We start from the raw sequence: 72089 nt of genomic DNA on the forward strand, positions 1-72089 counted from the left end.
AATATTGAAGGTTGTCTCAGTTGTCCGTTCTTGGTTATCTCGGGACTGGATAATGGAGGTTGATTTTGTTGTTCGTGAGGCTAATCAAGTGGCTGATTTCATGGTAAGGAATGGATTGCACTCTTCAGATAAACTCAGGATCTGAAGCACCGTCCCTACCGACTGTCAGATGTATATGGTTCATGACCATCATCCCCTTAGCTAAGTTCTTCTTTTGTTTTTTTGTTTTTTCCCTTAATTCCATTGTACCAAAAAAGCTACCGCCCAATAATTTTTATAGAAACCCAGCAAGGAACTTTTGGATCAATAAATTGTTTCATTGTAAAAGGTGCCCACCTCAATCGTTCAACATAGACTGTAATCATTTTTTTATAAACACATAGTTTAAGTGTATTAGGAAGAGGATTCCAATGTTGATATTTTCTCATGTTCCAGTACTTGAGTCTAAAATACTAGATATGATTTCAAATCCTTTTCGAGACTTACTAAGACTAGAATAGGTCTCGCGACTACAAAAACAGGCTTAAAAAAGTATTTAGATAATCTTTTAATAAAATCTTTACATCTGAAGTGATATTCGAGCTTATGTTCCTATATGCCAAATGAATTCAAGTGAGAGATAAATAAACAAAGGTTAGAAAATATATTTCATAAATGCTTAATTAAGATTTTTGTCCTTAAATATTTTAACCATGATCACTCATTTATAATTTGTATGATTTCGAGAAACTCCATTAAATATTGATGTATCTAAGAAGGATGAAGATCTCTTAATACTGAAGAGTTCAGTATTGGATGAAGATTGTGACACATGACAAAGAGTTTTTTAACATTTTTAAATATGAAGTGAGTTGGCACCACATGAATGATGACATAACTCTACAACTTGCAAATACAAAACAACCACATTTATTCATCAATCTCACATGTACCATCACAAAATCTAATTGACTAATTCAATTATATAAACCAATTTTTTTGAAGTTAGGGACTTACGTACTTCATGAGGAACCTTCATTTGCCTTGCTAGACCCTTCAATTTTTAGACCCATACGCTTGATAAATTTGAATATTAATATCCATGTAGCAGCAAGCCACTATGAATGGAAGTTGAACATCAGAAATACTAAACATGCTTTAGTGAATACAATAAGCGTGGAATAGAGGTTGATGGACTGGAGGCGCTGTAAGAAAAGGTTTAATAGCCAATCCGTGAAGATCCCACTCAAAGAAGACTGCCAAGCCACATAGTAACAATGTTTCCAATTGCGATCAAGGTTACATTGTATTTCTTGGCCGCAAACAATCGAATAAAGAACATAGAATAAATAGAAGGGAAGAAACAAGAAAATTTGTTAACGGGGTTGAGCCAATTGTGCCTACGTTCCCGGAAGCGTTGAGCGGCTACCAATATATTATTAGAGAATAAGGATTACAAACCTTAGCACATTCATGGACCTACCTTCCCATGAGGTGTTTCTATTTAGTGCTTATATCTGGTGCACATTACAACAAGGGATTTGAGTCCAATATATAACATTGATACTGTACTTTATTCTAATACTAGGCAATGTGAGATTTCATATAATAACATATTTCAAACATTCCAAACAATCTTTACCTTGATCGAAATAGACAAATATCTCACTCTTATGAAATCTACACAAGAATCTCAACATTAGCAAATATATCACTTCACCTTGCTTAATGTCTAATTCTCTTTAAATGATCACCTACAGCATAAACATTTCTCAGTATGACAATGTTACCAAGAGCCTAACTCTCCAAACTTGCAGTGCAGCTTCCCGTACCGCCATCAAATGGAATATGCTACATAGCCACCTATTGCTACGAAGTCTTTCGATATATTGGAACATCTACACAAAAGTTCACCAATAATCGTCCTTTTCAATATTCAGTCAAACTGAACCTTGAAGCTTCCTTGGAAAGCCTCAACTGCTACCACTATTGTCTACTCTGACAGTCCTAGTTCAAAAGAACTATCATACTCCACCATAAGGAGTATACTCACAGCACACACCTTACGTCAATGCTAACTAATGTGTGTGTTACATTCTTAAATCCAAGCCAATACCCATATCACACCCCCATCTCTACCAATGCATGTGTTACATATTGCATCAAAGTCAATGTCATGTTACACCTTACATTAAAGTGTAATGCTTAAATAAGAAAGTAAGGATCTGGTGTATTATTAGATATGCAGAACTCAAATCTGCATGAAATACATGAAAGGAAAATACTAGAAAGGAAAAACAGTGCTTCATATAATAACATTTTTCAAACATTCTCAACAATATTTTCCACATTTTAGAAAATTACCAAAAAGTGTGGTTGATGCTACCACAATTACAATACGGTCGTGATAACTCCTAAAACTACAATATTGTGATAACAATTACAGTGGGTGTAATTTAAAACACTACATAGTAACTTAACATTGTCACGACCCGATTTTCGGATGGAAGACTAGCTCTGCGACTTAGGAAGAGTCGAACTTGATTTCTACCTATCCCAATTTATTTGGAGTTGCCACTATGTTTTTTGCGGTTAAAACGTAGAAAAACATCTAGTAAGCCCAATTATGATAAAATGATCTTTAAACAATGATTCTGAGTTTGGGAATCGATTACGGATTGGGGAAGGTATAAGCACCTCGTCTGCCAGTAATAAATCAGTATCATTGCTAATAACATAGACTTTTATACCCTTAAAAACTATTTATTAAAAACATAATTACTAAAGCAAAATATTTTATTTTTTATATTTGTGTGTGACAAAAGTTCATATTGTTCATACGTATCCCTAGGTGCAATAGAGAAATCAAGATTACGTAGTTTTGGTTCAAAAATTGGTTGGTCGGAATATAATTTGAATATTATCGTATTTAAGATAGGTGAAGTAACAAAAGCTAATGTTTGTACCACACCAAAAGCTAAAGTAATTGGAATATTATTTTTTATAGATAATTAAAACTTGATCGTTTACGAGATAGATGAAGCAACAAAAACTAATGTCCGCACTGCATGAAATCTCTAATAGATTTTTGAAATAGTTAAAATTTAATCGTTTACGAGATAGATAAAGCAGTAGAAACTAATGTTCGCACCGCATCAAATCTCAAATAGATATTTGAAGTAATTAAAACTTTATCCACTTTAAGATAGATGAGCAACATAAACTAATGTTTGTATTGCATTAAATCTCGAATAGATATTTGAAATAATTAAAACTTTATCTTTTGAAAAGAATCTGAAATTTTATTACATCACTATAAAAATTCCATTTTTAATTAGGATAGCTTATTATTTTGAGGAATTATTTTTAGTTAAGCTATTCGTTATCAAATCAAACAAATTATTACCATAAATATATATGTAGACAATAATATAAATTGATTGGTGTTCACTTTTATGGGATATCGAAAATTATAAAAATTAAATGAAAATCAGAGATAATTAAACAAATATGTACCAATAATTAGAAAAATAAAATGAATAATTAAATAAATTAAGAATATGAAAGAAAAAAAATAGAAAAAAGTTAAAAATAAAAATAAAAAGGGGTAACAGTAGGTTGCCCCATTTTGACGATGAAAGAAGCAAAAAGGGAATGGGAATCCCTAAACTCACATCTAATCTCTTTTCAATGGTGGTGGCAGAGGGCCGTTGTTGATGACAAAATCAAACCCGTCGCGACGCATCTCTTGGCGGTGGTTCGCGGTAGTTCTCAATGGTGGAAACCACCTACTGTCATGGTGGCTTGAAGAACGAGTGATCATCCTCTCCATTTTTATCTTCTTTACTCTTCTTGCTTTCTTATTCCTTTAACTGTGCTCTCCTATCCTTTCTTACATTCAAATTTTACTCATCTTTTATAGTACAAAGTGATATGATGTGGAAAAAAACATAAATTGGGATGAATGTTCTTCCAGAAACAATTTTTATATCAAAATTGCTTTAAGGTAATTATGGGGCATTAGTTACTTTCATTCTAAGTCAAATGCCGACACAATCAGATGGAAGATTGAAGTACCGTTATTCAATACTTCCGTTTAATCAACTTTTGAATGACTGAGACGTTAAGTTTGTTTACGGTTTAGAACTTCAGATTTTAGAATTAGTATAGCTTAACATTAACATGATTTGGGAATGGAAAGCCGGAGGAGATGTGAAAAAAATATGACTGAAGTGGTCAAAATAGCCTAACAGGATATATTCTTATCCACAGCTCCACAAGACCAAAGTTATAGGTGGGCCCAAACCCGAACTGTAAACCCAGCCCGGACCTAGATTTATTATGGCCTGATCAGATTGGACCAAAAGCCCAATTTAAGCAAAATGTTCAAAATTTTGGACCCAAGCTCTATTCTTTTCGGACTGTAGCAGGCTAGCCCCCTATACACAACTTATTTTGACAGGTCTAATTGTATTTCTCGAGAATCATTTAAATATTAATAAATCTTGGAAAGAGAGAAAATGCATAATTGTGGTTAGATTGTGGGTTCATTTTTGGGAGAAAATGTGAGTTAGATGATTGGAATTAAATAGACAAAAATATTTAATTTATCTAAAAATTTGAAAAGTTTGAACAATCAGGCTTTGTTTGGTTGACAAGAAAAAATGAGAAGAGAGAATTAGGCTAGAAAGAAAAAGGTGAAAAGAGAAAGAAGAGAAGTAGATTAGATTTTTGTGATGTTTGGTATAAGAGAAGAATGAGAGAAAATGAAAAGAAAGAAAATGATGATGTTATGGTTCAAATTACAAAAATATCTCTAGAAGAAAGAAAAGAGGTAGAAAAATATTGTTTTATTATTAATTAAAAATAAATATTATAATTTTAAATTATAAATTTTTGTTACAATTTTAATTAACATTTTTAATTGATAAAATTTGTGACATAGTTTAGAACACAATTTGAAATAACAGATTATTGTCCAGTTAAAATCTCTCTTTCTCTTTTCACTTTCTCCTCATAAGTGAAGGGAAAGAAATTTTGTGGGTCCACCCATTTTTTTCTTTTCTCCCTTTTTCTTCCCTCTTAACCAAAGGGGAGAAACTCCTCATTTCTCTTCTACTTCTCTCTCCTTCTTTTCTGTCTTCTCTAACTCTACCCAACCAAACTCAACCTTATAAATTAGAGTGAGGAGATTCATTTGCTCTAAGAGTAAGTGAAAAAACCTATTTAATATTTTAGTTATCCATTATAGGAAGATCTAATGATTTAGATCTATATACTAATTCAAACGATTAGATTTTTCTATAATAAGTGACTAAGAAATATAGTAGTTTTTTCTATTTACTTTATAAGTACCTAAAATAAATTGAGGGACTCAATTAATAACGATAATATGATGTAAGACGATACATATAATTGTTCGACTCTTTCAAATGTCAACAGTGAGAAAGACATCGAAGTTGCTTCATTTTTAGGCTACGTAAAAAACAACTCTTCGTTGCCCCTATGTTTCCTATTACCCATTTCTTTGAAGAGAATAAAATTGTTTCTATTTATTCATTAAAAAGTTGAAAGTATTAATAGCAACCTTTTCAATTATAATTTAAATATTAATTGCACATTTAAACTAAGATTTATAGTTAGTAGATTAATATTAATGTTGATTAATAATATAAAGATAAAGGATAAATATTAAGAGAAAAACGAAATTTTATGTGAGTTTGGTATATTAATTAGCTACTTTAATAATCGTGGTTTTGTTTCAAGCAATATTTCACTTTTATTTATTTATATGTCTTAGTATGAAGCATGGATTCGTTAAACACCCTCATGTGTCGGTGTCCGACATGTATCCGACACGAATACGCTCAGATTCGCGAATGATACATATCCATAGAGTATCCAAAAATTAAAAAAATAAAATAATATAAATAAATATTAAGACACTGATTCGTTTTCAAAAAAATATAGGATATATGGATTCGTTTTCTGTAAAATATAGGATATATAGATTCGTTTCCAATAAAACAGGATAAAATAGATTTGTTTCTAATAAAACAGGATAAGATAGATTCGTTTTCATTAAAATAGGATAAAATATATTTGTTATGGAGGGCAATGATTTTAGGATCGATTTGTTTTCATTAAAATAAGATAAGATAGATTTGTTATGAAGGACAATTATTTTAAATTTCTATTATATTTTTTACTTTGGATATTTTGAATTACACTTATAATTTTATCATATTTTATGTGTTTTTATTATTTTATATGCGTATCCCTGAACGTATCGTATCCTGTATTTTGGAAAAAAATGCGTATCGACGTATCAGATACGTATTGTACCCGACACACGTATCAATATCCGTGCTTCATAATGTCTCACTATATAAAACTAGTCCCTCAAAAAATATAATTATTGCGTTGATTTATAAGTTATTACAATTTTCCTAATATGTTCTTTCTCTCTTTGTGGTCATTATTTTCTTGCAATGTTAATATGAAATAGTATAATATTAATAAGAGTGAACATGAAAAATAAAAATTAATGTATCATTTAACTTTAAAACGAGACAAATAAATAGGACAAAAGTTCTTCAAAATGGAAAGATAAATAGGAAGGAGAGTAGATAATAGGAATGGGGAGTAATATCTTATTTGAATGGGGAGTAATATCTTATTTCTTGTGATTGAGTTTGAGTGTTATTCATTTTTTTTGTATTACTAAGTGTATTCTTTCACTTCATGAGTAAGGAAGTAATATTTTTCGGGTTATATGACTGCCCCTCTTAATAAGTATCACTCATAAGAATTAAAATTTGAGCTTTTTAGTTGTTCTGATAATATAGATCTTTACCCTAGTAAACCAACATATTGTTGTAGTGATTTTGGTTTTGGATATCTTTTCTACTAGTATTAATTGTTTGATTTTTTGTACCATGAATTTTCTCAAATATTATGTTGTGGTGAAGGTAGACAACATCTCACACGGTTGCAAAGCAGCACTTCTTCCTTGAATACATTATTTTCAACCCATTCCGAAGCAAGATAGGGTAAATGATTTATAAGGAGATAAATTAGTGTTATTAGATAACCAACAAAATAAGAAAACTTCTATTGTGTTCAACTTAAACATATATGATTAATGAAGATGGAAGTGGAAGTAGAGTTGTGGAACAAGACTACAAAAGCACATGTCTAAATATGTGCAAATCACATGTCCATGGACCTTGAGGAAAGATGCCATATATGAATGAACTCCACATTCTAGCTTCCTTCAACTTCATGGAATAATAAATGGCTTGTAATCTTTGCCTTCAACTTATACGTGCCTACAAATAAATCCACCCCTTATTTCCCTATGAAAAATTAGGAGTATGATATCTATTTACTGTTATAATAAATATTATATATAATCAGTATATTATTTATCATTTTTTTAATTATTTTTAAAAAAAATCAATAATAATTAAAAATATATAATAGATAATACAATAATAATATATAAAATTCATGCACTTTATGATATATATTTTTCTCATTATATGTTCTAGAACCAATATATATTCAATATAGCATTATCCAAGATATTAGCCTCCTTACATAATTTTTATTTAAAGAAAAGAGAGCCAAAAAAAGAAGAAAGATGTGACTATATGCTCCTTTGGCTTTGGCATTTATGACAAGTAGCACCTTTGAACAAAAAGTTTTTATCCACATACGCAATCCCATGTCTGAACATAACATTGCCGGGTTTCATCATGATTCAGAATAAATAATTAGATAAAAAATGATGAATTAAGAAAAAAATGAATTTATTGAAACAAACTCAAAATGGGGTGAAAGGAGGAAAATTTTCGTGGATAATGAAGTTTGACTACACCATCCTATGTTTGGGGTAACTTTTGAAATAATTATGGGATGGTGTATTTTTGTGGATCTCGTGAATGGTATCCACGATTTCACAAAAGTCGTGGATGGGATATACAATTTCTAACCAATATCGTGGACCCCATCCACGATTTTGGTGCAGATTCTCTCCTGAAGTGAAATCGTGTATGGCATACACGACTTCCATAGTCGTGTGCCCCATACACGAGATTGGATGGGATATGGTGATTTTTGAAATTCCCTTTACACGAATTTTTTATTTATTTTATTGTTTTATGATTTTTAGTTTATAAAAATAATATATGTAATATAAACTTGTAAAATTAAAAATGAATATGAAATTTTAGTAAAGTGTTATTTTTATGGAATTTGGATAATGTTTTTAAAATTTTTTTAACATATATTTTAAATGCATAAATTGAAATAATAAGAAAACTTCATAGAAATGATATTGATAATTGTAGTAGGAATTTGAAAATGATTACATTAAAGAAAACAAAACAAGAATAGAAATTCCTAATGGCATCTATGAGATGATGTTCCACATCTAGATGTCTTTCTCCTTCGAGATGGTTGAACTCTTAGTTGTTGTTGTTGTGATTGATATTGTCTTCCACCTCTAACTAGTTGTGGTTGCTCCTCATCTTCGTCTTCATCATCGTCATCATCTTCATAGTCTTTGTTTGGTTGTGAAGCCATTGTCGGTTGATAATATTGTTGAGAGTTGAATGCTGACAATGGAGTATTTGAAGTAGTGCCAAACATTGATGGCATTCCTTGAAATTGTGAAGAAGATGCTAAGAGAATGAGTAGTCACTCATTGCTCCGTAACCGTGAAACCCAAAGGGATGTTGTTGTTGTTGCTGAGGAGTAACAGTTTGAGTGTATACCTACGGATAAGTATCCGTCTGAGTTTGCCTCTCATAATGTTGCTGAAAGTCAGGTGTAATAGGCATTTGAAACTGTTGTTTAGAAGGAGCTTGAGAAGTACTTGAGGAGAAGGCGGTTGGAAGTACTTGAGCAAATGCTTCCATCATATCATTTCAGTTTAGATAGACGTCATTCAATGACTGCATCAGATTTGGAAACACATTTGTAGGAGCACACCTATCCCGAATCATTTTGATAAAATTGTACTGAAAAAAGTGGAAAAAATTAGAATGTTAGAATGTCATACAATTTAAAATAAAATATAAGTAGAAATTTTGTTGTTATTATCGATCTGGCTGAATATGCTCCGTCTGGAGAGATGTATTTCCTTGTCCTTTGTAAGTACAATTGCATATACTGCGAGTACTGATACAAAGGTTGGTCATCGGGAAATTCATTTACCACATAGCTTTCCTGGTTATTCCAAATTTGAATCCACTGGTTATGCTTTTGAGGCCAGTTGTAGTTATTTTTTCCACGTAGATCCATCTTGTGTTGTTTGTCCAGATTAAATGGATCTTCTCGGATGAGTTATTGTAGACCAAACTGCCTCATCACCCGATCAGCAGTATGTCACTCAACAAGTGCAAAGCAAATGAGTGGTACACGTGCTCGAGCTACATCAGGTATGGGGCACACATAAGTAATGTTCCTATATGGGATCTACACAAACTAATATATATAAAAAATTAGTAATTAATTAGTATAAATTTTTTTAGAAATAATAATAAATATATTAATAATAACAAATTACAAAATTTACCTAATCAATGCGCAAGTGATCCAACATTGACCGTATTATGTTGGTTGCATGACCAGGAATGTTGGTGGTGATTAGATGTTGGGCCCAACTAAAGTGTAATGTTATATGAAGTTAGTATTATATAAATAGTTTGAAATATAACTATTATAATTTGAACAATTTTGGAATTTTTTTTTACCTTTGGACTAAAGGAAATATTTGTAAATCATCGTTGTGTAGTCTTGGAGCAATTATTGGGATGCGATCATATGCCTACGACTGTAGCAGATGCAAGCATCCTCCAATTTCAATTTGGCGACTAATGATGGCCACACGACATATTCCGCGATATAGACATGCCAATACAGCTGAACCCAACTATATTGGTATGTCTGTAACAAGTCCTCCAGCAATGGGAGATACATCAGGTGGACTCATGAGCCTAATGTATCTGGCATGAGGAAGCCTCCAATCATGTGTAACATGAAGGCTCTTGTCTGTTGTTCAATGACAACAACATCAGCACCTTCTGAGAGAACAACGAAGGTTGAGTCTAGCCAACTTTGCGCGACTTCGGTACTTTTACATGGACATTTCTTCTTATTGCGTCCTTCACTCCTACACCACCCACATTTTTTAATTTGTTGGGATTGAGAATCATCCATTTCATTGTGTATGTGTGTAGTTTTTGGTCTTCCAGTATGGTTCCTATGCATAAGAGGATTAGGAATGAAGGTTGGACCTAAATAAGGAGGTCAATATTCTTCATTTCCAATGGGTTGAAACTTATGTCCATAAACCTTCTGCAAGTTCTCTGACTTATAAATTGGTGAGATAAACTGTCCAAAATCTAAGTTCAATGATGCACAAGTAGCAATAACATGAGAACATGACAATTTAAGTGATTGAAATTTCCCACAATCACACCAATTTTCGACTAATCTAACTGTGTATACTCTTGAGTGTCGACTACCACCGGTACTAACAACTTCCACCTCCGAGACTCCCGATTCCCATGAAAAACTTCGTACTATTTGTCATGTAGCTTTTCGGTTGTTTTCATTAATCACTTTAGTCAATACTTCGCAATAAACATGACCTGCCCTTATCATGTTAGTTGCTTCATTTCTATGGTGTACAAACCATGAGTTAAGTCTAAGATATGTTGCTCTAACAAGTGCAGTAATTGGCAAGGCTCTTGCTCATTTGAGAACAACATTCACACATTCTGCTAAGTTCATCGTCATATGGCCGTACCGTCTCCCATCATCATATGATTGAGTCCATTTTTCTTTTGGGATCTTATCTAACCAAGCTGCTGCCCTCGAGTTTTTTTGACGCAATAGAGCAAGCATTCGCTCGAATCGATGTCGCATCAATTCATACCTTGCAACAAGTTCATTATTATTAACATAAATCACATAAACAAACCATTTTACATAAATCAGATTCAATTCAATACATACCCATTTCAATGACTTTTTCTTTCATATCATTATCTCAGAACTCCTTGTTGAAATTGCTATCAACATGAGGAATGCAATATACAGATTGCCCATCACACCATTGTGGGAGCTCAGTACGTAATGCACCCAACAAACTTGTACCCCTATATGATATTATACAAATATTTGGTTGTGGGGTATGTTCGAAGATTGTAGAAAAATCATTCCCTTGCTTCTTTGGTCTCTCCTTCCATAATGGCAAATGCTACTGGAAATATACGTCTATTACCATCTTGGGAACTAGCTATTAGCAATGTTCCAGTAAATTTTCCAGTTAAAAATGTGCCATCCACTTGAAGGATTGGTTTGCAAAAACCAAATCCTTCAATGCATGGCTTGAAAGCCCAAAAAACCATATCAAGAATTAAAGTATTATGTTCTTCATGGTTAGATGTAGATGTTGAATATCTTACAATTGTACCTGGTGCATAATATTGAACATCATTCAACCAACGAGGTAACTCCTTGTACGATCCCTCTCAATCACCATAAATTTGGGACATTGCTATTTGTTTAGCAGTCCAAGTCTTCCTATATGTCACCGTATAACCAAAATGAGTGACCACTTCTTTAACTAATACTTTAATTGGTATACTAAGATCTTCTGATACTAGTTGAACAATGCAGTTTGCGATGAAAGATGACTTCAACTTCGTGTGATCTTGACAAATATTAGTGGATACACAAGTGTGTCTTCCACTAATTTTTCTAATCTCTCAAATATCACGGTTCACACTTTTCGATGCCTGAAGTCTCCATTCACACGCAACCCCATAATATTTATATTTTGCAACATATCTATCTGGCCTAGACTCATCCACATGGTTATCAGCAGAATTCCTAATATGAAATTATTTTACAGCATTTATTGTTCTTATTTAATCATTTTCTATAAAAATATTTCTAAAACTAAACAAAGCAATACACATGTCACGCTTGTACTGATCAGAGGAGGTAAATTATCTCATGCTTTACGAATATATTGTTCTTTTATTTTTTATGTTTTAACTTTAATATCGATATGAGACCAAATAATACGAGTTTGTTTGGGAGTTGAATTTTAGAGGAGAATGAATGAAAATGAATGGCTTGAGAGTCATATTGTAAGTATATTTCATTGCTCATAGCCTTTCATTTTCTTTCTCTCTAAAATTCAACTCTCAAACTAACCCTATATCAATCATGGTTTAGTATTGACAAATCTAATTAAAAAATGTTTGCAGTTTTTTTTTCAAAAGTGGATGAATAATTTCTTCACACTTCTTATCCAAGCCCTTTCTTTTATAAAGAGCACCTTGATGATATCCTCGTCCTAACCATATAAATATTCTACACATCACTTTTTTTAAAAGCATTAATTTGAGTAGTTAGCGAACAAATCATTTTAACAATCAATTATTTTTTAACAGATTTTATGAAATCACGTTTACTTTTTTGATATATTAACTGCAATATGATTATAAATACGTTTTTTAATCGTGTGAAATTAAAAATAACTTTTGTTGAGATTGAAGGAGTTCAAGCATTGGAGATTTTATTTAATATCCATTAATTAATAAAAACATTCTTTCATTTGTTAGCTAATTGAATAACCATACAGTTGAGCATTGCACCATATTTTAGACTCAATCCTTTATGATTTTACGAAGGATATATTGATATTGTGATGTGAGGTACACTTGAATTCTCTTATATTGTATTGGGCTAAAAGTCAAATCTTCGATTTGTGTGACTGAAATTTATCGAAAGAGATAATCACGTACTCTGAAAGAGATTAATTATTTAATCAAAGGATCAGGAGATACTCTTAGTCCTACAATAAACTTTTATGATGTTAGTTTTATGACTTCAACTTATATATTCTTTAATTAATCTACTTATTAATATACTTCTTTCACTGTCGTGGTTTGTTTAGAAAATAAAATAACAAAAGCTTATCCAAAAATTAAAATAATTTTTTCATAATTTTGAGAAGAAAATAACGCATCTTCTAGTATAAGGAGATAAGTTATCACATTCAACCAATAAAATCATGACATGTGTCATATTTAACTATTTTATACAAAACTATTTCTAAACAAAACAAAACATTACATATGTCATATTTTTATTGGCTGAAAGAGATAAATTATCTCCTGTAATGAGGAGATTTTTATTCGGTTTTTAGAATTAATGGATATTGTTGTTACCATAGTTTGCAGCAAGTCTAAGTGGCACAAAATAATACTTATTGGTTGTGCCAATTCTTTTCCCTCTTCCCTCAATATTGACTACTAGTGTCAGTTCTTGAAATGTCCACAATATGACTACTTGTAGATTTCCCCCTCAATACTGACTACTAGTGTCAGTTCTCGAAGTATGTGCCAATTCTTAGTGTCATGGAAAGAAATGGGGAGAAGTTTGCCGGAAATGTATCGGCGAAAAATATGAGAGATAAAGAAAAAGTTGGATGAAAGCGCATTCAACTTGGGGCGAGTTATAATGAGGGGAGAAAACTTCTATTTATAACATGAGATTTTTTCCAAGTTCATCATCTCTCCAATGTGAGACTTGAAAGTTGTTTTTTCAAAATTCTTCTATGTGAGACTTCAAAGTTTTTTAGATTTCATATTTAAAAGTAAAGTTCCTATTAATGCATTTCATCAAACCAAGTTCCAAGGATACACACAATCAGATATCAAATTGATAATTTACCCTTACTTTTGGTTCATTTGTCCAATGAAACGTGTGCACCACCAAAAACCATTGCTTATGCTACCAGTGGTAGTTGGGTGTCTGGCTAAGAATCTAGATATATATTTTGACCAAAAATATTTGCTCAGGTTGATCAAAAAAGATTTGATTGAAGTTGGTGTGATTAAAATGCCACTAGTTTGAGATGAAATTTAGTAGATGTTAGCTTGGGAAGCTCATCTGTCGCATAATTTATGCACTATGCCATCAGTTATGAATGATGAAAAAAATATATTTAATATATGGAATGGCATAAATACTGAGTTTGTATGAAAAATGATAGGGACACCCCTGAAAGTCCGAAACATTCAATTTGTTGCTGATAATGACTAAAAATCCTAGTTAGGATTATGGTGTAAAGATCAAACCAAACCTTATTAAAATCTTGCGTAAACTTATCACATTATTATGATTGTTAATTAAATTTGTTTATTAAAAACATTGACACTCTACCATAATTAACTTTAATTTAATATATTTATGCAATAATTTATCTTTAGAGAAAGGTACATAGCAAATATATGTATTGTTTTGAAAAGTCAAAATGCCTGGATATGCGCTTAGCCCCTCACCTGAAGAGAAAAGAAAACCATGTGTACCTATTAAATATACATATGTATTCCTTCCTTTGACCGATAAAAGTTATTGTATATTTAAAATATTTTTTTCCAATCACACACTAACTAGTTGAATAATTTGTTTTCACCATATCATATATTTTACAGTAACTAGAGTTTTCACTTTTCATGGCCACTAATATTAAGGATTAATCATAAATAAAAATTATATAGATTAGAATTTTAGAAAAATTACACAACTAACTATCAATCCTTTTATTAATAGCATAGATAGATTATGTGTTATTGATGGCGATGAAGATAAACTCTTGTGGTATCTTCATAGGAGTACTAGTAATCACATAACCATCAACATAGAGGTATTCACAAATTTTGATGAGAAATACAAATGCCAAATAGTTTTTGGAGATTTCACAAAGGTCCCATTCAAGGAAAAATGATGTTCTTATTCTTACAAGATGAAGCCAATGTTATTTCCATGGACAACAAATCAGATATAGTATTAAAGAAGAATCACATGTTCCATGATCAAAGCAAACGAATAGATACCATTTTATTTCATAAGAGTATGTTGAGAAAAAAGATATGGAACTCTCCCATGTGAAAAATTGTGATCAAGTAGTTGATATTTTCACAAAGTGGTTGAAGTTTTAAGTTTTTTGCTAGGATATATATGCGTGCTCAGATTGGAGTCATAAAGAAGTTTAAGGAGGATTTTGGAAACTTAAGAAATAAACTTATACATCACGTAAAAGTAAAAGCAATGGGTCTTAAAAGTAAAACCCAAAACTATAAGAGTATCTAGGCAAGCACATTTTCTCCCAAGGACAATTAATCAATGGATCTTCTCGAATCAACATTCACATCTCCAGTTAGGGATGGGGATCACTTGTCCTCAATTATATTTTATTTCCTGTCCCAAACCAATCACATGTTGACATGTGAATAAAATAATATTTCTAAAACAAAACATAACAAAAAGTAGTACATTAATTAGCTTGGTAGATTAAGTGAGACACCGTACTGATTGATAATGATAACAGATGGCACAAAAAAATATCTAGGGTCATGAAAATTTTCTTTTGGTATATTGGAAAAGAAAGAAGAGGTACTAAAGTAAGAAAAAAAATATTAACGTCTAGAATTTAAGACCTTTTAAGAGGAACCGAATCCCAAATTTGCAAGCTATCTTGAACGGGTTGCGTAATCCTTGACAAAGAGTCCACTAACCTATTATCCTCTCTCACCAAAAAGAGATGCATAAATATAATATCATCTATATAAGCTCTCTACATAAATTGACATTCATGAACTTTGAAAGAATTCATATTTTAATTTAATGTTTCTCTGAAATTCTCCATTTCCATTAATACTTTTGACTTACAATAGGCATATATCATATAATTCGGATGCTTGTCATCTCAATAAAAACTGTAATGATATTAACATTGTGAGTGAGGAAGGAAGACTTATTTAATAAAAACGTTTAAAGGCTAAAAAAATCTCTATGGATCGAATTATAATTATAGGTAAAATATTGGGAACAAAACTTAATTTAACTCCTAATGCATATCTCTATTTTGTTCCATAATTTCATCATTGACATGGACCTTGAATCTTATCATAATTGATTAATAATCACACCACTTGAACTAATCAAAGTCACTTTCATGAAGGTTAGAAGTGGGCTTCACTTTGTTTTCATCCAAAAGTTGCATTGTTGATTGTATTTATTACTTCCCTTTATCTTATATCACATTAGGTCATTTAGGTGTGTTAGGTTGACAGTTGATCACCTCGTTCTCATTTTTTCAATACCTATTAACTGCCAAAACCACACCAACTTCTCTCTATGCATTCGTTTTCTTTATTTGTCAACCTCTCAAATTTAAGATGTCTTCTAAAAATGAAAAATGGTTAACTCTTATGATTATCTACAAAAAAAAAAAAGTATATTAACAATGTGCTGATTCAGTGATGTAAGCCCTCACTAGATTCTCAGGATGACCAAAATATCAAAGATTCGATTCATGTGAGCAATATTTGTTGGAAGAAATAGTCATACACCCCGAAAGAGATTAGTTCCTTACCCAAAATAGTATGAGGATAAATTTGTTAGTTCAAAAAATCTACAATAATGTATACACATTTTCGAATGGGTTTAATAAAAACAGAAAAAATAATCCTCATATGCCTGCTATTGAATCAGGTTTACATAATACTCATACAAGTTTATACAATACTACCATTTTAGGAAGAATATAAATATTAGTGAATTTCGGAGTACAAGTTATTGTAATATAACTCCAAATCAATTATAAGTTAGACCACTCTTGCCTTATTTTATCTTTAGGAAGAATTTATACTTTAAACTTACATCATATTATTTTTGTCTATATAATTTTTATTTATGTCAATATTAATTTATAATATTAAATTTTTATCTGCCTTAAAAACACTAGTATCAAAATCCCACGGAGCATGATTGATGATTTTTGGTGTCTAAGGGACTTTGTTTCACATGATTTAGTGTTTTAGACTTTATTGGACTAATATTCCTAAAATGAGTTAATTTGGAATTATTTGACCTCATTAAATCTATTATCATTTTCAGATCATATGTGACACCAATGACATTTTGGGCATTATAGAAGTGAAGGATATGTGTTCAAGTAAAAACTGTATTTTTATTTTGGGAGTTTTTATTTGTAAATTCGGTTTTAGTTTTGGGCCCATTGTTTAGGGCCCATTTTCGGTTTTACTCTTTGTAAAAGAGGGAACCTGAATTCCACTCTCACTCTCTACATTCACTCTCACTCTCTTTGTGATATACTTGTCCCTTGTGAGAATTTGAGCCTTAATTGTGGATGAGTTGATGTATGCCATCTAATATTCTTTCATGTGTGATTGCACTCTTGATTACTTGCACTCTAGAACTTGACTTGTTTCTTGTTGATACTTGATATTCACATGCACATATTGAAGTGATCTAGGCATTTCTTTTGAATAAGCCACTTAGCCATATAAGCATACCTTAAATGAATTTATCCTTTGATAGTCCCTTTGAGACTTTTACCTCTTTCATTGTTATTTAGCTCATTACAAGCTTATAAGTGAAAAATCATGATTGTCCTAACCTTAGGAAATTTTGGAGCTTTGGAATTGTTTTGGGAATAAGTATTAAGTAAGAAATGGTGCATTGTTCTTCAAATCTTGTGGATTCTTGGTTATGTCTTAATGATGGTTAATACAATTGTGTACATAAGTGTTCATAAAAAAAACAAAAAAAGAATGAAAATCAAGAAGAAAAACAACAAAAAGAGAAACAAAAGTGAATAAAAGGTTGAGTAATGCAAATAAGATTGGAATTAGAGATTTGGTCTTATTTTGGGTTGATTTTTGCTTACTTTTTACTTATTCCCCATTGCTCTTCTATTCCATTTGATTTTACCTACATATCCCATATTTATCCTATATTGTCCTTGGCCCTATTACAAACTTGAAAAGTCCTTTTGATCTTTATGTGCATGTGCCTATGATGTTGATGTTAGAGGCTGGTCAAACATAAGGTTGTGTTTGTTTTCATGAAGTGTTTTGAGTGTAAACACTTGCAACCTAAGACATATGATTGTAAACACTTTAGAGAACATATCTTGTGAGGTTCTATCATTGTTGTGACTCGCTTCTTGGTTTGATTAGTTTCATGGCATACTTGAATTCATTGGATGATGTTCATGGATATCTTGATTTGATTCTTTACTCTTGTGTGTTTGATTTTGCCCATTTCATTGCATTTCCAAGATTTCATTGTGAAGTATGTGATTTTCTTAGATGTTTCATTTTCTAGTTTTTGTGATCTTCTTGCGTGACTCACTTTGGTGCATATCGGTTAGCATAGTCTTATTTCTTGATTTTGTCAAGAGTGCAAAAGGTTAAGTGTGGGGGTATTTGATGAATAATATATTACACACTATTCATAACCTTAATTTAGCATGATTGATGATTCTTGGTGCCTAATGGAGTTTAACATGGTTTAGTGTTTTAGACTTTATTGGACTAATATTCCTAAAATGAGTTAATTTGAGATTATTTAGCCTGATTAAATCTATTATCATTTTCAGATCATATTTGGCACCAATAGTATTTTGGGCATTATGGAAGTGGAGGATATGTGTTGAAGTGAAGATTGTATTTTTATTTTGGGTGTTTTTATTTGTAAATTTGGTTTTAGTTTTGGGCTCATTGTTTAGGGGCAATTTTCGGTTTTACTCTTTGTAAAAGAGGGAACCCGAATTCCACTCTCACTCTCTACATTCACTCATTTTAGAATTCTGTTTTCTCCTCTTCTTCTTTGCTAGGGTTTCACATCTTCTTCATTTTCGGTTTTCATTCATCTTCTTCATTTTCGGTTTCTTTCTTCCACTCAATGGAAGGCTAAACTTGTAGACTAAATTCCTTTGGTAATGTATCATAACTCTTGAGGTTTTGTTAATAATGCATTTTCGGTTTCTTTATTGTTGATTTCTTCTATGTTAGAAACTGGTTTATGAGTTTATCTTCGCTTTGGTGATTTACTCTCTAGTGCATGAATGTTTAGTTCGTGTGAATTTCTTAATCGTTTCATGCTTATGCTGATTTCGCTTATTTAGAGGCTAAGGTTTTGGAACTTTGAATTGATCATCGCTTAGTTAATTGATTCTCAACAAATTCGGAAGTTAATGGTTGGAATTTGAAAATAATCTTTTGAAATGGAGGATTGAGTTGTAAACAAACGAACCAAATGGATTTAGCTGTTTTATTACATTACTTAACTACTGTTTCTGAATTTGATTAACGTTCGTACTATCCAACAACAAAAAACCCCTTGTGTGTGTGAGTATAAGGTGTTTGAAGCTTTGCTTGAAAGATACTACTTGAGAAACGACCTAGGAGTCACTTCTTAGTACTGCAGTTTTTAATTGTTATATTATTAATATGGAAAGTTTATAGTGTAAAACGAAGTCTATTAATTTTACATTATTAAATTAATCATTTTTAAGATGAAACTTTCTATTTTAGTATCACAACTACTATTCTCCTGTTCTATTGTGACGTATTAATATTCCTACAGAAATTTTATATAAGATTATATCCATCTTATGGTGTTACTAATTGTTCTTTGGTATTAAGAGGGAATGGTTGATAATGGATGCAGAGTGATAGATGATGAATATCCTGTTGAAGATGAAGGATCAGGGCATCTGGTCGGAATGTCGTCTAGACCCACATGGGGAGGTACCTGAAAAGGTTCTCCGGCGATCAAGTCATTTAAGTATTCTAGAGAGATAAAGAGAGTAAATAAGAGAGAATTTGGAGCAATAAATATAGCAATAAATGAGAGAATGATGAATTAATTATACTGTCTGTGTGATCAACCTTATTTATAGGGTCCATAGAGTGTTGAGATGGCATTACATTATTGGCCAACACCTGCACCTAATGGGTACAAGGGATGCATTCTGATCGTCCTTACTTGTCCTGTAGATTTCCTCTTGTCAATTTGTCGAGGGCATGTAGAAAATGCAGGCGGCGTGGCAGGCGGTCCTAGCTGACATTGAGGGCGAGTCAGCGACGCATTAATGATGAGGTCAGGGGAGTATTTATGTTGTGTCAGGCGGATTTATGTTGTATCAAGAGCATTTATGTTGTGCCAGGAGAATTTATGACATACATCAAAAATGGGCCTGTCTGAGGCGGTCTGGCCTACCCTGGGCGAGTAAGTATGATTAAGGTCGAATGTAGGCTTTGTCCAGAACGGGTTAGAGAGCACCCAAATTTATCCGGGGTATAACAGTTGCTCCCAGTCTATTAGGTCGATCGAAGGCGGCCGAGGTGATAAACTTAGGAAGTTCTGGCTTGAAAGGTGTAGATAGCCTCTAGGCATAGGCGTAGGTTATGATGGCTTTCCATCCTCACCAGATACGTGGAAGGATTGTTGGCGTTTCGTCTGAGCCACCACCCGGATATATGTGCCACCGTTAGATTGTTCACGAGTGTTTTTTGGACGGATGGATGTGCGTTTGGGCTGGGCCATTGAGGATATTTGGGCTTGGATATTTTTTTATAAATAGAGTGTCCTTCCTTTCTAGGTTTTTCATTTTGTTTCCTATGATCCTTCTGATCATTCTTGAATCCAAGCGAGTTTTATCTTTCCAGAAGTCTCCTTACTCTTCAGTCTCCTTCAACCGGTAATTTCCTTTCCTTTCTAATTTTTTAATTATGCTCGATGGGGATTCAATCTTGGACAATTTAGATATCTTGTCTAGGGCCCCGCCTATCTTTACATCCTCCGTTTCCTATCATCGAAGGCGCCGGTCTATCCGGGGACGGTCTTGACAGTTATCTCTTCCTGCCCTTTTGTGTGACTTAAGGGGGGAGCTAGCAAGAGCGAGGGTGGTGTCCTAGACTGGGCGTCCTTTAACAAGAAGTGGCGTTCGGTCTTGGATGGTATATCAAGTTTGGAGTCTGACACTTCTTCTGATGACATGTCACATATGAGGAGGAATTTCACTGATCGTGCTGACCAGTATACGCTCCCGCCGGAGATGATAGGCCTGAAGTCACCTTACTGGTGGGTTGACTGGGAGGTTGTTGGTAGCGCCTCCTTCTATTTGTTAGAAAAGTAGCCTTAGGTGGACAAGCTAGCTTACCCGACTGAAGGCATCTAAATACGCAGTCCGAACAATAAGGACCAGGTCTGCTAGGATATCTTCCTGGAGAGTGGCGGTCGTCATAGCTTTTATATGTACGAGTATTCCTACTACCGGATTGACGTGAGGGTTCCTTTCGATGAGTGGACTGTCGAGGTGTTGTAGCATCTCCAAGTGGCTCCTTCCCAACTTCACCCCAACTCCTAGGGGTTCATCCGAACTTTCAAGATTTTCTGCAAGGTCACGGAACGTCCATGCACACTTCGCTTATTCTTCTGGATGTTCCGAGTGGCGCATAACACCAACAAGGACGAGAATAACGCCAGCCGGCGTGGATGGACATCGCTTCAGTTCAGAAACGGGTGTGCCCTTTTATAGGCCTTTGAGGGGTCCGTGAAGGGATGGAAGACCGGTTTTTTCCGGATAAAAGTAGTCGGTGAGCAGGACACTTGGGAAAATGGGCCTGATGGTCAACCACAGTTCCCGTTTTCCTGGGATATGGGGATCCATAAAAAACCGGCGAAGTCATTTAGCTTCTCGTATGAGCAGCTGAGTCACCAGGAAAGGGAGGTGGCGGATGAGATGTTATCCTGGATAAAGGATGGTCGTGTTGTGGTGTGTTATAAGTTAGTCCAGGGGATCATATTTTTGAGGCGGAAGTCGGTGAGTATCTGGACTTATTTCTTTTTTGGGATATTTTTGTTTGGTTTTGACTTTGTTCTTTTTCTCTTTTTTCCAGCAACTTCTATGAGTGACTAGTCTGATCGATCAAATCTTCTGAGGAGGGCTGCTCTGAAGAGGAAAAGCACGAAGGTCACCAAAAAGGTGAGGTTTGACTCGCCAGCCCGTTTGGAATCTTCTCGGGGGATGGTTCATCCACTGGTCCAGCATAAGTCTTGCCCGCCCGGTCTGAGCTGCCAACTCCTGCCATACCTATACGTGCTGAACCTCCAACTCTCATTGTGCCCGCCCTGACTGACGTCCATCTAGTCGATATGACCGAGGATGAAGCTGCCCCTACTCCCCGTAATGAGGATTCGGCTAAGGGGAAGTCCCTTGGAGGCAGTAAAGGGAAAGCTTCCGTCAAGCGTTCTTTTCTGTACCATATTCCCAAGGCGATGGAAAATGACCTACTAAGTGACCGATATGATGAGGAGAGTCCGGGAGGTAGGGGTTCTGATTGCTTCAGTGGCTAAATACCTCAAGGGTGAGGGGGTAATGGCCACCCGAGTTGGAGAGAATGCTCTGGCCAACCTCCAAGAGCGGCATTCAGCTAACCTTCATGAGATGGAGAAGAAATACATCGAAGCACTGAAGGTCCAAGAGGAGCAGAACCTGGCCGCCAGTGAGCAGCTATCGACGATGACTCTCCAACTACGGGATGCTCGGGAGACGGTGCTGCAAGCTCAGGTGGATATGGGGGCAGCCCAGCGAGAGATAGAGGCCCTCTGTGATCGCCTTGGCCAAGCTGAAAAGGAGAGACATCATCTTGGGACCAAGTTACAGTTGGTCGAGGAACGAGAAGAGACGGGCAACGGCGACATTGTCCGGCTAATTGAGGAGTTGGCTCAACTGAAGGCATCTTATGAAGACTTAGAGGATGACGTTGTTACGACGGCTAATGTGGGATGGGAAAATGCCTTCGACCAAGTCCGATTGGTCTTTCCTGATGTTGATTTCTCTTGGACCAGGATAGATGCCAAGGTCACCTCCGAGGGGGGAGCTGGTTGCTGATGATGGGGACGACTTGTTGTAGCTTCTGGTCCCGGGTAGGAGCAGTGGGGGGTTGTAGATCTCTGTTTTTTTGTTTTGTTTTTTATTTTCTGAATGTAAGAGGTTGGATTTTATCTGATGTACAATGAATGAAATGTTTTTCCTTATCATGTTTTGTTGCCGAGCAATCATTATCTCTTTACTTTTTCAAATAATAAATGGACTTAAATTTGAACAAGTGTCGAACATCCAGGGACTCAAATAATAATGAACTCGAACGCTTTGAACATCTGGTGAATCAAATAATAAATGGACTTGAATTTGCACAAAGATTGAACGTCCGGGGACCCAAATAATAATGAACTCGATGGTATGGATCTTTTGGGTAGGGTCGGTAATGGATGCAGAGTGATAGATGATGAATGCCAGGTTGAAGATGAAGGATCAGAGGATCTGGTTGGAATGTCGTCTAGACCCGCTTGGGGAGGTACCTGAAAAGGTTCTCCGACGATCAAGTTCATTAAGTATTCTAGAGAGATAAAGAGAGTAAATAAAAGAGAAGTTGGAGCAATAAATATAGCAATAAATGAGCAAATGAGGAATTAATTATACTCCATGTGTGATCTCCCTTATTTATAGGGTCCAGGGAGTGCTGAGATGACATTTGGTTATTGGCCAGCATCTAACGGGTACAAGGGATGCACTTTGATCATCCTTACTTGTCATGTGGATCTGCTCTTGTCGAGGGCAGGTAGAATGTGCAGGCGGCGTGGCAGGCGTCCTGCTAGCTTAGACTGAGAGCGAGTCAGCGCCGCATTAATGACGGGGTCAGGGGAGCATTTATGTTGTGTCAGGAGCATTTATGTTGTATTAGGAGCATTTAAGACATACATCAGAAGTGGGCCCGTCTGAGGTGGGTCTGGGCTATCCTGAGTGGGTAAGTATGATCAAAGTCGAATGTAGACTTTGTCCAAGATGGGTTAGAGAACATCTGGATTTATCCGGGGTAGAACACTAATAAAAATAATTTCACTTGCATTAACAATTGTAATATACTATTTATTTTTGCAAGAATGGAACAATGTACCCAAACAAACCCATCAATTTGGATAAATAATGCATTGAGTTTTTGCTTTAGCTTGAAACTTTTTGTTTAATAAAATTTTGAATGCTACATAAAAAAAGTATGGATATAACAATTTTAAAACACTTACAACAATCCTATCCCTAATATAACATACTAGAGTGTATGACAAACCTTATAATTATGTCCATGCTTAATGGTAAGAAATATATTAAGTATTGTTGCTTGCTCATTTCATAAAGAAAATGACTAATTGAATACAAATAAGGGTAAATTGCACCTGGTGCATGGAGTTTGTCATGATAACATACATATTTCTCTTAGTTTTAAAATATCTAAAAATTTGTATTCTCAAATAATTTCAGTGTTTTGTCATTGTCATGAAGTCACTTTCCATATAATTAAACTCTGAAGATGTCAAAAACCATAAAATCTTTTGATATTTATAATTACTTCATAAATTAACATATCTAAAGCTATCCTAGCTTTCCCATTTATTATTTTATATTTGTATTGCACTTATGTTCTTTTTTAAGTTTTAACAACTGATCCATTTAAAATTAACAATATGTTATTTCTGTTACATGTTTCACACTTTTTTAGATTATTCAAAATACAAAACAAAATAGATGATCATAGTATTTTTAATGAGAAAAATATAATTTTATTGTAATTAAAATATAGATGTTGATTAAAATTTACATTTTTCTTTATTTTTTTAGCATTTATCTCTTTATTAATACTAGTGCGACGAAGTACTTACCAGCCAACAATTTTACTTTATGGTGTCAAGTATATAAATTTTACATTATAGGTAGTTACACCACGTTTTCCTTTTATATATAGTATAGAAGTATATATATTGTAATTTTTATTCATTGCACTTTATAATTTATTTATATGTCTTTATTTTAATTGTAAAATGAAGGCAAGAAATTGATTAATATATTGATGATGATTATATATGATTATATAATTTTTTTTCTAGAAATTAAAGTGGCAAGGATAAAATAGGAAAATAAAAATTACACCATAAGTAATTACCTCATGTAATAGATGGAAAATTGAAAATGTCAATTCTAATTCTAAATATGTCATAATCACAGTGAAGGTACTCAATCAATTTCCACTACAAATAAATAAATGAAACAAAAACCTTTGTACATAAGCACACGTTATATATCCATCGCAACAAAAACAATGTTAATTCTCTATATATAATAAATATAGCATACACATAAATAGGACCATTTTGTTTCTAGGATGGAGCTTCTTAATTTTATGTTCTCTTGAAGGTAGAATATTAAATGAATCAAGTGGTCCTTCAATAATCAACAATAGTGAATGTGTGGCCATTGAATGGACCACGCTGTCCAATCTAATCTAGACTCAGTTTGCATTTGATCCCTCCCTTCATCCACGGGGCAAACTCCTCTCCAAACTCTTCTCCATTAATAGAGAGGTAAGTGCAATTTTTCTTTTTAATTTGAAGAGTATATTTATTTTATCATAATAAACATATAGATAGGTATAAATGTAAAAATATATTATATTTTCTATGGTTTTTGACATCACTTGCCTCTCTATTACTTGAGAAGAGTCTCATTCCTACATCCATTATTCCTAAATTCCCAAACATCTTCATGAATAAGAATAATTGTCATGGCACAAAAGCAGAAAACCATAGAAAAGAAGACAACTTTATCTTCAAGAATACATAAAAAAAAAAAGTAACGCTTGCAAGTTATTGGGGAATCTATGCGGGCCTCATTTAATGTTTTGCTAAATTATATTTACTATGTCTCTTCTTTAAAAATGCCCCCTTACAAAAGACCAATATAACTCTAATAAATTGTTCTCTAGTATTAGACTCTTTGATACTAAAATGTTATGAAATAGATTTATCTAATTAAAAAAATTGAACACTTAAATGTTTTCATGTAATCTGGGTACAACAGTAAGATCTCAATCTCTTTGTTAAAGAAGAGGAAATTGTAACTTTTAACATTAGAGGAAAAATAAATATAATTTAGTTAAATTTTAGGGGAGATCCATGTAATTTTCTAAAAAAGTTTTTATCATATCAAATACTTTTTAAATTTTTTATTTGGAACATATTAGCCAGTATTTTTGGAATACTCTTTCTTACATTATGTTATTTAATTTAATATACTTAAATTACAATTAGTTAATAATACATAAACCACCTTCAAGTTTTATATGTCTCTTTTCCTTTAACCATAGATCTGGGTTTACTGTTACGTATGGAGAGAAAATAAAAGCTAACTTAATATACATGAATGTTTTTGGTCCAAACATTATCACTTCTACAAGAGATAGGTAGATAAAAAGTTAATGTTATATAAATATATATTTAGTATATAAAATATATTATCCATCAAATTACACCTTATATAATATTATGAGTAAAAAATATATGCATTTACAATGTATCAATTTTATATAATATTACTGCATCATTCATTACATGTTTTCTTATTATTAACTCTTTAAAAAATAATATAAATTAATAAGGAACATATATTAACTGTATATAAAAACAAGATATACATATATTGAGAGTATAAATGATGATAAGTGTATCATTCAATATTTACATTATCTTGGTGGATAAATATTAAACTCTGAATACATTTTGTTGCCATTTTGTTGTATTTGTTTTTGTAGTAACTCTATGCATTTCTACTTTTGTCTTCTGAAACTGTCCTCTCCAACTCACATTTAGATTCTTATCTCTCTTACCACTTTTCTTTGAACTCTTTTCCCTCTTCATTCCTTCTCACTTCTACACTTCCTTCTTTTGCACTTCTTTTATTAGCAACGTTTCCACAAAAACACGTTTCTGGTTTCACTTCACCTTTTTTCTCTGTTGTTAACTGGTGAGTTTCTGTTCCCTAACTCAGTTTTTTACGTTACACAACACAACATGTTTCTTTTTTGTCAACCTTATTTGCTGTCAATGTTCTGATCTGTCTGCCACTGTTCCTAGAATCTGTGTTCTGTGTCCCTATGTGCCTGCTTAAGTGGAAAGCTCTGTTTTGTTTGATTGGTTACTGAGTAAAAAAAGCTGAGTAGGATATAAGAAAAGGGTAGGAAAAAAAATTGTTTTTTTATATTAATCTCACTTGGGATTTCATTAGCAGGTTGAAATTTTTTCATCATCATTCTGATCTTCCTCTTGGATGAACAGAAAATAGATCAAGTTTCTAGATTTATACATTTCAGCTTGGTAGCAAGGATTGAACTTTTCTTTTTCATCTTACCAAGGTATCCCAGCTTTGTTGATCTGAGACTAATTTTAGTTAAGTCTTTCTCAAAATAATTTTGCAATATATATTGATATATGTGAAATACTTGGTTTCTACCTATGTGGTCTGGGTTTGTTGCTGCATATTTTCTGTATAATAGATTTTGATGAATTTGACCTTTGGATATATATGAAGAGGGTGGTAAGTATTAAGGAACAATTTGTAGATTATTATTCTTAACCAATTTTGGTTGTTTAAGTTCAACAAAGTGATGTCAATCACCAGCTTTGATTTTCAACTTTTTCAACCCAAGACTTTTATTCTTTGGAGTGCTGTATACTTAGGATGACTTTAAGAATTAAAGCCTAGAATTGACCTAGTCAAATTCAAATATAATGAACCAAATACCATGGAAATCTATTAATCTATTACTAGTTTCATGTCATTTCACAATTTGTTTATGATTAATGCACCTTGTGGCAGGTATATGAATGGATTGGATAAATGGTCAATAGGGTATTATCAGAAGAAGATATAAGAAGAGATGAAAGAAGAATCAACAGGACTAATCATTGGGATTTCAATAGGTGTGGTTATTGGAGTTGTTTTAGCAATTACTGCATTGTTCTGTCTTAGATATCATCGGAAGCTTTCACAGATAGGCAATAGCAGTTCCCGGAGGGCTGCTACGATTCCTATTCGCGCAAATGGTGCTGATTCATGTACTATTCTATCAGACTCAACCTTAGGTCCAGAGTCACCTGTGAAGTCAGGACGAAATGGCATGTCCTTCTGGCTTGATGGATTTAAGAAGAGTAATGTGGTTTCAGCATCTGGAATACCAGAATATTCATACAAGTATGTTCTTTTTATATGGAATTCCCTTCATGTTCCATTCTTCTTCTTTTTAGATCAACCTACTCTAAACTCTTAATCTTCTATATATATACATGCCTTCACACTATGAATAGTAATTAGCTCACTATTTTTTTCTTATATGGAATGTGTAATGAATCACACTTAAAATTATTATACATGTTAAAATAGGTTGTTGATTTTGATTCATCAATATCTTCTGTCTATATTCAAACCAAAAATGATATACTTTGTTTGAAGATTTGCAAATTATAGTATCTACTAATTGTTTCAACTTTCAAGAAGTGAAGAGGAGTCATGTTCGGAATTATTTGAATTCGACCGAGCAACTCTTTCGTGTTTCTGATTCACGATATTGTTTATGCTTCAGGGATTTGCAGAAGGCGACATGCAACTTCACAACTCTCATAGGACAAGGAGCATTTGGTCCTGTTTATAAAGCTCAGATGTCAACTGGGGAGATTGTTGCAGTAAAAGTTCTAGCAACTAATTCTAAACAAGGGGAGAAAGAATTCCAGACAGAGGTAAACATGGTTCAAAATAATCATTTCTTGTTACTTAGGCAACTCCTTTGATAGAATTAGTCTGTGTTTCATGACATAACTTTCAGAGTAAAGTGAATGTAAAATGTAGTAATTTGGTAAGTTCATGGAGAAAGATAGACACCTTAATAAAACATGGTTGAGATGTGAGTGGGAATTGATGTATGGTTATCAATTTGGAAAATTGGTAATTTGGTAGTTCTACAATCTGTAGGTATCATGTACTTAATGTTTCTGTATGATCTTTATGCTTCATCCGAAATCAGAGTAATTTGTGAAATTTAACCTTTCATGCTGTTTTAATTTTTCTCAGGTTATGTTGCTGGGAAGGTTACACCATAGAAACTTGGTCAATTTGGTTGGATATTGTGCTGAAAAGGGGCAACATATGCTTATATATGTCTACATGAGTAAAGGCAGCTTGGCTTCTCACTTGTACAGTAAGTTTTCTATCTACTTGCCAAACTTTAAGTCCTAAACTCTTCCAACTTGTACATAAACTTTTTCTTATTACTTTTGGTACTACTAAGAGTATCCCCTCATACCTTGAGTAATGAACTAATCCCTTTCGGGGTGTGTGACTGTCTCTCCCAACAAGTGTCGATCCCAGGAATCGAATCCTTGACCTTTTGGTCATTCTGGGATCTAGCAGACCTTACACCATTAGATCAACACATTGTTGGTAAACTTTTTTCGTATGAAGTAACAATTGAACTTTTCTTGTCTATATGTTCAGGTGAAGAAAATGGGGCACTAGGCTGGGATTTGAGGGTTCATATAGCTTTAGATGTAGCAAGAGGCTTGGAGTATCTTCATGATGGGGTAAGTTTGCATGTGATATGCACTAAGATTATTATGCTTTGTATATATAGTTATATAATTGTATGTGTTGTTGTTACTTCAGGCAGTTCCTCCTGTTATCCATAGAGATATCAAATCTTCCAATATTCTCTTGGATGAATCCATGCGAGCCAGGGTAATGTTGAATGATTAAGTGCAATTTTGTTCTAGTCATTATTGGTTATGAACTTTTGATGCTTCTTTTAGTCTATAGTTGGTAATGCTGAAATGTATTAAACAGGTTGCTGATTTTGGGCTTTCAAGAGAAGAAATGGTGGATAAACATGTAGCTATTAGGGGTACCTTTGGCTATCTTGACCCTGAGTATATATCTTCAGGGACATTCACTAAGAAAAGTGATGTATATAGTTATGGAGTATTGCTCTTTGAACTTATAGCTGGCCGAAATCCGCAGCAGGGTCTTATGGAATACGTCGAACTTGTATGATATTTCGCTCCCTATTTTGATTCATAAGAAATATCATCTCTCATTATTAATTATTAGATAATCAAATCGATGAACTAGAATCCATCACAATGACTATGACATATTGTGTGACTGCAAATGTCATCATGATATACGAAGTATATGAAAACAAGTTATTGCTAAGCATTTGTTTGATGATGAGAAATTATTGCATGGTTCAGTTCGAGATACATCTAAATCATTAATGATGTCAATGTCATTGGGTTAGGACCATGCAATAATTTCTTACTCTAGTGAAATTGTTTATCAAAAGGCATTGTTGTAATAACACATTATGCATAACCCCATCTTTTATCCTAATGAATTCTATGGATGGATTAATAGGCAGCAATGAACACAGAGGGAAAAGTTGGTTGGGAAGAAATTGTTGATTCTAGGCTCGAGGGAAAATGTGAGTTCCAAGAGCTTAATGAAGTGGCTGTCCTTGCCTACAAATGTATCAACCGTGCCCCACGGAAGCGCCCTTCCATGAGGGACATAGTGCAAGTGTTGACAAGGATCCTTAAATCAAGGCACCATAGGAATAATCATAACAAGTCCTTGTCAGCAACAGCAGATGAAGTTTCCATTGATGTTGATCACACAGAAAACAAGAATTATGTAACTGAACACAGGAGAGATGAATCTATGGATAGTGCAGCTGACATGGATGATTTGTAGCAAATTGGTTTTGCATTTAGATTTTTCTCGTTCTTTGGAGTTAACTTTTTTTTAGTTTTTTGTGCCTTTGGGTATAACATGGTTGTAACAAGACGGAATTCTGGTTATGTCTGTTTGCGAGTTGTTTTTTTGGAAGGGAAGGAAGTGAAAGGGAAGGCTTTCCAGCCATCTCACATGTGTATTTAATGGTTTTGAAGTCTTCCATTCCCATTTTCCCCCTCCAAAAACCAACTCGCAATGAACCTAAGTGTTAGTTTGGGAGTTGGATTTTGGAGGGGATGGAAGGGAAAGGGAAGGCTTGGAAGCCATGAAATACACTTGTGAGATGACTCCCAAGCCTTCCTTTTTCCTTCATTCCCCTCCAAAATTCAACTCCCAAACAAACCCTAAAGGTTTTATTTTATAGTGACTTAGTTCACAGTGAAATACTTGTGTAGATTATCTTACAAAAAAATGAGAATTGAAAATTCATCTATTCCCTTTGAGCTCATTAACTTGTTGTTAGATGATGCAAAGGGAATTTCTTATCTTAGACCCTAGTTTATGTTTTTATTATGATTTTGCAACCAAAAAAAAATAGAGACATGAGTGATTTAATGATGTGCACTAGGCATTATTTTTCTGTAATTTTGGGCAACATTTTTTATTCAATTTCTTGGTATCGTGAATCCATTCACAAAGAAAAAGAAGAAAGAACTTGGAAGAATGAAAAGAAAGAGGAAAATATCTTGTAGTATTTCATGAAGAACCCAAGAGGTTTATATACAACTACTTGCCAAAGAAGGAAAGGAACAAAACTGAAATAACTAACTTAACTACCCTGAAGCCTAAAACAGAAAAGGAATGAAAAGACTATAACACCCTTATAACAAAAGCTAAAACCTTAGAAGAGAAGAATGAACAAGAACATAAAAGGGAAGAAGAATTATGAATCTAACAACCCCCTCAAGTTGGGCAATGTATATTACTAATGCCAAACTTGGAAATAAAATTTTTGAAAACCGAAGTTGGTAAAGCTTTGGTAAAATGATCTACCAACTGAGAAGACGATGGAATAGGGAGTAGATGGATCAATTTTTGTTGAATCTTTTCCCTCACTATATGGCAATCAATCTCAATATGCTTTGTTCATTCATGGAAAACCAGATTATGAGCCAAATAGATGGCTAATTTGTTGTCACAGTAAACAAGAATTGGTGCAGAATTAAGAATTTGAAGATCATCCAGTAAGTACTTTAGCCATTGAAGTTCACAAACCAAACTGCCAAGTGCTCTATACTCTACTTCGGATGAGGATCTGCTAACAGTGTTTTGCTTCTTTGTCTTCCAAGAAATCAGAGTTGAGCCCATGAATATACAAAAACTTGTAATGGATTCCTTGAATCAAGGAAGCAAGCCCAATTCGAGTCAGAAAAGGCAGAGAATTTTATAGGAGAAGAGGAAGAGAAGAAGAGACCTTGTGCAGGGGAACCTTTGAGATAATGTAATACTCGTAGAGCAGCTTTGTGGTGTGAGTCAAGAGGATTGGTCATGAAGAGACTCAATTGTTGAACTGCATAACATATATCGGGCCTGAAAATTGTTAAGTAGAGGAGTCTTCCCACCAGTCTTCTATAGGAAGAAGCATCTTGAATAGGAGTGCCTTTGTTTAGTTGTAGTTTAACACCAGGGTCAAAGGGAGTGGCAAATGGCTTTGTTGCTAAAGAACCTACATCTTCTAATAAAGACAAAGCATATTTTCTTTGATTCATATGTATGTTTTTATTGGATCTAGCTATTTCTAGCCCAAGAAAGTATCTAAGACTGCTCAGATTTTTTATTTTGAAAGCTTTATGAAGGGACAGTCTTAACATGGTGTATTTGAATCATGCTATTTCCAGCCAAGACCATGTCATCAACATAAACAAGGATGACAATGAATGAGTGTGTAGTTTTCTTAGTAAAGAGAGTCTGATCTGCATTTGAATGATTGTAGCCTAAAGAAATAAGTTTTGAAGATAGGATGGTATGTCATTCTCGACTAGCTTGTTTCAGTCTATATAAGGACTTATGTAATTTGCATACAAGGCTGGAATCATGGGTCAAGAGACCAAGAGGTGGGGTCATGTAAACCTCTTCATGTAATTTACCATGAAGAAAAGCATTATTTACATCTAATTGCTCTAAGTGCCAAGAATTAGAGGCTGCTAAGGCAAGAACTAAACGAACTGTTATGATTTTTACTACTAGCGAGAAGGTATCAAAAAAGTCTACTCCTTCTAATTGGGTGTAGCCTTTGGCAACAAGCCTGGCTTTATACCTTTCTAGGGTCCCACCAGCTTTGGATTTTACTTTGTATACACATTTACATCCAATGGGAACCTTATCTGTGGGTAGAGGCATTAGAGTCCAGGTGTTATTGGCTTTAAGAGCCTGTAATTCATCTTGCATAGCAGCTTGCCAATGTGGTTGAGTTGATGCTTGTTTGTAGGATGAAAGTTCTTTAATAGCAATGATGGAAAGGCAGAAGTGTTTATAGGTGGGGGAGCAGTGATTATAACTAAGCACAGAAGAAATGGGATATAATGGTTTGGAAGAGAATGTGGTTGTCTTTGATGTAGTTTTAGCTAATAGGCAATGGTATTGACTTTAAGAGCCTGTAATTCATCTTGCGTAGCAGCTTGCCAATGTGGTTGAGTTGATGCTTGTTTGTAGGATGAAAGTTCTTTAATAGCAATGATGGAAAGGCAGAAGTGTTTTTAGGTGGGGGAGCAGTGATTATAACTAAGTATAGAAGAAATGGGATATAATGGTTTGGAAGAGGATGTTGTTGTTTTTGATGTAGTTTTAGCTAATAGGCAGTGGTAATCTCTTAAGTGGGACGATGGGCCTCTAATTCTAGAGGATTGTCTAAGGTTATGATGAATAATAGGACTATGATCTAAAAGGGAAGTGGTTGCAACAGGAGAAGGATATGGTTGAAGAGTAAGGATAGGGTCATCTAAGATAGGTTGGTGTTTGTTAATTTGTCTACAGGGTGTGTTGGAAGAAGGATTGTATGTATTGTATCTAAGGAAGGGAAAAACTTGTTCATAAAATTGAACATTTCTAGATATAAAGATAGAATTGGAGAGGAGGTCATAGAGGATGAAACCTTTGGTGCCTTCTCTATAACTAATGAAGGCATATTTCTTTGATTTAGGACATAATTTTGTTCTGTGAGACATGATGGTGGTTGCATGGGTGAGGCAGCCAAAAACCTTAAAGTGTTCATAAGATGGTGTTTGATTGTATAATAGTTGGTAGGGGGATCTATTTTTGAGGATGGGGGTAGACAACCTATTTATTATATGAGTGGCATGCTGGATTGAGAAGTTCCATAACTTCTGAGGTAAATGAGATTGGAAGAACAGGGAATGAGCTACATTGAGAAGGTGTTGATGCTTCCTTTCAACCACTCCATTTTGTTGTGGTGTCTCAATGCAGATGGTTTGGTTAGGATACCCTTAGAGGTTAAGAATTCAGGCATTTTAAACTCAGTACCATTATCAGTTCTAATACATTTAAGTTTAGTTTCAAACTGAGTTTCAATAAAGGAAATGAAGTTGATAAGATGCTGTCTTGTTTCACTTTTGTGTTTCATCATACTTATTCAAGTAAATTTGTTGAAATCATCAACCAATGTAAGAAAAAATCTATGACCATAAATGGTAGGGATAGAATAAGGTCCCTAAATGTCAGCATGCAACAATTCAAAAGGCTTGTTTGTATTTGTTTCACTATTATGGAAAAGCAACTTTCTTTGTTTAGAAAAATGGCATATATCACAAGTAGGCAATGTTTCAATATAGTGAGAAATAGCAGGAAATTGTTTAGTAATGGTATGTATGACACTCTTAGAGGTATGTCCAAATCTTAAATGCCACAAAAGAGTAGAATTTTGTAATTGTGCAGGACTAGTAGCAGAGTTGATCTTGCTAGATGGAAGAGTTATTAGGAATAAGCCTTGTTGGAGCTTAGCTGAACCAATCATCTTCCCTGAAGCACTCTGCACAATTACACAGGTTTGTTTAGAAGAGATTAGATGGCATTCAAGGGTCTGGATGAGTTTGTTTACAAAAATAAGGTTGACATGAAATTGAGACACATAAAGAACATAAAAAAAATGAGAGTTGAAGACAATATAATTGTGCCATAAATGGATGCTGAAACCTTGTGACCATTTGGCAAAGTAATAATAATTGGAGAAATTTGCTTGTAGTTACAAAACAGGTTAAGATTGAAACTAATGTGGTCTGTAGCACCAGTGTCTAACAACTATTGGATTTGAGGCATACTTGTATTAATGGAAAAATCAGTTGTGTGTACAGCAGAATTAGCATTGTGATTTCCATCTTGAGTGTTCTGATTTAAGAGTTTCAATATGCTTTGAAATTTCTCATCAATAAAGGAGTTGGATTTTGATTGAGATACTTTATACTCAGAGGAGTCTAAGGAGTCATTATCCAAGGGAAAACCCAAGGTGTGGTTAGCCATTCTGGTGGACTTGTTGTTTTGGTATCCAGGTGGGTAGCCATGCTTCAAGAAGCATGTCTCTATGGTATGGTTGATTCTTTCACAATGAATACAAAATTTTGGCAGGTGTCTGTTTTGATTATTGAACCTACTACCTCTCCCTCTATAAGGTTGAGTCCCTCTTCCTCTAGTACTTTGATAGATTACTGAAGTATTTCCTTTAGAAGGTTGGTAGTTTATTGTTAAGGCTTTTGGTTTAAGATCTTGGATTGGGGGCACAATGTTGGTAATTTGCCTTTCTTGTTGAACCAATAAGGAGAAAGCCTTTGAGATGTGAGGAAGAGGTTCCATCAACATGATTTGGGATCTTACATGAGCATATTGCTCATTGAGTCACTTCAAGAACCTTATAACATAGTTTTGGTCTTTGTACATCCTTCTATTGGTAAGGACTCCGCAATTGCAGGGAGATGGGCATTTCCCAATGGGCCAAAAATTATCAATTTCATCCCAAATTGTTTTTAGTTGGGTGAAGTAATCAGAAATTTCAAGATTACCTTGGCTAAAATGATAGAATTCCTTCTGAAGCTCTGCAATACGAAAAATGTCTCCTTGAGAGAATATGTCCCTCAAACCTCTCCAAGCTTCTGCAGGTGAGTCGATCTAGAGAATGGACTTCACTATGGACTCTTTTGCTGAATGTTGGATCTATGAAAGGACCATATTGTTGCATCTTTTCCAGGGTCCATAGAGAATGTCATCTGTGTCAGGTTGTGCTATGCATCCATCAAGGAACATGATCTTGTTCTTGGATTACAAGGCCATCCTTATAGCTCTGGCCCAAGGATGGTAATTCTTTCCATTTAGCAAATGGGTGACCAAAACTAATGCTGGATTTTTATTAGAGTGGAGGAAGAAAGGGTTGTAGGGGTTTGTATTAAAATCTACATAATCTGGATTTGCCATATTGATGAGGAAGAACGCATAATAGAAGAAGGATGAGGCAATTGCTTTGAAGAGGATGAAGGATCATAGCTTAATAAGCTCTGATACCATCTTGGTATCGTGAATCCATTCACAAAGACGAAGAAGAAGAAGACGAAGGAGGAGGAGGCGGAGGAGGAGGAAAGAACTTGGAAGAGTGAAAAGAAAGAGGAAAATATCTTGTTGTATTTCATGAAGAACCCAAGGGGTTTATATACACCTACTTGCCAAAGAAAAAAAGGAACAAAACTGAAATAACTAACTTAACTACCTTGAAGCCTAAAACAGAAAAGGAATGAAAAGATTATAACACCCTTATAACAAAAGCTAAAATCTAAACTAACCTTAGAAGAGAAGAATGAACATGAACGTAAAAGGGGAAGAAGAAGTATGAATCTAACACAATTTGTTTTCTTTGATTTCTCTTTTGTTTCATTTTTCTGAAGTTTTGTTATCTTATAGAAATGACATTCCCAAAATGTGTATATTAGATTGAAACTCACTTTCAGTTTTCACACTACATTAGCAATCTAGATATTATAAATTATTTTAATATTTAATGTTTCCCTGTTTAACACTAACTATCTAGAAACCATTTGAACTCCGGTTAAATTGAGAAAAATCATTTAGGAGGACACAAATTTAATGTCTATTATTTAAATTTATAAAACTTGTATCTAACACTTTATTTGAAGAGAATGGAGTTCCTTATCAATTGAAATAATAGATGCTGATTAAACTTGCAGTTAAATATAAACCAACTCACTTGATTCACAATTGAGTTCCTCAATCATAATTGACAGGGATTAAGAAAGAGCATGTCTCCAAGGTTTAATACTTTTTCTTTGGTCTATACTATACAATCTATGTAACCAAATTTTAAGAAAAGAGATGCATTTTTTTGTACCCTATTTTTTCTCTTTCATTCTAGACCCAAAAAAAATTAACAACTCTAAAATATTCTTCATTCTTTGTCTTTCCTCTTTGAAATATATTTTATATTCAAATAGTTGCATGTCGAAATGTATTTTTATATATTCAGATAGCTGTTTATCAGAATGTACTTTCACAATTAAACAGATGCATAAATGTATTACTATTATGTCTTATTGAAATTATCGGATTTAAAAAAAAATCCAAAATTAAAAACACAGATGAAAAAATGTTTTGTCTTTGGTCTACAAATCCATGTAACAAAAATTGAAGAGGAGATAGTATTGGGCCATGTAATGAATGAAGGCTTTACTAAAAGGCCCAGAATCCATAATTTCTGAAGAATACGTCGTCGTTTCTTCAGTCTCTAATCTATCTCCCATATTGTATATTAATATTATCCATTCATCTTATCAGAAGCAGAAAGAAGAAGAAAAAAGCAAAAGCAACAATGGCAGCAGCAACAGCAGCTATGGCTGCTCTTCAGAGTTCAATGACCTCTCTCTCTCTATCATCCAACTCTTTCTTCGGACAACCTCTCTCTCCTATCACTCTCTCTCCTCTCCTGGTACATTACACTCTTTTTTCTACACCAATTTTGTTTATTTCAATTCAAGTTTCAATTTTGACTATTCTATTCGTTTCCTTTAGCCTATTACTCTAATGGGTCATTGCAATATTTGCTTGGTTCCATTAAGAATCAAAGTTCATGGGCTCATGGCTATTAGCATTTTCAGTTTTTTTCTCTCCAATTTTATTTCACTGTGAATATGATGATAATGTTGTAAATGTTCCCTGAAAAAAGGACAGGAAAAATTGCACTTTACTCCCTTGAGATACAGCTTAATTACACTTGATATATATTGTGTTGTTGTTACACTAGTCCCCTAAGGTTTATGAGGTTTGTAATAATATCATTGGTGGTAAATTTAATTTTTCCGAAGGTTTATGATATTTTATACTTACACTAGTGAATGTATAAACATCTAAAGGAGAATAGTGTAATCATTGAAAAATGAAGGTTATTAAGTTATATTAAGCATAAGCAACTTCAAAGGGAAGTTAGTGTAATTTCCCAAAATGTTATGATCTTTTTGTAAACCAAGTTGTGTGCCTCCATAAGAGAAACTCCAATGTGCTGGTTGAACATGATTAGTGCATGTTACAGGATAGGTCTTTGTTATTAATTTTAATTTTAAATTGTGACTTGAAATTTATGTAAGTTTACTTGAAAATATGTGGCTCTTTGTGCTTACTACACAGCCCTCATTGATGTTTCAAATATTATGTAATGTTCAGATGTATTTGTTTTAATTTTCATTTTTAGGAGTTCATATCTGTTGATTTTGATATCACCAAATGATTTTTGATTAGGCTTGTTTATCTATAACAAGCCTCCTGCTATATTATATGATGGAAAATCTAGTGATTCTTACTATACTATGTTCACTTTTTCTGCTGCCTATCTGCTTGGGTACTCTTCAAGTTAGGAGTTTTGCTCAATGAACTTTTCAGTTGAAGCTGTTTGCAATATCATACTAAAGAAACATATTCTAATGGCGTGATATCAAATTTTAAACTCATATAATTTGTCTGATTTAGAGCAGTTCCTTAGATTCTTATTATCTCATTTGTCCATTATATTATCTTCCACAAACATTTGCATTGCATAAAATAATTGATCTGGATTTTATTTCCATTGATGAGTATTATTAATTCATGTTGTTTTTGTTATCCTTTTTATTCTATTTCTTAGCACCATGTCTACAAGAGATGAAATGTCTTAGTTTAAAAAATAGTATTAGCATTGAAGAGACCTTTTGATAAGCCCACAGTTTCTAGTTTCTTTTAATTCCATTTTACTCATCTTTTGTTGCAAATTTAGAGAATGCTAAACATTTTATTAAAAATAGTAACTACATTAAGGATAATGTTTTTACTGGTGTGGCAACTGCATATTCCAATTTCGTCGTGGACATCAATTTTAGCCCATAAACATCGTCTTGTCATCAGGGTTGTAACTAAGTTTCCTGTGGATGTTGGTCCCATATGTTTAGCAGGCTAATTTGATATTATTTTATGTTATGATGTGCAGAGTAAGTCCGTAGAGAAGCAATGCCCTATTGTAATGAAGGTTAGTATTCGTTTCTTGCCACTTCCACAACTATTATGATTATCAGTTTCAGGTTTTGTCAAATTGAAAATCAAAATGGACAAAAATTAAGGATAGTGACATGAGAGCAGACCATGTGGTGTCCAGTGATGTAGAACTTAAAAAAAGTCTAATTTGATAAGAAATATTTTGCTAATAGTTACTATTTTTATGCAGATTAAATTTATGTACATTATCCATAAATTTAATCTGCATTTTATGTGCGTAGTTTTCCGAAGTTTGTGAATCATATTTTGCTTTGTATTAAAAGAACTTGTTCAAGGCATAAGGGTAATACCTTAGCTACTTAGACTGTTGTGCAACTTTGACTTTCTCATTTACGAATACTATTTTGAACTTGACACTGAATACTGAATGCATCGTAAACTCTTATGTCCTTACATTACAGTCAGGCATAAAGCTTTTGATGTTGTAAATAAAATTGAAAGCAAACCAAACCTCAAAACTTCTCCAATTTAATAATGTAAAACAACATAAAAAGATAAGGCTTATGGGTCACAAGTCACAACTTAAATATATTTCTATTTATTGCACTAATAACTAATTATCTACTCATTCTTAATAATGATTGTCTTGTGTAATACCTTTTCTGTTTCTTCCACGGCAGCTTAAGCGATGGGAGCGAAAGAAATGTAAACCAAACAGTCTTCCTCTCTTGCACAAAATGCATGTTAAAGTTGGAGATACGGTGAAAGTCATATCCGGACATGAAAAGGGTAAAGTTGGGGAAATTAGTCAGCTCTTCAAGCATAACAGCACTGTCATAGTGAAAGAACTCAATTTGAAGACAAAGCATGTGAAGAGTAAAGAAGAGGGTGAACCCGGGCAAATTATTAAGGTTGTTTTCATTTCCCTTGCTTGAAAACACATTAATTATCATCAACTCTTTTGTCTTTGTGCCAGTTCTTCAAGAAATGAAAGTAACACTTGTTTTCATTTAGAAAACACTAATATTCTATAAGTTATTTTGAAATGCTTCAATCTTGTAGTTTGTTCAAAGGTTTTGATCAATACTTTGGCATATATATTGAATAGAAACATGAGCATGCAGTTTATTCTTGTATTCTGCATCTTCTAATACTTTTGAGAAACACTTTCCCTTACTTCCAGATTGAAGGGCCCATCCACAGTTCAAATGTGATGCTGTACTCGAAAGAACAGAATGTAGCGAGCCGAGTGGGTCATAAAGTCCTTGACAATGGTAAAAGAGTCCGGTACCTTATAAAAACCGGAGAAATAATTGATAGTGCAGAGAATTGGAAGAAACTGACTGAAGATGATAAGAAAACTGAAGAAGTTGCTGTTTCTACCTAGTTTTGTTGGTTTAATACACATCTTCACCAACAATGTAATGTAACTAGGTGTGCCTTGTGATGTCTTCTATTTTTCATTATGTAGTGTATATTTTTTGTCTGTATTTTGATCTACGTACTCAAAACCTGAGTGATTAATTTATATCATGTTTTGGTTGTTGACATTTTGCAATTGATTTATTTGAGGACACATTCAATTGTAGAACATCTTTTTTATGTACTCAAAAGCAAAAAGTACTGAAGAGTTGTACTTGCAAATAGAAATGGTAAAAACAGAGATGAATCAGAAGTGATGGTGGTGATCTTATCCTATCTAGTGTTTGGTGTGAACCATATAACGATATAGTAAACATTGTCTATGTAGATAGAAAAAAATAACATTTGTAAGCAATGTTAGATGTGTGTTTTTAACACGTTAGTAACCTTGTTTAAGTTCATGTAGGCAAGGTTGCGTATATTTATGAGATTCAACGTGGATTGTAGGCTTTAGATCTAAACTCCAAAAAATAAAAAAATAAAAAAATCTTTTAGGGCCAATAAGTTTTAATATTAGTCAAAGTTATTAAATGATCATGAATTAATTCATTTCAAGATGTGTGATAATAAGTGTCATTCTTATAAATCAAATTTTCACATTTGATTTTGTATGATACTCAGGAATACAATATTATGTTATATTGCCAAACCAACTTCTTCTTGGTGCAACACCAAAAAGTTTAAAGAATAGAATTATAAATTAAGAACATTAAAAACAACAAGGTCAAGGTGTGATAGGAGATATATTTCTTTTTATGTATGCTTAATGGGCCAAGTCTAATATACTTTTGTTTAAGTTAGAGTATGGTCATCATAACTAGAGGTTAAAAAAAATACATTTCGACAAATATTTGTGTGAATTTTGCTCCAAATTGTAAAGAGAACTACTAGAGAGAAAGAGAAGAGAAAGACATGATAGTGATATAGAAAGTAATTGTAATATAATTTTATTACAACGAAAGTGTTGCTTTTTACAATAGTATCAAGTTCTATTTATTTGGGATATGTTTGACAAATAGAGTCTTTGCTTGAACTTTATCTCTAAAAAATTAGGTCAAGCTCAATATACTTAGTTTTTTTTATGAAGAACAAGAATATGAGCAAGAGCAACAATGCTCAAATTATCATATAATAGAAGAGATGCAGTATGACTGAACTAAAGTTTACTTAATAGAGACTGCACTCATGAAACTCTTGAGCTATAAGAGCAAGACTCCTATATTTAGCCTTGATGATTGATATGGAAATAGTAATTTGCTTCTTTGACCACTAAGTAATGGGATTATTCACTAGAAATAGGCAAGCACCATGTGTCGATTTTTTGTCATTATAATTAGAGGCATCACAAAACTTAGTGAGAGAGGGGGGTTTTTTGGAGAAATAGGTTGAAGTAGTAAGCCATGAGTCCGAGTGTCAATCAAGTAACTGAAGATCCTTTTCACAACTGACCAATGTTCCTCTAGGGGAGTGAATAGAAATTGGCAAACCTTATTTATTGAATAGGAAATATTTGATCTTGTGACATTAACATATTGAAGAGCACCAACTATGGACTTGTACAAAGAAGAATTCTCAAAGTTTATTGGAACCTTCTTTGGTTAATTTGGTGGTGTGAACCATAAGAGAAGAAATGGACTTAGCGGTGCTTATATTAGCCCTATTTAATAAGTCCCTAACATAGTTGGACTAAGAGAGAAACAAAGACCCAGAGGTAGGGATTTAACTTCTATACCAAGAAAATAATATAGAGTCTCAAACTGTTTAAGAGCAAATGCAGAACTTAGTTGAGTAATAATCTCTTTGACCTTGACTATACGAGATCATGTGACAATGATGTTATCAACATAAACAATAACATAAATCTTGTAGGTAGATGTGTGAAGAATAAAGAAAGAGTTGTCACATCTACTATTAGAGAACCCAAAATCAACTAGAGTATGCTTGAGCTTGTCTAACCATTGCCTTAGTGCTTTCTTGAGGCCATAAATGGCCTCGTGTAGTTTGCAGATCAAACCTTTATCAGGATGTTGAAACCCAAGTAGTTATTGCATATACACTTCTTCAGTCAGTATCCTATTCAAAAATGCATTATTAACATCCAATTGTTCCATATGCCAGTATTAAGTTAATGCTAAAGTCAAGAAGATTCTAATAGTGATAGGCTTGACTACATGAGAGAAAGTTTCAGTATAATCTATACCAAATTTCTGATGAAAACCTTTAGCCACCAACTTAGATGTATATCTATTCACTTACCCATTTGAGTTTTTTTTAACTCTAAACACTCATCTACAACCAATGACTTATTTCCCGAGGAGTAGAGATATGAGTGACCAAGTGTCCAACTTCAGTAGAGCTCTCATACCATGTAAAAAGACTAGAGAGAAAGAGAGAAGATGAGAGAAAAGGTAAATGTAATATGATTTTATTAAAATCAAAATGTTGCTTTTTACAAGAGTACCAAACTCTATTTATAAGTAAGCACTACAAAAAGGTTACTAGCAAGCTAACTGATCATGTTAACTTGACCAGTGAAAACTTTAACAGATAACTAATAACTAACAACTAGCCTAACATCTTAACCTCAAATATTATTCTCTAATATAAATTATATTTGAAAAATATTTCAATATTAGAGAGACATGTCAAAATATATTTATCTACAATTATGACAAATACATGTCAAAATGTATTTTATAAAACTTTATATCATGTTCTTCCTTATGTTAAAAGAATATCAATTATGAGATCACAATGAATGTAGATGTGTTTGGGTAGTGTAATATTCGGACTTGATCCATTCATTTATTTTTGGACTGAACCTGAATACCTACTAGGTCTGCTACATGTGGGTCTTTAGGTACTTAGAAATTTAGTTAATATTAAAAATAAGTGTGAGTAACTTATGTAATTGTATGCCTCTTTCCTATAATCTTATATGTTACTTAGACAATCAAAATCAGAAAAAAATATATAAAATATAACACATAATTTAAACAAATTTAAATTAACAACCAAACATCGTATTGAAAATTTATTTAGCAAGAATTAATTAATCAATATCACGTTACAGAATAATTATGAATTAACAACATAACATTGATGTTTAACAGTATAACATCACATTGATGAATGAGAATGAGAAAAAAATGTATGCACTAATAGTGTTGAGTTTTATACACTAACATAACGTCATCCACCATTCATGTTTAATTATTATTGACTTTTCAAAAGAAGTAATACAAATGAATGGTGAATGATGTGTTAACTATGTATAAATCTTTACACTAACAATGTATAAATATCACACTCATCAATTAGTAGTATGATATTATAGTTAGAGATTAATATTTATACATTTGTATTATTTTTTTGAAGAGTTAATGATAATTAAATATGAATAATGAATGATGCACAACATTTGTATTATGATCGGTGCAAACATTTTTTCATCTTACAATTATGTACATTTATGTTAGAGTAAATTATACAGACATCCCCTCAGTTTTAATGAAGCTACACATACTACATCTCCCTTCTTTACAGTTACACATACCTCCCATTGATCGAACACTGTTAACTAAGAGTTAAAATGAATGATAAAACACTAAACTACCATTTATTTCAAGAAAACACCATTCTTCTTTTCTTTCAACAGAATATATCATCTTTCTCAAGTTAGGGTTCAAGTAAATCAAAATCAAATTTGACAACTGATTATCACGTGGCTAAGAGGTAAGTAGAAATAATATCACATTTTTTATTCTATTCTCATGTCTTCTATTGTTTCTATTTTTCATTTTTTTTTCTATTCTATTCCCACGTTTTTTTAATATCACGTTTTTTCAATAACATGTGGCTAAGAGGGAATGTGGTGGCTGTTGTTTGTGTTGTTTTGGGGTATTTTGATTTTAGGGTATTTTGCTCTTGTCATAAGGAATAGTACTTAATGAGTTGTTGAATGTTGAGTGAATTGGGTTGTGGATTTTGGATTTGGTGTTGTGGTTTGAGGGGATTTTGAAAGATTTCTTTGATGGAGTTTGCAAAATTATTGCGGAAGGTGTTATTTGGTAAAATGTTTTAATTTCCTTTTTTTCAAGACATAGGGTAGGAGTCATATTTTACTTACATAGTTGAATATGTTACTTACTTAGCTGTGTATATGCTAAATTGCTTAGTTGATAATGGTAAATCAGTGTATGCTTTTGCTAATTCATTAATTGTAGGAGTTACAAGCTGATTTTGCTGATTCAAGATTAACTTATATTTGTATAGATAGATGTGTTAATTGGAACCCATATCATATTAGTAGTAGGTAAATGCTTGTTAATTGGAACTCATCTCATATTTGTTTATTGATAGAATTAGACTATAAAGTGTACATGAATCAGAGCCTAGAATGTGCAAACATGAGTTAATAAAAATTGATTGAGGAGTGAAGATGAGGAGAAACTTGGAGAATTCATTTGACAGTAGCTTAACATCTTATGAACTTGTGATCTTCTTATAAACTTTTTAGCTTATTTCAATTATTTGTCCAAAAAATAAGCACTTTAAATAAGCACTTCACTAAACCATTTACCTAAACGTGTAAGATTAGAATGTAAAAATAGAAAGAAAAAAATAAAATAAATGTCTGGTTTTTAAAGAGTAGAACTACTCAAAGAACCATAAGTCAAGTTCAGGTTCTAGCATAATTATATCTGGGAAAGTCTATGCAAGCAGGAAATCTTATAGGTATTGTCAAGTGTTGGCATGTAACTAGCATGGATATTAAATGGTTGTATCTAACATTAATATTAAAAGTTGTTTGTTTTCTGATCCCATAGTTGATTTGTTCACTTTTTATGAAGCTGCTATACTGAAGATCATTTTTGTCTAGGATACCTTATGATGATTGAGGGTCTATGTTTTGAAGAATAATTATTATTATTATTGTTACATTTTTACCTTATTTTTTATTATATTTTTTAATGTGTACGTAAAATGACCGAAGAGGTTGAGAACCAAGACATTATCATTGATGAAGTAGTAATCACTGATGATGAGGACTACGTGGAGGAAATAGATGAGAGTGAAAGTGAAAGTGGGGAAGTGAATGAAAGTGAAGGTCTTGATAGTGGAAAGACAACGATGCATTTAATGACTATGATGAAAAACTAGATTTTGGTGGGGGTGTTCACTCATATGATGATTTAGTTGAAATTTATGTTGAGAGAAAGGTTGTTGGAGAACAATTTAAACTTCAACCCGATGGTAAGGTGAAACTTGAAACCAATATATTATTTTTGAATGTTCATCACCTTAGGGAGGTGTTGAAGGACTATGTCACACAAGAGGGATTTGAGGTGAAGATATTGAAAAATGAAAAGACAAGAGTCAATGCTATATGTACAGCTGAGGGTTGTGGTTGGCGGATCCATGCATCACCTACCCCTGACCAAGTAACCTATAAAATTAAGACTTATAATGGTGTGCATAATTGCATTAGAACTACTAAGAACTCTAATGCAACTTCAGTTTGGATTGCAAAGAAACTAGACAGTAAGTTGGTCGTTGACCCTAACATGAACTACTCAAGCATGAAACAAGAATTACTTGAACAACATGGCAACCAAGTAACCAGATGCAACTGTATCGTGCCAAGAGAAGGGTACATCAAAATAGTAGAGGGATTCATGCATCTTCATACAACGACATACTAGCTTGAGCTATTATTGTTAGAGAAACAAATCCTAGGAGTAAAGTAACGATGGAGTTTGCAAGATTCACAATTGATAGGAACCCACAATTTAAATGATTATTTGTATGTCTTGATGCAATGAAAAAAGGATTTATTAGAGGTTGTAGGCCTTGGTTTGGGATTGATGGATGCCATTTAAAAGGTCCTTATGGAGGAATTTTACTAGCTACAGTTACCCTTGATGGAAATAAGGGTATATTTCCTATTGCAATTGCTATGGTGGAGTGTAAGGATTCATGGAGGTTTTTTCTGACCTTAAACTTTGCACATTGTACCAGAACGGAAGGAAGATAAACTGACCATAATGTTAGATAGGCAAAATGTCAGTGTGTTTAAATTGTATATCTCCCTATAGTGAATAGATAATGTCTCTCTAATTATTGCTCTTCTACTTAATTATTGTTTAAAAAGAGCATGTGGTGGGAAATAAAGTAATTCATGATAGGATGTGATATGTTTTTTTTTTATATTTTGGTTTAAGTTAGAGATATTAAATGATTCTTTATTTGAATTTCAGGGCTTGAAAGATGCGGTTAGTGAGATATTTCCAAATGCACAACATATGTAAATGATTAATTATAATCTTGTATTGTTAATTTTTTAAAATACTTTATTAATCACTACTTGTTTTTGTTAATAGGTTTTGTTGCAATCACTTGTTGAATAACTTCAAGCTTCAATTTAGGTCTTTAATACTACCAACAAAGTTTTGGGCGGTTGCAATGGCTTATAATGAAACGATGTTTAATAAAGTCATTGCTACTGTTGGGAATGCTTGAAATATGTTATTGTATTAGTCCCACATTGTCTAATATTGGAATAGAGTAACCAATATTATATATTGGACTCAAATCTCTTGTTATAATGTGCACCAAATATAAGCACCAAATAGAAACACATCATGGGCAGGTGGGCCCATAGGTGTGCTAGGGTTTGTAATCCTTATTCTCTAATAATATCTTGATAGCCGCTCAGCGCTCTCGGGGACGTAGGCACAATTGGTCGAACCCCGTTAACAAATTTTCTTGTTTCTTCTCTTGTATATATTATATGCCTTTATTTGATTGTTTGTGGCCAACGCTGCGCAACGATCGCTTCCGCTACACCAACAATTGGTATCAGAGCCAATTGGTAGTTGAGCCAATTGGTAGTTGGCTCTTAACCCAGACGTTAGATAATGGCTAAAGAGGGTGAATGTGTGATGGTTAGACAAGGTGCATCAAAGGTAATGACAAAGATAGAGTAAATGAGTTGAAGGAGAAGGAAACATGGCGAAATTGTGATGTGGGCGATGTATGTGTTCATAGTGTTGAGTTTGACCTAGAGATAGGTGCTGACAATATCTCTCTAGACGTTGAGAGAATGTTCTCATTTGAGATGAGAAGTGGAATATCCTAATGGCGTGTCTCAGACGTCATAATGAAGATGTTAATTGTTAGCAGATCCACAAAAGCACAGAGGTGTTGACTGACATTGATGTAGGGTGTAACATGTGCATTGGCTTTGATGTAAGTTGTAACACGAGCATTAGTAGAGATGTAGGGGTGTGACATAGGCATTGGCTTGGATGCAAGGATGTGACATAGATATTAGTTAGCATTGACGCAATGTGTGTGCTATGGGTATACTCCTTATGGTGGAGTATGATAGTTCTTTTGAACTAGGATTGTCGGAGTAGACAATGGTGGTAGCGGTTGAGGTTTTCTAATGAAGCTCCAAGGTTCAGTTTGACTGAGTATTGAAGAGAGGATGATTGTTGGTGAACTTTTGTGTAGAAGTTCCAATATATCGAAAGACTTCCTAGCAATAGGTGGCTAGGCGGCATGTTCCATTTGATGGCGGTACGGGAAGCTGCACTACAAGTTTGGAGAGTTAGGCTCTTGGTAACATCGTCAATGATACTCAGAAGGTCTATGCCGTGGAGGAATTGTTAAAGAAAATTAGACATTGAGCAAGGTGGAACTGGATATTCGCTAAGGTGGAGATTCTTGTGTAGAATTCCAAAAGGAGCGAGATATTCGTCTATTTCAATCAATGTGGAGATTGTTGGGAATGCTTGAAATATGTTATTGTATTAGTCCCACATTGTCTAGTATTGGAATAGAGTAAAATCCCTTGTTATAATGTGCACCAGATATAAGCACCAAATAGAAACACATCATGGGCAGGTGGGCCCATGAATGTGCTAGGGTTTGTAATCCTTATTCTCTAATAATATCTTGGTAGCCGCTTAACACTCTCGGAGATATAGGCACAATTGGCCGAACCCCCATTAACAAATTTTCTTGTTTCTTCTCTTATATTTATTCTATGCCTTTATTTGATTGTTTGTGGTCAACGCTGCACAACGATCGCTTCCGCTGCACCAACAACTACTATGAGAAGAATCAACAATGATGCTGTAGAATGGTTGATAGATGCTAATAGGCCTAAAAGTACATGGGCAAGGCATACAATTGATCCAACATGTAAAAGTGATCATGTGACCAATAATGTGTGTGAAGTATTTAATGCGTGGATTGTAGATGATAGAAAGAATACTATATTGTATATGATGGAGTCTATTGTGTGTAGATTAATGGAAACATTTCAAAGAAGGTTTGCAAAGGGTTGTGCGTTTGAGCACAACATAACTCCTAACATTCAGAAGGTTTTAAACACTAACTTGCAAGATGGGAGGTTCTGTACAGTGACTTATGCAGGGAGAGAAGAGTTTCAAGTGATTGATCGACATATGACATTTGTGGTTAACTTGATGTTAAGGTCGTGTGGTTGTAATTATTGGTTGGTCTCTAGCTTGCCATGTAAGCATGCATGTTCTTGTATTGCTTATATGTGAGCAATTGTGGAGAAATATTATGATGAAGCTTACTGCAAATCAAAATATTGTCTCACCTATAATGAAATAATCCATCCTATGTAAAATACTGATGTTAACAATAGGGGAATTATTGGCCAAATTGACCCCCCACTGTTGAAGAGGCTACCTGGAAGGCCTAGGAGGGCTAGAAAGAAAATTGTTGTTGAAGGACCATCAAGGACTAAAGATGCAAGGAGGTCACACACATGTAGGTGTAACACTTGTAATGAACTTGGACATAATTACCGCACTTTTCAGAGAACTCCAATCCAAGGAAAAAAAAGAAACAAAAAGGTATAAAGTGCAATTTCATTTACTTATAATTATAATGTCATGCAACATTGTCTCCTAACTTGCATTGTCCTAATTATGTATTAGGAAACTCAAAACACAAGTTCAACACATGATTCTAATGTTGATGTGCAAGCTACAACCTCAACTCAGGTATAAAAACGAACTTAATGAACTTGGATGCAAATATGTTCATAAATGTTTTACTCAACATCTACCATTTTTCCAGGAGACAATTATTAATCATCAAGGTAAACTAACTCAAGATGTTGCAAGTGAGCATGGTAACAAGGAATGAAGGTTATAGAAGGACATATGGAAATGCATTAAAAAGGAAGCAAACCAAAGAAGAGCACATCACAGTAATTGTTAACCGGGACAGTTTCTTTTTTAGTTTAGACTGTAGATAGTAATACATTTGTGTCTTTCAATATTTTTCTCATTTAATAGAAAAAGAAATAACTCAATATCAACATTTAAATTTATGAAGTTTTTTGAAGTAACTTTGTGTCTTTCTAGCAACAAGTTTATGGATAATTGAATTTATGAAATTTTTAACAGCAACATTACAATGTTAAGTAATATTGGCAATGATAACAACAGAATAATATTAAAAGAAATGCTACAAAAAGAATGATATTACAAATATTTTTACATTATATATTACAAAAAGCATTATAGTAATATTTATTAATTTATATACATTTATGTGTGGATTAAATAAGAAATTTTAGAAAAAATCCTCTTTAACAATATATTACAAAGAAATGAAACATGTTTTAGTAATATTTATTAATTGTTATATATATATGGATTAATATTCACTGTGATTCTTTCAAGCATTTCATCAAGGTGAGCAATATATTAAAAACATGTTTATATAAAGTCTAAAAGGGGTATATTTGTCATAAAATTTCATTAAATGACATGTGATATGTACATGACACCATTATTTAACAGCCAACTAACGACTGTTGTAGTTTATGTAACGTGTATATATAAAGGAGGGGAGGTTTGTGTATGTGCAAAAAGGGAGGGATTGTTCGTGTAATTTTATTAAAACTCAGGGGATGTATATATAATTTACTCTTTATGTTATTATATATATGTTCATTCAAGAATTGTGTGTTCAGATACCCATAGGAATATTCATTTCATTACTTAGACTCATTCAATAACAGATTTCAAAATTTTCAATCTTAATTATACACGAATCCAAAAACATAAAACCAAACTCAATCCATTGGAACAATAGGTACTCATCGATCTGAGTATCATTGTCATCCTTAGCAGTTAATGACGAGTATCAAACTCTGTTGTTATGAGATATTAGTTAACAAAATCTTTTAAAAAGCAATCCAAACACAAAATTTAATAAACTGTAATTTATCATATTTGAAGATTTTGAAATTATGAAATTTCCTATCCAAACATGACCTACCATTTTAAATTAATATTTTTCAAAACCAGAATGAATATTAAGCTTTGGCCAATTCCCGCCACGTACACCTTTATACTCGCACTACTACAAGATCCACCACAAACCCATCCATCTCAACCGTCCACCGTTAAAACAAATTCGACGGTTATCATGGCAAATCCGCGTACTTCAATTTCATTGGCGCAATTTCACCTAACCCTACTATATAAACCAAGCAACCTTCAAGTTCTTGTTCATATTCAGTTTCAAACATTTTGCTTCACTCTCTTTCACTCTTCTCTCAACTTTCTCGAAACTTCTCAAAGACACTTCATCCATGGCGGGTAGAGGCAAAACCCTAGGTTCCAGCGCGGCGAAGAAGGCCACTTCCCGGAGCAGCAAAGCTGGTCTTCAATTCCCCGTCGGTCGTATCGCTAGGTTCCTCAAGGCTGGAAAATACGCTGAACGTGTGGGTGCTGGTGCTCCGGTTTATCTTGCTGCTGTTCTTGAATATCTCGCCGCTGAGGTATTTTCAATTTTCACGACGTTCTTCTGTTTATAATCACTCGTCTATTTGGCATTCATTATCAGATCTAGGGTTTCAAATTTACATCAATTTTATTTAATTTCAGTAATCAATTCCATTTTATTTATTATAGTAATTGCAAATGAATTGAGATTACATTTTGATTTTGTTTGGATTAGGGTTTGGTTGGCTATTATGATTTAAATTAATTAATCAGTGGTCGCAATTGTCTTTCAATTTCAAACAAATTGAATTCAATGTTTTTTTAAGTAATTGATGTTCACTTGTTTACAAGATGAATTCTTATGGATGAGTTTTTTCTAGGTTTAATTTTATTTAATTTAACTTCGAAATTACAATCAAATTAAAAATAAAGTTTTTATTTTTTCATGGCTTAAATTTTTGTATTGAATTGAATAAAATGATTTTCCCAATTTTCTAACTCTGCATTGTTTCATTGAACTTTGCTTACAATTTGTGAAATTTGTTTGGGTTTTCAGGTGCTTGAGTTGGCTGGTAATGCTGCAAGAGACAACAAGAAGACTCGAATTGTGCCAAGGCATATTCAATTGGCTGTGAGGAATGATGAAGAACTCAGCAAGCTTCTTGGTGATGTGACAATTGCCAATGGAGGTGTGATGCCTAACATTCACAACCTTTTGCTCCCAAAGAAAGCTGGAACATCAAAGGCTGCTGCTGCTGATGATGAATGAATGAAGAATCTTTAATTGTTCTGTTGTGAACTAGATCAACAAATTTTAATTTTTTATTTATTAAAAAAAAACTCAGTTTCAAATAGGATTTTATCCTTGTGGTTGTAGTTTTATTGTTGGATTTTCTGATGGGAATGTGAATATACAATGAAAAGATGAATGGGTTTTTTGCTTATTTCCTTCTAAGATATTGTTTTCATTCTATTTTCTTTTGTTTTGAATTGGTAGTGATGCTGAACAATAATTTTTTATAACAACTTTATTAAAAATGGTTACAGGGTACCAATGTTTGATTACAATGTTGATGTATTTGTCTAATAAGACTAGAGGAATACAAGTAATGAACTCGCAAGGGATGGGAGTTTTCATTCTCTTTTATTTGTAATCTATCCATATGGAACTTCATCCTAGTTAAATATTGAACAAGCCTTCAACACAACTAGATGCAACGCCCATTTGAAAAGGATAGAAAGCCCATTTGAAAAGGAAAGATGTTGATTCAAAATGTGTTACTTGTAGAGAAATTTACATGTAGCCCAAACATAAGTTCAAAAGTCGTCAAAATTGCTTTATTTACCTGAATGTTTCTCCAAGAACCATATCATGATCGAATTGCATCAAATATACATTTAAACGTGTAGAACCAATTTTATAGGGTGAAAACAATCCATTTGAAATCACATCCTTCATTAACCCAGTAAGATCTAAGTAGAACTTAATTATCTGCATCAACGTACTGATGTTCTTATTTTTGGTTATGTAATAAATAGAATGTGTTGGACTATAAAAATGGCGGGTAAATGTTCACAAAATAGTACACAGAATAGGCCTTTATTTCAGCACGAACATTCCTAGTCTGCTTACTTTGCATATCTTGTGGGGTCTAGATATGAGGTCAATGGACTATGGAGTATTAATGTGTATAAACAGAGTAAAGTAATCATAGTTATTGAAGTATTCCTTACTTTGAAAATGGTGGTTCGTGACATTGCCCAAGATGTCACCATAGTTGATGCAACGTGAGAGTCTCTCTCGTCACTCACCCACCCTCCTCGTTAGATTTATTAGGTTTGCAACCTAATATTTTTTATCTTTTATTCTACTAATATATCAACTTATTATATTTATTTTACAATAATATACATATTATTTCACTGATATTGATATGCAATTTTACATGTGGCTCATTGGTGGAAACAATAAATATGGGAATTAATACCCGAACTGATTTAATAGCTGATATAATTCTAATTGATATAAACTTAAAAAAACATCATAAAGAAACTAGGTTATGTCATGTTTTACTTTAGAAGCTCAGCTTGACACATTTCTCAAATATAAAGTGATAACCTAACACTTTTACCATAGTTTTAAAGTCCATCTTGAAACTTAAATTTTGTTTTAATGAACTTAATATCCGATATTGCCCCACTAACTCATGCAAGTTGCATCATGAGTATCACATCAAGTATTGATCGTGTGAGACTGGCCATGTCAATATGCATAAGTCGCACCAATTGATTGATTGGTTGTGCTAGGATGAGCAGGACCGATCGAGAATTATGCATCAGATGACTGAGTCAAGGGTGCTAAGATGACCATGCTAGGATGAGCAGACTGGCAAAGGATCATGCACCAGGATAACTAAGTTGACTAAAAATCATGTATTGGAGGTCAAGGTGCGTATCAGAGGCCAAGTCCTTGGCGCATCAGAAATCAATCCCTGATGCACTAGTGGCACATCAGAGGCCAAGCCTTGGTGCATCAATGGCCAAGCCTTGGGTGAACCAGAATATATCGATGCCATGCAATGTTGCATCAAAATTAGACGGTGGAGAGAATGCTTGGACTAGGGACATTTTTGGTAGAATGGTTTATTAGTAGACCACTCAATTTACACATGTGTTTATTAGTTTAGTTAGTTTTTGGTTATAAGTTTGGTAGGAGTTGCTAGTTCCTCAAGCTAACTTTGTGATATGTACTTAAGCACCTACCTTGTTATTCTTTCCGATCAATCAATACACAAAATTTACTATCCTCTTTCCATCTTTACATTCATGAATTCCTTTGTGTTTGTCTAGACTACATAGATTCTATTATGAGAGCTGGAAACATTCATAATTTTAACGTGAATTTTTTCACTTATAAAATTCGAACTTAAAACCTTAATTAATGTGGTACTTAGAACCAATTTTTAGTTATCTTAAAAGTTAGTGGTACTTATAAACATTTTTTAGTTATCTTAAAAGTTAATTTAATATCATACCAAGCAATAAAAGCTTTAAATAGGCCAACATAATAAGGCATTGAATTGTCAATCTATTATTTTTTATCCACGTAAAATATAAAATCTAGGGTAATCTGCAAAAATGTTGGTTAAATAAACTATGATTCAAGTGCACTTTAATCTTTGAATACTGAACAGGATATAATACTCCTCTTTTATTTAATATTTAATAATATTGGAGGGCACTTTCTACTTTTACCATAACAACATCGACTATGTAATAACATCAGATTGGGCAATAAGGTTGTCTCTATTTATTTAGTTGAGTTTTAACGTTATAAAAGGTTCTTACTGATTTATCCTCAGACTCCAGACTTCCTAAGAATTTTAGTAACATAATGTTCTTGTAGCAGCACTATATTATCACCATTCTTCATGATTTTAATACCCAAAATCATATTTATTTCACTCATGTTTTTCATATCATATTTGGGTGCAAGAAATTATTTGATATCATATACATATCATCACAAGTACCAAAAACGTGCATGTTATCCTCATATGAACAAAATTGGATTAACTTTTTCATGTCATTATTAAGAATGGAGATTACCCGTTCTAAGAGTGTGTCTCAATTATTGTCACGTTTAATAAAATTGTGACACATATTAAAAATGACACATAATTTTAATATTATTTTCCACTACTTAATTTTTTTTAATATATATCAATTTTATTGGTTGAGAATAAAGTTTGGGATAAACTCTTAGGATAAATGATCTCTATTCTATTATTAATAGAAGCTAAGGATGTTAAAACTCTAATTAGAGAAATACTAGTGACATAAGCAAAGGAGGAGCCAAAATCAACAATGTTTCATTCTTAATTAGTAAAACCTTTCCCAACTTACAATATTTTATGTTTTTTCTTCAATTGATCCATGAGTTATAGCTTATTTTAAAACCCCTATATGACTAATAGGTTTAGCTATTGGAGGTAAGTATATTAAAACTTCTAAGTATTACATTTTGCAATTAAATCAACTACAGATTTAATGAGTTTTCCTTAAATAGGGGCATCAAAAGAGTTGATAACATAAAAAAGAAAAAAATGTTTATTATCAACATAATATATATAAAAATCATTTCTAGAAGAAGGCTCTTTGTTTATTACTCATTTTTTCAAATAAGTTTTCAACATTATTTTGTAAAAGTGGATGAGAAATACTTTCACATTTCAAAGGATAAATAAATAATTCCAATTCTATAATATTTTTTGTATATTACAACGCATGCATATCACTTTTAAAACAAGAAATCTATAAGTAACTCTATGGGTTCTTATCATCTGAACTAGTCATCCATCAGTATCAATATGGGTGATACTTTTATTCTTAAATATAATGAGATAATATTTTTATTTGAAAGTAAAATCAAACAACCTTTACTAGAATTTCCATGGAAGTAATCACCAGTGCTCTTCACTATAGCCATGATTTTCTTCTCTTCTTGTAATAGACTTGTGACATCAACCTCAGCACTTTCCATAAAACTCTTCACCCTCTGAGTTCTTAAGGTCTTTGTTAACAAATTCTTTGGCTTTTACGAGACCGTGGCCATGTCTGGCAGTAGTTAGTTCCTGTTAACATATTTTTTAAGAGAGTCTTTCTCCATCAAACTAAAATAGGAAGCAACTTGTGAAAGATAGGAGATCTTCTGTGGAATGGGATCCACTGTCACAAAATCACTATCTATTCGTGTCCTCAGTCAATCAGCATCCTCCAAGTAATATAAGAATAGACAGGGATTGGAACAAGAATGTAAACAAATGATCTTTATTCATCTTCTATACCACTATTTTTTGAATGACGATTAACTGTCCCATAATTCTGTCTTTTTTTTTTCTGTTCCGTTCATTAATATATTGACATGTGGAAAATAATTTAATTATTTTTTGTGAAGTACATTATTATGCTCTCTTCATTAAAGTTATGCCCTTCCACTTTCTTACTAATTACAAAATTACCACATTCCGTACTTTCCTTTCTCTCTCAGCTTTCTCTACAGCAACAATGGCAATATATCCATTCTTATATCATTCTTTAAATCACATTCCTCTCTCATTTTCTTTACTTTCTTCAAGCTACACTCTAAGTTCTCATTTCTTTCGCAAATTAAAGCAACAACCTCATAGAAACATTCATTTCACTCAAAACATTGAATTTAAAAAAAACTTAATTATTACAATTTACATTCAACAAAAAATCTCAAATCGCATAAGCAAAAGAATTAAAGAAATTATAATTAATAAAACCCTTAAAATGGGGAATGGGATTTGAGATAAAAAAAGTAGATAATTTTGTGAAAGGACATGTGATTTGAGAAAGGTTGAGTGGAAATGAATGGTGTAGTTTGAACAACATGAAAGGAAATGAAAGAGGAATGTGATTTAAAGAAAGAATGAAAGAGAAAAGAAAATGTGGAGTGTGGTAATTTTGTAAAGAGTAAGAAAGTGGAAGGGCATAACTTTAATGAACAGAGTATAATAATCGGCTTTACAAAAATAATTAAATTATTTTCCACATGTCAATTTGTTAATGGATGAGACATGAAAAGAGATAGGATTATGGAACACCTATCTCCATCCCTATTTCTTTATCTGTCTATATCCAATAAAATTATGTTAACTAATAGTAGTTATTATTTTTGATAGATGATAAAATATTTATTGGCATAATTTTATTAGTTGACATAATATTGACTTCCTATATAGAGATAAAGAAATAGTGATAAGGCAAACAAATTAATAAAAGCTCAAGGCATTGTTTTTGGTATTTTTCATTTTTTCCTTCTTCTCTCCACTGGATTTCGATCCAATCAAGAATTAATAAAGAACCTGTTTGACATGATGAATCTCAGAGGTGTCATTGTCTGTAAGAATCAAATCATCCACATAAATGAGAATAACAATAAAGGAATTATTAAAAGATTTTGTGAATAAAGCTTGATCAGCTTGAGAATGGATGTAACCAAGGGATATAAGTTTAGAGGATAAGGTAGTATGCCATTCACAGCTAGCTTGTTTTAAGCCATATATGGATTTGTGTAATTTGCATACAAGGGGAGAATCAGTAGGTAATAAGCCAGGAGGTGGCTTCATATAGACTTCTTCATGAAGGTCACCATGAAGGAATGCATTATTTATGTCAAGTTGTTCTAGAAACCATGAGTTGGCAGAAGCTAAAGCCAAAACAACTCTGACAGTGGTGATTTTGACCACAGGAGAAAAAGTTTCAAAGTAATCTACCCCTTCTAGCTGAGTGTATCCCTTAGCAACAAGCCTAGCTTTGTATCTCTCAAGAGTGCCATTAGCATTGTGCTTGATTTTATAAACCCATTTGCAACCAATTGAGGACTTATCAGGAGGGAGAGGCATTAAGGTCCAGGTATGGTTAAGATCAAGGGCTTGGAGTTCTTGTTGCATAGCTTGATGCCAGCAGGGGATAGAGGAGGCTTGTTTATAGGATTTTGGTTCTTGATGGATGGAAACATTGAGGCAAAAATGTTTGTAACTGTTGGACAAATTGTTGTAGGTTAAGACAGAGGAGATGGGATATTTGATATTGCAGGAAGGAGGAAAGGGTTAAGACAAAGTGAGGTTGCAATGGTAGTCCCTAAGATGTGTTGGAGGTCTTATAATTCTAAGGGAGTGTCTGTTATTAGTGGGTTGAGATGTTGGGGAAGTATGATTAGGTAAAGGTTGTTGAGTTGGTGTAGGGGGAGGATTGAAAGGGGATATGTTGGGAGAATCAGGTTGGGATGGGAAGGTAGCAGGGTTGATTTTACATGTGGTTTGATTTTCAGAGGTAATGGTCTGAGAAAAGGGGAAATTTTGTTCATAAAAGTGGACATGTCTGGAAAGAAAAAAGTTATGAGAGGTAAGATCATAGAGGATATATCCTTTAGTACCTTCTTTGAAGCCAAGGAAGACAGTTTTCCTACTCCTAGGCATGAATTTGGTTCTGTGGGCTTGTAGAGTGGTGGAGTAGGCTAGGCAGCCAAAAACCCTTAAGTGGTCAAGAGAAGCTAATTAATTATAAAGTTTTTGGTATGGTGAGAGGTTATTAAGAATAGGAGTAGGTAGTCTATTTATTATGTGGACAGCATGCTGAACACTGAAATTCCAAAATGTAGGGGGAATATTAGATTGAAAAAAAAGGGCTCTAGCAACATTAAGGATGTGTTGGTGTTTCCTCTCAACAACTCCATTTTGTTGAGGGGTTTCAACACAAGTTCTTTGATGCAGAATTCCCTTAGAGGCAAGGAAATCATGCATCAAGAACTCAACTCCATTGTCACTTCTTAAAGATTGAAGTTTGGAGTTGAATTGAGTCTCAATGTGAGACACAAAGTGAATGAGGTGTTTTCTGGTTTCTGCCTTTGAACTCAACATGATAGTCCATGTGAATCTTGTGAAGTCATCAACTAGAGTTAAGAAATATCTATGTCCAAAGAGGGATGGTGTGGAGTATGGCCCCCAAATGTCAGCATGGATTAATTGGAAAGGTCTCATACTCTTGGTGTTACTGTGAGGAAAGGGCAAATGCTTATGTCTAGCTAGATGGCAAATATCACATGGAGATAATGGTTGATTCTTATTATTATTAATAAAAGGAAATTGTTTGTGCAAAATTTTCATTACAGAGGTAGAAGCATGACCAAGGCGTAAATGCCATAGAGAGTTATTGTTAATATTGGCAGTAAAATGAGAAAAAGTAAAGGAACTTTGAGAAACAGGTTGATAGTTGAACAAGTATAATCCATGTTGAATTCTAGCTGAACCAATCATCTTCTTGGTATGGTTCTGCAAAACCAAACATTGTCTTTCAGAAAAAATCAAATGACAACCTAGATGTTTAGTTAGTTTATTGACAGATATGAGATTAACATGAAACTCAGGGACAAAGAGAACATTAGTGAGAATAATAGATTGATTCAAAGTAACTGTTCCAGTGGTGCATGTAGTAACCTTTTCTCCATTTGGCATAGTGATGAGCATTAGTGCCATAGAGTAAAAACTACTAAAGTTGCTCATTGTGCAAGAGATATGATCTGTGGCTCTAGTATCAAGGAGCCACTGAGAATTAGAATTACCTGGTTTAGCCAAAACTGAATTGGTGACAGAATTGACAGCATGGTCTTGTTGGTTCTTAGACTGATTAAGGAGATGTAGAATGCCCTGCATTTGTTCTTCTGTGAATGATCTGGTTGCATCATGCATTTGATTTCCTGATTGAGAATTGGTTGTTGATGTCTCTTCTGTATCAAGAGGGAAAAAGGCAGTGTGGTTGGCCATTTTGGATGACTTATTGGAGTTTGGATAACCAGGAGGATAGCCGTGTTTTAGGAAACATGTCTCAATGGTATGATTTGTTCTCTCACAAAAAGTACAGAATTTGCTATTCAGAATCCGTGTTCCTGATCTACCACCTCTTCCTCTATAGTTAAAACCCCCTCTTGGTCTAAAATTTCCATTAGGGACAGAGTTGGTTCCTTTGGTTTGGAAATCTTGTTTGGTATTGAGGGATAGCACAGTGCCTTGTGTTTCAAGATTATTAGGAAGGGGGTTCTGTTGTTGTCGTTCTTGTTGAATAAGCAAGGAGAAAGCTTTAATGATGGTGGGTAGGGGTTGATTGAGCATGATCTGAGACCGAACATGAGCATATTGCTCATTTAATCCTTTAAGAAATCGAATGACATAATCCTCTTCCCTATATCATTTTACATCTTGAATGATTCCATGCGTGCAATTCTCAAGGCATGGACAACTTCTAATAGGTATGAAAATCTCTATTTCTTCCCATATAGTCTTTAATTGAGTGTAAAATTCAGATATAGAGAGGTTACCTTGGTTGAGATGATGAAACTCTTCTTGTAATTCAACCATTCTAAACATATCTCCTTGTGAAAATCGTTCTTCCAAGTCCTTCCAAACTTCCGCTGCAGAGTCCATCCATAAAATTGATTTGCCTATGGATTCTTTGATTGAATGTTGTATCCAAGACAGTACCATGGTGTTGCGCCGTCTCCATGGCCTGTATGAGGGATCTTCTGACTTCGGTTGAGGCAAGGTTCCATCAATGAACATAAGTTTGTTCTTGGATTCAAGAGCCAACTTGAAAGCTCTTGACCAAAAATGGTAATTGGTTCCATCTAATGAAGGGGTAACGAGGATGAGAGAAGAGTTCTCACTGGAGTGTAAGAAGAAGGGGTTGTTGTCTTGATCCCCGTTGTTCATTTTCGAAGAGGATGAGAAGGAGGAGGAGAAAGGGAGGAAGGAGGGAAGGAGAGGCGGTGATCAGAGCTTTGATAGCTCTGATACCATCTTGATTGGATCGAAATCCAGTGGAGAGAAGAAGGAAGAAATGAAAAATACCAAAAACAATGCCTTGAGCTTTTATTAATTTGCTTGCCTTAACCAAGAGAAAGAACAAGCTATTTATAGCAGAATAATAACTAACATACCTAACTGAACAAACCAAAAAAGGGAAAGACTACCTAACTTAAATAACTAATTGAACCAGCAGAAACTGGGCTTAAACAGACAAGGCCCAAACCAAAGGAAAAAGAGAATAAAGAAGAGAAAGAAGAAAAAGCAAGAATAGAGGTTTAACATTAATTTATAGCTAACCTTTTATTTCAAGTTAAATTACTCTATATGTATCACAAAAATTTAAATTACTCTATAATCATTGAGTTAAAAAATGTTTGTAATAAGATCTCCGAATGCATAGAAAATTCACAGTTGGGTATCTCACTATTTTTGTAATACAAATTAGTGCTCCAACTGCTACATTTTTATGTAGATGGTGGAAGTTGGACTATTTTAATTTAAAGATAATAACTGCAAATATTATCAGCACCACCTTGCATGTACTTATGTAAAGGACCAACCATCCAAAGTGACTTCACTATTTCATGGGCTTCAAATTCTAAATATCCATAAAGTATATACCAATCCTGTCTTTGCCAAAAAGTCTCTCATATGCCCCATATTCAATGATTAACAATGCCTTAAACTTTAGAAAATGACCAGATGAGACATTAAATTTAACTTGTTTCTTTTTTCTAAAATAGAAGGTGTCAACCTTAGGTATCCATCCTAGTTTATGTCAATCATTTGAGGATAATGTTACCCTTGATGAGGATTCTAGTTATTGTAGAATCCACATGACTAAAATCTTGTGAATCACCACATTATGACATAGGTAAATTAGCACTATAAAAGATTGAAGGAAGTACTAAAATTTGCATTGTTCATTATAATACACATAATTAGCCCATAGCATTCTGCTATAAGGGCCATTACTTGTCACAGGCCATTGGCTTTACTAAATTGTGCTAAACAACCAAATTGCAATGTGCTACATAATATGCCTCACATATTTTTCTCTTTACAAAGGAGAAATATATAGAAAAGATAGAATATATTCCATTGTCTCTTTTTATAGCCCTCCAAATATGCCAAGAGAATTTGTTCTATGCTTTTATCAAATGGTTTATCTCCCACACTATAAGAGAAAGGACGAGCCTTTCAAATTGTTTAGTCTTTCTGAGAAGCAATGGCTAGTTCTAAGAACCCGATTGAGGTTCAAACAGATGAGCAAAGTCCTCATAAATGGTGTGTTTCATTGGGAGAAGAGGTTTTCAAAATATTCTTCAGCAGCCAGGTTAATCCAACAGTGCATAAGGTCTATGGTGATGGATCACTTTTCAGTCCAATGTTGTTTGGAAAGTTCTTTGATCCTTCTGATGCATTTCCTCTATGGGAGTTTGAGTCAGATATATTGTTATCTCATTTAAGGAGCACTAACCAAAAAAGCACTGTGGATTGGTGTCAGACAGATGAAGGGTACATATTAAAGGCAGAAATTCCAGGTAAGATAAATATTTTTTCATTTTCATGTATCACCATTCTTGTGTTCGTGGTATCTTAACCGGTCAAATATTTAGGGGTTATTCAATATTATTTCTATAGGTCTATGCATAGTTGTTTCTAGTGTTGCTTCTTGTAGGTTTGAGTCAACTTTTGTTTCATCATAGGAGAAATAATCAACGATAAAATTTTTTCTTATTTTTTGTAACTCATTCATTTAAGTGAGTGTACTTACCAAAGTTGTGTTACAGTAACAACAAGGTATACTATAATATAGTGGTTCCCTTTCATCAAGAATAATGTTTGGTGCACATCACCTCACATCTTGTGGATGGGCCAAATAGTGAAAATTGTGCATATGTGAGATGATTTGTATACACATCAGAATAGAATAGGACAAAAAATGAGTTTTGTTTGTGTTTGATCGGTTGATGCTTTCTGTTAAAAGAACTGACAAGACAAAAGATTGAAAACTAGAACATGTTGGTTCCATTGTGTTGGGGTTCCTCCTCCGATACTTTATTCTCCTTGACATAGTTTAAATATGTGTTAGAATTATTTGTCTCATTGCCAATAGATTTTGAGATGAAACTTTAATATTGTATTTGTGCCAAGACTCAATCTTTTTCCGGTTGTCACGTGCCCAAAGATATCATTTAATCATGGGTTAAAGGTAACCTTTCATCTGGTCCGACAAACTTCTGTGGAAAGGTATGCTGGAAACTAAGTCTCACATTGCATGTCTAGTTTTATATGTCTAGTTCTATTAGAGTATTAGGCATGGTTACTTACTAAATACAATCTAAGCCCTTTAGTATTATTGTTTAGTCAATTAAGTGAAGAATTACTTTTTAATCAGGCCAAGTTTCCTTAGATTGAAATAAGAAAAATGCTTAACTAGTCAAAACATGTGATACCATTATATTGGTTTGTCAAAACAGGAAGTGCTAAAAACAACAACATTGAAGTCCATGTTGATAAAGGGAAGAAAATTATTGAAATTAGTGGACAGTGGAAGCAGCAAAGGGACTCAAAGGAAAATGAGTGGAGGTGTGGCCATTGGTGGGAATATGGATATGTAAGAAGGCTTGAGATGAATGAGGATGCAGATTGGAAGCATATACAAGCACAAATATATAATGACATATTTTTAGAAATACAAATACCAAAGTGTAAAAAGGGTTGTGATGTTGCTTGAAGAAAATGCAGAATCAGTGTAAGTTTAAGATAATAACAGAGAGTGCTACTAGAGTTTGTTACAATTTTGTAGCAACTTGTATGCAAATTGATACTTTGACTTTATGTTGAAATGGAAGTTATATATAACGGGGGCTGAACTACATTGTGGAAAAAGTGGTGGCAATTGCACTTCCACGTGATAACTCACTTATATATTTGCATGGAAAACATAGATTTTATTTAATACAGGTTAAAGTTTCAAACCCATATATCACATATTTTTCATGGTGAAAAGTGAAAACAATAACATGTAAGTCATGAAAACTCAATCGCGTATAGGTGTTTCAATTCGCATTCATATCTGAATTAACAGCTTAGTTGTAAATATTTATTGTTTGTTGAATTTAATCCCAAAACTGTTTTACATGTGAAAATAATAAAGATTACTATGACTATCTATTTTCCTCCCCCAATCACTGCGGCTTCATTCCCATCCAATTTTGTTTTAATTACTACCCAACCTTGGTAAAATAAACAAGTAGTTTTAGTTAGTAAATTAGTTCATTTAACAAAAACTACTTGTTAGTTTAGTAATGTAAAAAGATTAAAAGTTTAATGGTTTGATTCGAGCCAGACTTATTGAGAAAAATCACACAACTAAAAATTGATAAGAAAAAGGTAAGGTTGGTAGTAGCAAAATAAATGTATGAATAACGTTTCCATTCTTCTTAATTGCTACCCCATCCACCCAAAAGCCTAAAGGAAAATGAAACTTCATATCATATTATGGAAAGGTTTTTAACTAGATCAATCAAGCCCCCACCACCATTATCTCTATTAATCACAAGAGTCCAAAAACTCGGTTGGTCACGTATGGTTCATTAAATGTATGTGCCCACACTTCCCCCAAACAAGTGCATCATATTAATTAAACATAGCTGCGTCTAAACCTTAAACTTTGTGTCAATCAAAGACAGAGACAACTTCATTGTTTGTGTACAATTGAATCCAAAATATGAAGGAAAAAGTTTTATTTGTTAGGAAAAGAAAATTGCAAAATAATGTGTTCATTATGCACTAGATGATAATCTTAAATAGGCAAAGAAAAAGATGTTATAATCAGTTTCAAAGTTAAATATAATAACTCTCCTAAAGTGGACATAACTTACTAAACTACACACCCAATTACTAACACAATATATAAACTGAATATAATAAAAATATCTAACATTCCTTGAAACCGAAAATTCTATTTTCAGTTTAATAACTCTACTGCTGGAGCTTGCAAACACCCAATAAATTTCTCAAATTTTGGAATGAAGGTGCTTTGAGAGATTTAGTAAAACTGTCTGTCAATTGATTTTCAATTCTGCAGTACTTCAAGATAATTGTTCCATCATTGTTGAGGTTTCTCAAAAAATAATATTTAACATTAATATGTTTACTTCTTCCATGAAGTACAATATTTTTGGAGAGTTTGATGGATGAGGTATTATCACAATATATTATAGTAGTCTCATCTTGCTTGAAATGTAGTTCTTCAAGTATTTTCCTAAACCAAATGGCTTGACAAACACAAGTTGAAACAACAACAAACTCAACTTCAATAGTTGATAATGTGACTATAGGTTGTTTTTTAGATAACCATGAGACAACCCTTATGCCAAGCATAAAGACATAGTCTGGAGTACTTCTCCTATCATCTTTATCCCCTACAAAGTCACTATCACTGAATCCAATCAATTCTGATTTTTCACCATTCTTGAAAAATAGCCCAAATTGTTTTGTTGCTTGAACATAACGGATGATTCTTTTGGCAGCTAAGATATGCATTTCAGTTGGACTTTTCATGTATCTACTAATTAGTCTGACATAATGCATTATGTCAGGCCTAGTAGTAGTTAAATACATCAAACTACCCACAATTTGCTTAAATAGTATGTTATCCCCATTTTTTCTTTCAGAATCTTTATTTAGCTTCAAGCCATACTCAGATGGAGTACTTAGAGGATTGCAATCATGTATTTGAAACCTGTTTAAGAGTTATTGGGCATACTTCTTTTGAGAAATAAAGTATCTATTAGTTGATTGCACTACTTCTATACCCAATAAAATAATGCACCAAGCCAAGTTCAGTCATTTCAAACTCAATCATCATAGACTTTTTGAACTTTTCAAACATTCCTAAATTATTTCCAGTAAATATAAGGTCATCAAGCAAATAATAAGTATCTTTCCTTCATATCCAACTTTAACAAAGAGTGTGAGCTCATATGGATATCTCTTAAATCCTTCTTTCAAAAAATATGTCTCTATTCGACTATACCGAGCTCTTGGAGTTTGTTTTACTCCATAAAATGCCTTCTTCAATTTATACACTCTATGATCATTTCCAACTTTAATATAGCCAAGGGGTTGATCAACAAATATCTGCTCATCCAAGGTGCCATGAAGGAATGTTGATTTAACATTCATTTCATATGTAGGTCATGAGTTTTGAGCTGTCATGACAATCACTAATCTCATGATATCATGTCTTACAACTACAACATACACCTCTTTATAGTCCACGCCATATTCCTGTTTATATCTTTTTGCCACCAATCTTGTCTTATACTTGTCAATTTTACCATCTTCTTTTATTTTAGTTTTGAAAAGCCATTTTACACTAACAGTTTTCTTCCCACCAGGAAGATCAACAAGCTCCCATGTATGATTTCTTTCTGTGGCTTCAATTTCTTCGTCCATTGCCTTTTGTCATTTTGGTTCCTTGGCGAAATTCTCAAAGGTTGTGGGATCACAATATGAAAATAATGCAAAATGAGTAACATGATCATCAATTTGATTAATTCTAGTTACCTAAAAATCTTCCATCTAAGATGGTCGTTTTTGAATGCGACTTCTAGGAGGTTCAACGTATGCATTTGTTGAAGTTTCAGCTGTTGTTGGTGTTGCAATTTTTCTTTCTCCTCCATGTTCAACTTGTGAATTATTTGTACAAGGTTGCTGCCTATTTTCCTGTTCCTCTTCTTCAAATCCAAATTTTGAAGTATTTGTAGTTGTTTGCTGCTCATTCTACTCCCAAGTTCTTTCTTCATCAAAGATGACATCTCTGTTTGTCACAATCTTTTTTGTGTGACGGTTGTACAACTTATATGCTTTGGAGGCTTCATTGACACCAAGAAATACACAATTTTCACCCTTATCATCAAACTTCTTCCTTTTCTGGTCTGGAACATGGGCATAAGCTATGTAACCAAAAATTCTGAAATGCTCAATACTCAGCTTGTGTCCATTCCATGCTTTTTCAAGTGTCATGTTCTTCACAACAAAGGTGGGGCTTATATGCAGCAAATGAATGCTCCAATTTACAGCTTCCAACCAAAAATTTATTGGCACTCCACTTATCTTCAAAATGGTTCGAATCATGTTTAAGATTGTTCGATTCTTCCTTTCTGCAATGTCATTCTTTTGTTGTGTGTAAGTTGTTGCAAGTTGTCTCTTGATTCCATGTGTGTCATAAAAATACCCAAATTCTTGTGAGTTGTATTCACCACCATGATCAATGCGGAGAACCTTGATTGCATGTCGACATCCTTTTTCAACAATTGCTTTGTAGTGTTTGAAAATTGACAAAGCCTTAGATTTTTCCTGCATAAAATAAACCCAAGTTTTTCGACTATAATCATCAATGAATGTAATGAAGTAGCGTTTACCGCCATTTGAGGTAGGATTAATCGGCCCACAAATGTCAGAATGAATCAACTCTAAAACTTGTTTTTCTCTCCATGATTTTTCTTGTGGAAATGATGAACGATGTTGTTTGCCAACACCACATTCTTCACAAATTTGAGACGGATTGACTATTTGTGGAAGACCTACCTCCATGTTTTTCTGTTGAAGAGTCTTCAATTTATTGAAATTTAAGTGGCCATAGCGGAAATGCCAAATCTATAAGGGATCCTTCACTTCACTCATCAAGCAAGTTTGTGCACTTTGAATCTTCAAAGGAAACAACCTCTTAGAACTCATTTCAATAACTGCAATGGCTCATATGATAGGATCATATATAACCTTTTTCCTACAGTTGACCAACACTTAACAAATTGTTTTTCAAGCTAGGAACATAAAATACATTAGATATGGTTTCCACCAAACTATACTTGGTTTGAATTTTAATATCTCATTTTCCCATCACATTTACAGTAGAGCAATCACCAAAACTCACTTTAGATCGAATTTTTTTTATCTAAATAAGAGAAAGATGACTTACTTCCACACATGTGGTTCCTAAAACCGGTATCAACATACCACATATCAGACTGGAATTTCTCATGAGATGTCATAAATAATGTTTCTTCTTCCTTCTCCTCTACAAAGTTAGACATTTCTTATTTTCCTTTGTAGTTAGGCAATTTTGTGTAGCACTCAGAGGCATAATGATCAAGCTTATGTCATCTATAATACACTACCATGAGCTATTCATAAATTCTACATCTTCCTTTTTGTTAGTGAGAATTGCATTTAAAGTTCCTGCTGGAATCTCTATTTCCTCGACCTCTATGTCCTCTACCTCTTCCCTTAACCCTTCCTCTAAAGTTATTGGAATGTGTATTGGAAGAAGCCTTCAATGCTTGCTCCTCCATTTCTGAACTTTTATGCATCTTTTGTTCATGTACCAACAAGGAACTTTAAGTTCATCAAGGGAGAGTTCATCAGTGTCATTGGACTCTTCAATTGAGCACACCATATAGTCAAATTTTGGTGTGACTGATCATAGAGTTTTTTCAACAATGATTGTGTCTCTCAACTTTTCTCCACGAATTCACATGCTATTTGAAATTCCCATTACCCTTGAACAATAATTAGTATCTGACTCACTTTCCTTCATTTGTAAAGTTCGAAGTCCCTTCTGAAGGCTTGAAGTTGAGCATGTTTGACTCTAGAGGATCCTTGATATTTCTTCTTCATTGAATCCCAAATATCCTTGGACGTTTTGTAAAGAATGGTTTCTAGGATAGAGCGATCAATGACTTGAAATAAGAAATTTTTGGCTCTCAAGTCTTTTAACTTCATGGCATCGTGCTCTCTGTTTTGTGCAATAGTACGTTTCTTGCCTTCTTCTAGTGTTTCAACACCATCTTCAACCACTTGCCAATACTCATTGGACCTTAAGAGATTTTCCATCAACATGCTTCAGTGCTCATATTGACCATCAAAACATGGAATGACTGGTTGCACAAAATTTTCAGTAGCCATTGCGGTTCTACTACAGAAAAAATGAGGAAAGTGGGTTATGTTACTATTTATGGTGGTATACTGCAGAAAAAAATTGTGTGGAATGAGACTTTTTGCTGGCCACGGAAATATGTGGAAAATTATTTTTTCCTATCTCTCAACAACTTGGCTCAATGCAGTGACAAGATGCTACAATTGAAATTGCAGACCAAGTTTAATAAGATTTGTTGCAGAGTAAATAGAAAAATTTGCTGCAGACCATGACAATTCTTTTTCCTTTCTCTCTTGCTCTTGATACCAATGTTAGAACGAGAAAATTGTAAACTGATGTGTTCATTATGCACTAGATGATAGCCTTAAAATAGGTAAATAAAAAAAAGGTTACAATCAGTTTTAAAGTTAAACATAATAACTCCCCTTAAGTGAATATAATTTGCAAAACTACAAACCCAACCACTAACACAATACATAAACTAAATATAATAAAAATATCTAACATTATTAAATTAAAATGGGGAGAAATTAGAGAAGAATAAAATATGAAGATGCTAGATATTGATTTTTTTAATTTTGTAAACACAATGCAATATGAGCTACAAAGTGAAAAAAAAATGAAAGAGACAACGTGTCGATATTGTAGGAAAATTAAACAGAAATACTAAGCAATAGGAGGAAAAAAATGAAAGAGACAAATTGTTGGCATTGTAGGAGATTTCTCTATGCAATTCAATGTGTCCGGTGGGATTTTGTACTTCCATTGACTTATTTTGTATTCAAATTAGTTTATAATCAAAATATTTGTATGATTTTTTTCATTGAAGAAAATGATATGTTCTCTAGGAAAAGCAGATCTTATGGCTCACTATATATGTCACTTTATATTTTATGAGTTGTGATTGGTTGAAGAAAATGTATATAAGTTAAAAATATAATTATTAGTTATTTTGTTGATCAATCATAATTCATGGAACATAAAGTAACACGTGACACTTATTGTGGAAAGATGTGTTCTTGTTCTCTAACTAAAAATATGTTCACAAAGTAATACTTTATTTATTAATCATTAGTATACAAATGACATATATAATATTTTCCATCAATAATTTAATAGATGAATATTCATCTTCCTAAAAAATAAGTATTATTTCAAAGAAGTATCATTTTTCCATCAATAATCTTTCACAAAATGATGAATAGACAAATGAGAGAAAAATGGTAAGAATTACATGGTAGGATCCTAATATGTTGTTGCAAAGAATATAATGAAGTATCATCAAGATTGCCCAAGCCAATTCCTTGTTGCTCAAGGCAAATTTCATGTTTCGACATATAAGCCATATGCAGCCAAAACTGACCGTGCCAAGGCATGGGCCATGATCGAGGTAACTAGACATCGTAATCGTGCCACTGCTTAAGTGATGGCCAAACCAGCTCAAGTTTGGACTGTGACAAGAAAAGACTCATGACCGAGGCAGCCGGGCATCGTGACCGTGCCACTGCTCAAGTCATGATCAAGCCAAGTCCTCAATCCTGACTGAGCAAAGTTTGGAATATGACCAAGGCATGTTGCTGGATTGGCGCATCAGGCACACAAATCTGTTGCACTAGGCCTGCACACTTTGGTGTGATGGCTTGAACAAATCTGATGCACCAGGCCTGCACACTTTGGTTCTATGGCCTGGTCAATGTGCATCAGTTTTTATTTTCCGTAGGCTGAGTTTATTTGTTGATGTGTCTAGAAGAATGGTTTTGTAGTGGGACCATTTTATTTGACATGTGTTAAATGAGGAGATTAGTTGTAGGTAGTTAAGTTAGTTATGTGGATTTCTTAAGTCACAAGTAAACCTTTTAAATACATGTATTTAGCATAATTGTTCAATTAGTGAAAAGAATTTTCTTCTTACTTTCTTCCAAATGAGCTCACATAATGTACAACTATATTACTCATTTTTCATTTATCAGGAAAATATAATATTAATTAAATATATATTAATTTTGGGTTTTCTAATCAATGGGAATGAGATTATATATAAAGTGATACATATTTTGAGACATAAAATAAGACTTCATTTTCAAATGTCATATAGAACACTTTCATATTGTTGTTATACAATTTTGATACAACAAGAATGATATCTACTATCAAAATCTTAATCAAGGATACAATAACACTTCTTGATACCATTTTTAGCATTTGGCTAACTTATTTCTCAATTATCCGGTAGAAGTATGCATCAACATCCTTACTTTCACATTTCTTTTTAATCATTTGTAGAACCAACCAAGGGAAAGGGTTAGAATATGTTAGGTTGGACTATGACCTTAAATAAACAAGTTTGGTTTGTTTTTCAAACTTACAATCCTAGTTCAATGTATTAGTCCAACATAAGCAAATTTTCAAGGCTTGATGTGACATATTCAAATTCACTCAATTCAACGTTTTTGTCTTCATGTTTCAAGTCAATCACATTTCACCAAATAATATAAAAAATTATTTTTTATTTTTATGATTTCTCTTTATAATTAGGTGTCACTTTTTAATTAAATTAGTTAACAATTGAAACGCAAGTGGAACAAGTGATATCCATTCTTTATACTAACTTTGTTCTCATATCAAATGATACATATTAGACTTCAATTCTCTCCCTAATAATGATGCAAGTTATTTGAACGATATGATTACATAACCAATATAATTGTTGTACTATATCAGTATGAGAAGCAGGTTATGAGTTTCAACCTGTTTGTAAGATCTGATTTTCGCAACACTCCATTTATGTATAAGACTTGGACAAGCCACTAAGTTGCACATGCTTGCAGGCCTGCCATGCAAATGGAACAACATTTTTGTGCTTGAGCAGATTTAATTATTCTACTCACATTGTCCCATTCTCTTGGAATTGTTAAACTAACTAGAACCCAAGAAGCTAAAGTGAATAGCCCTGCTCAATTTATTATTATATCATGTAGAAGTCAACAAGCCACATCAAGAAAATAATGATATAACAATCCAACCAACTGAAAGGAACCCTTTTGTTACATATAGTAGTAATTCTTTAAGCAATGAGCTTTGTATTATACACCTAAATGATCATCAAAATGTTAATATGGAATTGTTATTGGTAGGTCAATAACTGTATTGAGTTATAATATTCAATGCTTTCTAAACAACCTAGCATTTATCATTTATCACATACATTTGTTTCTGCATCATAAGGGAGACTTAGTAATTATCTTTTTTATATGAACCTTTATATATACATATATACATAAGCAACAAGACTGCATTGCTTAACAATCTAGCAAAGGAAATAAGTTTGTCCACTTCTTATTATCATATTTGGGTTAATATAAGAGTGAAATATCAAATTGGACTCTGATAGTTAATCAATTTGGTCTCTTAATTACTTTATGTTATTGATAAATTGATTTGGTCTCTTACTTTATATGTTATTGATAAAATTTTCCTTGACTTTTCATACCGTTAATCAATTTGTTCCATGACTT

At 33.3% G+C, this 72089-nt stretch overlaps 5 protein-coding genes across 6 annotated transcripts; 4 read left to right on the top strand and 1 right to left on the bottom strand.

Annotated features, from left to right (window-relative positions):
- Positions 26511 to 30543, top strand: LOC109358903 (calcium/calmodulin-regulated receptor-like kinase 1). Of its 2 annotated transcripts, none has more exons than XM_019603391.1 (8): positions 26511 to 26743; positions 27596 to 27970; positions 28359 to 28512; positions 28844 to 28970; positions 29267 to 29352; positions 29435 to 29506; positions 29612 to 29812; positions 30182 to 30543. In XM_019603391.1, exons 2-8 carry the CDS (start codon positions 27657 to 27659, stop codon positions 30515 to 30517), a joined length of 1290 nt encoding a protein of 429 aa, XP_019458936.1. In that variant the 5' UTR covers positions 26511 to 26743; positions 27596 to 27656; the 3' UTR covers positions 30518 to 30543. The 2 variants fall into 2 exon arrangements, with proteins under 2 accessions (XP_019458936.1, XP_019458937.1); XM_019603392.1 differs by lacking the exon at positions 26511 to 26743 and adding an exon at positions 27111 to 27131.
- LOC109358834 (50S ribosomal protein L24, chloroplastic) lies at positions 37328 to 40602 on the top strand. The gene is made up of 4 exons (XM_019603303.1): positions 37328 to 37496; positions 39024 to 39062; positions 39709 to 39939; positions 40212 to 40602. The coding sequence occupies exons 1-4, from the start codon at positions 37380 to 37382 to the stop codon at positions 40413 to 40415; spliced, it is 591 nt and encodes a 196-aa protein (XP_019458848.1). The 5' UTR covers positions 37328 to 37379; the 3' UTR covers positions 40416 to 40602.
- On the top strand, positions 51002 to 52186 carry LOC109357621 (probable histone H2A.3). The gene is made up of 2 exons (XM_019601592.1): positions 51002 to 51290; positions 51791 to 52186. Exons 1-2 carry the CDS (start codon positions 51102 to 51104, stop codon positions 52001 to 52003), a joined length of 402 nt encoding a protein of 133 aa, XP_019457137.1. The 5' UTR covers positions 51002 to 51101; the 3' UTR covers positions 52004 to 52186.
- Positions 57873 to 60527, bottom strand: LOC109358034. Its single transcript, XM_019602100.1, has 5 exons — positions 60015 to 60527; positions 59178 to 59933; positions 58932 to 59093; positions 58199 to 58279; positions 57873 to 58103 (listed from the first exon to the last, which is right to left on the bottom strand). The coding sequence occupies exons 1-5, from the start codon at positions 60525 to 60527 to the stop codon at positions 57873 to 57875; spliced, it is 1743 nt and encodes a 580-aa protein (XP_019457645.1).
- On the top strand, positions 61798 to 63467 carry LOC109358082 (21.7 kDa class VI heat shock protein-like). Its single transcript, XM_019602156.1, has 2 exons — positions 61798 to 62167; positions 63107 to 63467. The coding sequence occupies exons 1-2, from the start codon at positions 61852 to 61854 to the stop codon at positions 63361 to 63363; spliced, it is 573 nt and encodes a 190-aa protein (XP_019457701.1). The 5' UTR covers positions 61798 to 61851; the 3' UTR covers positions 63364 to 63467.

The sequence above is a fragment of the Lupinus angustifolius genome, chromosome LG10 (genome assembly GCF_001865875.1).
Source record: "Lupinus angustifolius cultivar Tanjil chromosome LG10, LupAngTanjil_v1.0, whole genome shotgun sequence".
Taxonomy (NCBI): domain Eukaryota; kingdom Viridiplantae; phylum Streptophyta; class Magnoliopsida; order Fabales; family Fabaceae; genus Lupinus; species Lupinus angustifolius.

What these genes read in the sequence shown, in the direction of transcription:
- LOC109358903 (XM_019603391.1), top strand. Translation starts at nt 27,657, where the DNA reads ATGAAAGAAGAATCAACAGGACTAATCATTGGGATTTCAATAGGTGTG. An exon ending in ATACCAGAATATTCATACAA is followed by an intron (nt 27,971 to 28,358) that starts GTATGTTCTTTT and finishes TTTATGCTTCAG; the next exon opens with GGATTTGCAGAAGGCGACAT. An exon ending in ATGAATCCATGCGAGCCAGG is followed by an intron (nt 29,507 to 29,611) that starts GTAATGTTGAAT and finishes TGTATTAAACAG; the next exon opens with GTTGCTGATTTTGGGCTTTC.
- LOC109358834 (XM_019603303.1), top strand. Translation starts at nt 37,380, where the DNA reads ATGGCAGCAGCAACAGCAGCTATGGCTGCTCTTCAGAGTTCAATGACC. An exon ending in TCACTCTCTCTCCTCTCCTG is followed by an intron (nt 37,497 to 39,023) that starts GTACATTACACT and finishes TATGATGTGCAG; the next exon opens with AGTAAGTCCGTAGAGAAGCA. An exon ending in AACCCGGGCAAATTATTAAG is followed by an intron (nt 39,940 to 40,211) that starts GTTGTTTTCATT and finishes CCTTACTTCCAG; the next exon opens with ATTGAAGGGCCCATCCACAG.
- LOC109357621 (XM_019601592.1), top strand. Translation starts at nt 51,102, where the DNA reads ATGGCGGGTAGAGGCAAAACCCTAGGTTCCAGCGCGGCGAAGAAGGCC. An exon ending in TTGAATATCTCGCCGCTGAG is followed by an intron (nt 51,291 to 51,790) that starts GTATTTTCAATT and finishes TTGGGTTTTCAG; the next exon opens with GTGCTTGAGTTGGCTGGTAA.
- LOC109358034 (XM_019602100.1), bottom strand. Translation starts at nt 60,527, where the DNA reads ATGAACAACGGGGATCAAGACAACAACCCCTTCTTCTTACACTCCAGT. An exon ending in CGCATGGAATCATTCAAGAT is followed by an intron (nt 59,934 to 60,014) that starts GTAAAATGATAT and finishes GTTCGGTCTCAG; the next exon opens with ATCATGCTCAATCAACCCCT. An exon ending in CTTCCTTGGCTTCAAAGAAG is followed by an intron (nt 58,104 to 58,198) that starts GTACTAAAGGAT and finishes CCCTTTTCTCAG; the next exon opens with ACCATTACCTCTGAAAATCA.
- LOC109358082 (XM_019602156.1), top strand. Translation starts at nt 61,852, where the DNA reads ATGGCTAGTTCTAAGAACCCGATTGAGGTTCAAACAGATGAGCAAAGT. An exon ending in ATTAAAGGCAGAAATTCCAG is followed by an intron (nt 62,168 to 63,106) that starts GTAAGATAAATA and finishes TTGTCAAAACAG; the next exon opens with GAAGTGCTAAAAACAACAAC.